This window comes from Saccostrea echinata, unplaced genomic scaffold (genome assembly GCF_033153115.1).
Source record: "Saccostrea echinata isolate AGI-Se365-2 ecotype Australia unplaced genomic scaffold, CSIRO_AGI_Sech_v1 ptg000029l, whole genome shotgun sequence".
Classification (NCBI taxonomy): domain Eukaryota; kingdom Metazoa; phylum Mollusca; class Bivalvia; order Ostreida; family Ostreidae; genus Saccostrea; species Saccostrea echinata.
In genome coordinates, this window is record NW_026889778.1 from 15,328,406 (window position 1) to 15,400,494 (window position 72,089).

Sequence of the window (72,089 nt, forward strand, 5' to 3'; positions counted from 1 at the left end):
GGATTCGAGATATCAGGAGTAAAATATTTAAAGAATACTTCCAAATTATATCGACATATCTATGGTATTCAAGATGCCAAAGTTCAACTGTATGGCTATGCTTAAGTAGTAAATATTATAACTTACTAAAACTTTCTAACATTGAAATATGTTAAATGAAACAAGACAAAAATGAAAAATAAAAATTTACTGATTTCCGGCTGGTCAGTATTTTGATGACTGTAATTTCTAAAATATTCAATGAAACACTTTGAAGCTTTAACTGTAGGTATATGTTAACTAAATATACTATAAGATAATATTTATAAATGAGAAGTTTTGAACAAACATTACAACATTCATGTATGTAAATTGGGGTAAAAACTGGTTATCGGTAATGGCTATCTCCTTAATTTTCAATGACATAAAACAAGATTTAGAATGCAGGTAAACAATACTAGTATGTGTCTGTACATATAATATAGCATATAGAACTTGTACTGAATGTTGATTAGCTAAATCTTGAATGGCTGATATGTTGGTCGTTTTTGATGAAATTTAGATTATTTGTATGTAAACTGAGTGTACATGCAATATGAAATTATTCATAAGGTATTAAACATGATTAAAACATGTGTATGCAATGCAACATATGACGAATTCATATTGACTTGTTTGGATATAGCTTAAGATGTATGTGCAGTGTTTTTTTAGGGTCCTGTTCTGCAAATGCCATGAGATAATCTGTCTGTCCATCTGATATCACTTGTCCTGAGTATATTTTTTCTCCTCTTAGCCCAATCTCGCTCAAATTTAACTCATAGAGTGCCTGTGGATGGAGGGTAAAAAGTGACCTTGGACCAATTATCAAGGTCAAAGGTCAGTATCAAAACACTCTATATATCTTTATTTAAAGTCCTTGTCCAGAGCATAATTTTTCTCCCTTGGTATGATCTTGCTTGTGTGCCATGGGATGAAGGGTTTTTAGTGATCTTTAACAAAATTTCTAGGTCAAATGTCAATAAGAAAAAAAAAAGATTCGTAATATCATTGTCCAGAGCACATTTCTCTCCAATTCACTCAACTAAAAGCAGTGTTCTACATGTACGAGATGGTCATATTCTCAATCCTACCTGCTTTAATATTAATCTGGCTTAAAACCTTACTATGTAATGTTCATTATTCGGATTTCATGTCATTAAATTTAAAGACTGAAACTAATTATAATCACTGATATTGGTACATTAATGGACATTGAGTGATCTTGTAAGATTTCTAAATAATATTCAAGCATACAATTCTTACATCAAATAATAATTTTATATGAAAATATATTGCAGATCGCAGATGATGTGAAGAAAATACAAAGGAAGCTGATGTTGAAAGAAGTATAGAGTATTTAATGAAGTCTTTATGAATGGACTTAGATGTGAAAGACTACTTCATTGTGTACCAAGATATATGCTTTTATTTATTTTGATATCATTTTCAAATAATGTTTTTGCACATCAAATGAATTATTAAACATATGATTTGATAATGCTTTTTCCTTTTTATACATTTTCTTGATAGATTTTGAAAAGAAAACACAGTTTAACAAGGAAATTAATAATATATATTTTGATTTAAATCTGCTGTTCTCTTTTCACATTCTAGACAAGAAAGATTAACCATGGAAAATACAGGGATCCTTGAGCTTCCAGTTGCTTGTCAATCATTTTTCGAAATTGAAATGCTCAACCTACCCTGTAGTTTCCATGGTATGGAAACTATTACACCACAATTACACATTGCTTCCCGTCTCAGAAAAATAAGGGAATCTTGAAGTTTCCCTGTAATGTCCTTTTATGAGACACCAGATAATTCCACCAAGTTTCCATCACACAGAAACCGCTACGCTCCAATTCCATATAGTTTCCTGAGTCATGGAAACTTGAGGAATCACGAGGTATCCTCTAGTTTCCGTTCATGGGAAATCTGATGATTCCATCGAGTTTCCATTCCATGGAAACCACTACGCTCCGATTCCACATAGTATCCTAATTATGGAAACCAGTGGAATCTTCAGGTTTCCCATTACGGGAAACTACATGGAAGCTCAGGAAACTTCAGGTTTCCTGAGGTTTCCGTGTTTCGGGATACCTTATGGAATCGGAGCGTAGTAGTTTCCGTGGTACGGAAACTTGATGGAATAACCTGGCATCCGCTGCGGAAACCACTAGGAAACATGATGTAAACATGAGGTTTCCATGTGGTTTCCATATAGTTTCCCATGACGGGAAACTGCTTTTTTCACCCAGTGTACGTATTTCAAATAAAAAACATTACCTTTGGTTGCCACGAGTGATGTTATCCTTTTTCTTCATTTTATCTCTAAACAGGTGATAATCAAGGCTTTTTTGACATATATTCTATTATACTGAAAAACGCTCAATATTTACTAATATTATACTTTCATGTAAATTAGTTGAATCTGATTCGTCGAGAAACATTTGTTAAAAAACACTATTACCCGCTGAATAATGAAGCCACGCCCACCAGCGTAGCAACAGTTTACTTTGCTTGGCGACGGGTGTTATTCCAAAAAATAGCGACTGCGCAGAATTTATGCGCGCAAGGTTCACTGTTATATGTATTTATATAAAACATTCAGTATAATATAATAAATATTGCATGTAGTTGAGTGTAACATTGAAAATTTTCACCCCTCGAAAACCATTGTCAACCTCGGCTGCGCCTCGGTTGACAATGGTTTTCTTGGGGTGAAAATTTTCAATGTTACACTCAACTACATGCAATATTTATATAATATATAAATGACATGACCAATTAATTTAATTTCCAATATAGGGTTACTATAAAAATAGTTGACGTTACGTTAATATGCTAAAAAATATATCAGGGTTGTCAAGGTAACACCGCATAGGGGCAAAATCTGTGTTTTAGTTTTCATTATAATAATATACCCATCTGGTTGATCGATTGATTGATTGTTTATTGTTTCATATCTCATTCCTCAAAATTTTCACTCTTATAGACATCACCGTATACCGATAAAGGGCTTCAAATTTACCTTTATTCGGTGATTAGGGCCATTGAGCAGTGAGGGATCCTTATTGTGCAAACGTCTACCGTGGCACGGTGCGTCTGTTTTAATGGTCTCATCCAAAAGACCTTCACTTTCACTTCAAAGCGCGCAGTGAAGGAACGGTTGCTAACTATTTTTTTTTTTATCGACTTAAGACTGTCGCAATCGAAACTTGAACTTGTGGCCTTCCGAGCGCTCTACCAATTGAGCTACCTTTGCGGCTGCCATCTATGTGAAAGACAGTGCATGTAGGCAACCCGCAATTTAATGATCATTTTCATACACGTGGTAAATTAACAGGAAAACATTTTATCTTAAAAAATTGGAGGGGCACCCCTTCCCCGCTACTACGTGCCTATGTTATTAATGTGATTGCTTTTATAATTTAAATTGTAAACAAAATTAGAGAGTAGCAAACTTTTTTTTAAAACAAGCGAAATACTATTGACCCACAATATTAGCTCGCTGTCCAAAGTAAGTAGAAAGAAACAAGAAAGGAAATCCTCATTTATTATTTTTTATTCAGTCTCTCACTTTCCCCATACAATAACTTCTGCTGGTGTCAGAACGTTATTGAATCCTGCAATAATTTGAACCTGGACATAGCGTCCTTTTGTACCTTATGGACAAAACACTGCGATCTGCTCCGCGTCCTTCGCAAATCCAGTATACAGTGTAATGACCACAAACAGTCGTGACGTTTAGGTCCTTGCCAACTTTTACAACAAAATCATGAAGTTGTTTGCCTAATACAAAACTAAAGAAGTGTTTAATATGAAACATTATGTCAACTCACTGGGTAGTAAAATTTCCATTATATATGGACAAATTTGAATGTTTCCAGGCATTTTAATGCATTATTTGTTAATAGTGCTTATATACAGACAATAACACTTCAGATATCTTTTCACTAGTAATGCCAAGAAAGGGTCAAATTGTCAGGAGTACAACAAAACCTAAAGTAATGGGACATATTTCCTAGTGGACATAATTCACCTCATTGAAATAGATTCTATTTTTTAATATTTCTTTTCAGTATGTCTGAAGAAAGCTTAATTGAGTAAGATTTGCTAAGTTTATATATTTAGCTATTTTTATTCGAAACTTTTTTCCTACGATAAAAAAGATTGGGAATTAAAATAAATGATTCACACATGCAAAACATGATTAGATAAATCATTTTAAAGGTTCTTGGAACACAATTTTTCATGTACCAAAGAGATTGCCTATCATTTGTTCACTATAAAAGGATAGGAAAAATACTAAATGTTTTTTTCTAAAAGAAAATGCTTCATTGAAATTTGAATGGTGATTCATAATGCATAAACGTTCAGAAAATTCGTTATTCTTTTATTCTTATCTACAGAAGAGGAATAGATCAATAAGATTTTTCTTTTACTTTTACAATGTAATAATATGTACAGTCGAACATCGTTATCTCAAACCCTGATATCCAATACAATATAACGGATATGGAAAGGTGAATTTGAAGTCCCAATTACTTTTTCTTTACGTACTTTAAACTCGATAAAAAAAAATTAAGAATACATTGTGGATATTCAATGTTTCGTGGATGAATATGAAATTTATTTCAAGAGTGGGACAGGATTTTTTTTATATTTTCACGAGTGCGGAAGCACGAGTGAAAATATCAAAAAATTCTGTCTCACGAGTGAAATAAATTCCATATTCATCTACAAAACATCGAATTTTCTGTTTATTACGCTTTCTTAGATTTTCCCTTTGCCTCTGTCCTTTCGTAACACACGTGTCATACAAGTTTAGGCTGTGACGTCATAGTTGAGCGGTTGAAACGTCATAGCTAAGTGATTGCGAGATTGAAAAACGTTGTAAACATGGAGTTTTAACGACATATTTGGAAAAATTTTGGCAGTATAACTATTGGTCTCTGTCAGGATGGCTCATTATCTCTTATTATATAACAGGCTAGGGATTTTGTTAAAAACACTCTTCGTGAAGGGAAGGAAAATCGTAAGTTTTTGCGCATTTCTGATATTCTCACACTGTGAGAATACCATTTTGATACCCTTCCACACTGTGTCAGAATATCACTTTTATTCAATAGATAAATTACAGTATTTCACTGTTGAAAATGTAATAAATACCGCAACAAGATTGTCTAGAAAAAAAACCCCTCTTTTTGAAATATGTTGTAAATCTTCCCAAGATCAATCCATAGAAAGGGATTTTTTTCATCCGCTGTATGGGCATGATCTGAATTTAAAGCAGTCCATTAACGGCATTTGATCCAGGCCATTGAGTGTTGTTAAGATATAAACCAAGAGTGACAGGTTTTTGTTGCGCGACATTTCTGCAAGCAGTTTCTATACTAGCATCTCCACAAAAGAAAATGGTTAACACTAAAAAATAATATACATATCATGAATGAAATTAATCTGCCACAGTATATTTTTTTTCTTTTTATATAGAAATCATTTTTTGTTGTGTAAATCCAAGCAATTTTCGGTAATCAAAGGTAAAGCACGTCACTTCTTTTAATTACCAATACGGTGCGCAGAACTTTTGCTAAAATTTCCATTTTTTTAGGATTGATAAATAAGTACAAATGTCTATGGAAAAACCTGTATTCGAGTGAACTAAATAAACGAGTATAAGATTTCGTCCAAACCACGCATATTTTGAAATGTTAATTCATTTGATAAGATTTCAAATTATATGGTAATTAATACAATGCATTATCGTATGATTTATTGTATGTATATATATTTTTTAATTAAATATACATGTATCAAAGTGTATTGATCTAAAGGAATTGTGAAAAAATAATACATAAACTGATATTAGTAAAAAAAAAAAATTAAGAGAACATAGGTGCATTTATACTAGTATTGTGAAAAAGATGAAATTAATGAAAAGTGGTCAATTTAAAAAAAAAAAAAATAAACGGTACATTTGTAAACAGGGCATAAAATACTGATTCCTTGAAATTTCAAAGTGGGATTATCTCAAAAAGGGAATAATTTCAATGTCTTTTGTTCCACGAATATAAAGTAGAAGATCGGTATGCATCATAATAGACATTTTTTGAATACAAGATAGAAATTTCAAAAAGATATCTTTATAAATAACATTTTTCTCTCATTTTATATCTACAACATCTGTTTCATATCAAAGACATCTGCTTTTTTCAATAAAAATGGAACTCTCATAAATACACTTACCTTGTCATTGGTCATTTGCTAAATCATTTTATTAAAAAAGCATTCTGATTGTACATTACACACAAATACTCTGAAGTTGGTATTAAAAAGATGTTTGAGTTTCTGATTGACAATATCTATGTAGTTTTTGGAGATGAGGTCTTTCAACAATCTGTTGGAATTCCCATGGGAACCAATGCGACATGTTATTAGCAGACCTATTTTTGTATTTATATAATTATATGAAGCAATACAATTTCTGTTGCCTTCAACTGGACATTTAGATATATCGACGACATATTATCAATTAACAGTAGTTATTTCCATTTTTATGTCGACTTAATTTATCCCAGTGAGCTTGAAATAAGATATCACAGAGTCTGACACATCTGTTTCATATTTGTATATTTTATTAGAAAAGGACTATAATGGTACATGATACCTAACAACCAAGCTTTATGATAAACGTGATGACTTTAACTTTTCAATCGTCAACTTCCCTTACTTATGTAGCAATATACCCTTATCACCCGCATATGGGGGTTTGTTTCGAGTTGATTCAATACGCAAGAGCATGCCCTACGTATGAGCAATTTCTAAAAAGGCAAGCTATTGACAAATTGATGAAACAAGGATATCAACAGTCTCGTTTGATGTCATAATTTCGCAAGCTTTATGGTCGATACAAAGACCTTGTCAGCAAAAACAACCTATCATTAAGTCAATTGCTGACGGACGTTTTTCATACTAATTGTTAGGTCATTATTTACACACAGAATTGTCTAAGGATTTTTTTTCCTTTTTCTGATCCTAATAAGGAGCACACGGCGAGTGTGATCGGTCGGCAGAGTATGTTCACTCCTCCATGGCACCTGATCCCACCTCTCATGTTTCTGGAGGTCCGTGTTTGCTCTGCTCCCGTTTTGTATTGCCTAAATGGACTTTGAGCCTGAATACTGTTCGTTATCTCCATATTTTATTTGGATATTTTACTGACTAAAGACGATAAAGGCAAACTAACAGCTAAATTGTAGATTGTTGAAAGCATTCTTAAAAATCAAGAATACATACTACACCAATTTAAGATTGTTTGGAAAAGACCTCTATCTGATGTATGTTGTAGTTTTTCCCAAGGTCAATCCCAAGTTAGGGGTTATCTTATTCAGTTGTATGGGTATGATCTGTAAGAAGTTCATTAACGGCATTAGATCCCAGCCATTATGTGTTGTCAAGATGCGAACTAAGAGTTTCGGATTTTTGTTGCTCAAAATAATTATAACCATTTTCACAACAAAAGAAAAAAGGATAACACGAACAATAATATACTCATCATAATTTAATTTAATCTGCTAAGGTATTAGCTTAATTGTCTCTTTATATTTAAGCATTATTTCATTGAATATATCCAAGAATTTTTCAGTAAATTAAAAATGTACCTCACATCTTTACGTTAATAATACGGTGCGTAGAACTTTTACATATTAAAAATTCCCATTGTTTAGGATTGATGGATATGTATAGTTTGGAAACCCCTGCATTAGCCTAGACTTATAATTTGCAAGTACAAAGATTTCTATAAACAGCATGTATTTTAAAATATTTGTTAATTTGTATCTCAAAATTGGATGGTAAATATGATTTGATGATGAAGAACTTAAATATGAAATATATGGAGATAACGAACAGTATTCAAGCTCAAAAGTCCATTAAACAATACAAAATAGGAGCAGAGCAAACAAGGACCTCCAAACATCAGAGGTGGGATCAGGTGCCATGGAGGAGTGAGCATCCCCTGCCGACCGGTCACACCCGCCGTGTGCTCCTTGTCATGATCAGGAAATAACGGAAAAATCCGTCGACAATTCATTGTGTAAATAATGGCCTATTAATTAGTATGAAAAACGTCAGTCAGCATTTGACTCAATGTTAAATTGTATTTGCTGACAAGGTCATTGTATCGATCATAGAACTTACGAAATGATGACTTTAAACGAGACAGCTGATATTCTTGTTTCATCAACTTATTTGTCACTAGTTTATCTCGTTTTAGAAATTGTACATACGTAAAGCATGCTCTTGCGTATCGAATCAACTGAGAGATATATACCCTGTATGCAGGTGATGAAGGTATATTGCTGCATAAGTAAGGGAAGTTGACGATTGAAAAGTTAAAGTCATCACGTTTATCATAAAGCTTGGTTGTTAGATTACCATTAACGTCTTTTTCAAGTAAAATATCCAAATATGAAACAGATGTGTAAGACTCTGTGATATCTTTTATCTCAAGTTCACCAGGATATATCGTATCGACATAAGAATGGAAATAGCCATTGTTAATTGACAATACGTCGTCGATATATCTAAATGTCGAGTTGAAGGTCACAGCAAGTGTTTTCTTCTTTTCACGTACAAGATTTTGGACAAATTCTGCTTCATATGAATACAAAAAAAGGTCTGATAATAACGGGGCGCAATTGGTACCCATGGGAATTTCAATAGATTGTTGGAATATACTAGACAAAACGTCAGCTACATTAGACTGTGAATGATTTATTGTGTGGTTTTATCAATATCAAACTGTTAAGTCAGCGGAGATTCGGAGAAATAGAAATAATGGATAACCTACGTGTTTTAAAAGTGTCACTTTATAGAATTTTATAGAGCTTTCGAGTATACTGTACTCGTACACATTTTCTCTTACCTTAAAAATCATTATTTTTTTTTAATCATAATATTTAACTGTAGAGACAGAAACATACCGAAGCACTGAAAAGTACAAGCTAGTGCTGACATTGAATTTGTAACAAATTTGTAATGCAGTTGTAAATGTATAAAATATTTTGATGTGTGAATATTCCCAATGTATATGATTTATACAAGAAAGTTGCATTTACATTAAGTACCAATAAATTATCCAAGTAAAGATATAGTTCAATATGCTAGGGAAAAATTAAAGAAAACCTTTATTCTTGTATTTTCATCATCTTTATTACAAAATACAGGCTATATACCAGAAGCAGAAAGACAGAAATAAAGTTAAGCTGTTGAGACAGAAGCCTTGACCTTGAGAAATTTAAGAAGGTTGGATCCTGCTATCAAAAGTAATGAGAATTTTTTATCAAGTATATTTTATAATCTACACAGATTTTTTGTGAGAGTGAAAGCAGTTTTTCGATAGATGATGTTAAATTGTTCTAGCTGCTTATATGTTTGCTACATTGTAAATATTTTTTGGTAATTTATTCCAAGGTTTGAATGCTAATTAAAGGTACATGAATTAATTATTTTTTATATTAATTCAGGCCCGTAGGAAGCAATTTCAGTTTGGGGGAGGGGGGACACAGCCATACATTTTCAGTTGAGGGGGCACTATCAACTACCAAAAATTCCTTGACAAGCAAAATTGAGGGGGCACAAACATATAAAGCTATGTTTTCTATAGTAAACTGTATATCGGCGAAATTATTGGGGGGGGGGGGGGGTCGTGCCCCCCCCCCCCGGTTCCTACGGCCATGTAATTACAGACCTGTTCACCCATTTTGTTGTCTCTCAGTATTTTTTATTAGATTTGTCAGTGAGATTTGGCATTTGCCAGTAAGATTTCACTTTCCATTGATTTTACATATATTACTAGAGAACAACTACATTAATTTTCTGATTAAAATTTTTGTTATTTTTTTAAACTACCACATTTTGGCAACCCGACATTACTTAAATGTTTGAAATCTTCCTCTTTTTTAGCGATTAAAAAGTGTCAAACTGAGACAGACCATAACGAAAACTTACTGCTAAAATCCAAACGTATTGTCATAATAGCAAAACGTGAGACGTATTTTGAACTCAAAATCCGTACAAAATAAGGCAAAAACGTAAGAGTAAACAGGTCTGTAATTAACGGATGTTATATGTATGTATTTGTTTTCACAAGAAACATGTAGCATAGAAAACAATTTATTTTTTAGTTTACATGTATGTATTTATTCCAGGGAAAAATGAAGTTGAATACATCAAATGTCACCATGTTTTCAAATCCATTCAAAGATCTCCCTGACTGGTCAGACTAAACACCACACGATGTTCAACCAACACCCTCAAAAACCTCTGACATGGAAATATTGAACCTGATTCTATTTTCCAAAAAGATAGTTATTTAACAGCTGTTATCTACATTTTTTTATCTCCAGATGTGTATTTGGAATGATATTAAGAGTAAATGATGCATAAAAATGTCATGTACTTGATCCCATGAGAATAGACCCTCCCCGCCCCCCACCACCACCACCATCTTAACCATTATGACCCTAAATGCATTAGGCACTAGTATTTGTTTTAGGTTCCCTCAGACATTCCCTCAGAACTTAATCAAAAAATTCAGACAACAGATTTAACAACACGTGTATATTTATTTTAAAGAACCCTCTCGTTTTAAATGGCTCACAGACCTATGGGTCCAAGACTGGTTTTAGTCTTTACAAAAATCTTAACTATTGCGGATTCAGCTTCAAATGCCAGCAGTCTAACTTTGTGAGCTATTTTAACTATTTAGTATGGGGGTATAAATACAAACGAGGTTGTCAAAAACCGGTTTCCTTATTTTTTGTAGCTTTTTTGTTATTTTCGACCCCAGGGCAGGGGTGTCCCTAAAAAATCCTATTTTAACTATTTTAAGATCATATCCTATCAAAATATCATAATGGGTGAATAAAAAAAAAAAATGACCACCAAACTGAATTTTTTGGCAAAATTCAACTACTTATAACATATTTTTCACTTATATCATCATATTGGAAATGCATTCTAGTTTAAAATCCTGAAGTGGCAATAGAATAGACAATTGGATAAAAAAAAGTTTCAGAATTTTTATTAGTAAAATTTCTTTTGAAAAAAGAAAATATCATTACACCTAAAAAGACTTTCTAAAATACATAATCAAAAGAAATTATAGTTTTTTATGCTTCAAAATGGTAAAAGGGGTATAAATGATTAAATCTAGACCTTGAATGAGTATCTTCTCTTGTACATGTGACAAAAAAATTGGCTTTTTGATTGTTATTTTACATTATTTTTTCAATTCTGGTTTGAAAGTTTTAATATAAAAAAAATATGAAACAATAAAATTCCCCAAAATTAACTTTTTTGTCCGTTCAAGTCAATTCTTTAAATCTAAGCCAAAAAAGAATTGTTATATACAAGTTCTCTTACAAAAAATACTAGATTTTGAAATGACCCTATGTAACATTATTCAGTGTTGCACTCCTGACATCTGATATGTATTTTATTTAACACTGTTTTAAAAATTATAACACACAATAACCCATTCTTACTTTGTAAATCAATTTGTCGTGTTGATATTTTTCATCATTTACAGCAGGTTTTTCATATTTTGAAGACCTTAAAACATGATTATTTGCAAAGTGTGATATAAATAAATTGTATTTAAAATATATGTGAAATGATAAAAACTATTCCCTGAATTGACTGGAAAAATTTCTGTAATTTGTTGATAGACATAGTGTTTTGAACATCAAATAAAATCAAGCATTTTTTCAACATATTTTTTAGTAAAGATAGAAAGATAGTTAAAAAGCATTGGTAATTATGAAGCAGTTTTGTTGCACTACAGACTGCAGTAAAGTTTAAAATTAAAACCACAGAACACACAAATTCATGAAGTGTTGGAGACATCAAGTGGTAATGAAATTGTGCAATACTTATAGTCCAATACTTCATAATTAAAACAGATGAAAGTATTTAAAATTCACGTTTTATCTGGAACTATACCCTATTTCATGCCAAAAAACTAGCTTAAATGTATATTTAGAAAATAAAATATATTTTAAAGCATATTTTCCTTTAGAAGACAAACACAGTAACCTACCAGAAAAATTCTACTCATCATTTTTTCGTTATTTTTATTCTTATTGGATGATTTATAATTCTAACATATTTGTTGCACTCCTGGCCAAAAGCATTGGGGCCTTTAAAATAGAATTGTGAAGTGAAAATTACATAAGAACTTGTTCTGTTGTTTCAGTGAAGTTGAGGAGGAATTACTTGAATATTATGACAATGTTTTAGTGTGTTTATTTTTAACGTTCATTAAAAAAAATCACAAAAGATAAAAACACATCTGAATTGAAAAAAAAAATGAAAAAGGAAGGATTTTAAAACAATTTGAATCTTTAAAAAAAATGTGTTGCACTCCTGACCATAGAAATATGGATCTGAAGCACAGACAGATCCTGTAATTGATAAATCTGTTTGGTAAAAATGTTCTTTGTGTCTTTATTTTCCAAAATAAAAATCAGAAAATCATATAATGATAATAGTTTTTTCATGCTTGGGAGCGAAACATCAAATGTTGCACTCCTGACATTTTTGGGTATGCACATATACTTGACTCTCATTAATGCTGCTTGTGATTTATATAACATTTTTAAGTTTTAAAAATGTATATCAGTTATTATTTTACACTTCCAAAATTCTTTTTTGTCTTAATTTTCTATCAGAATTTTACAATTGATGTTTTTTCGGCAACACTAAATTTTTTCTGTTGCACTCCTGACATGGTATAACATTTTTTTAAACATCAGCCATGACCATAACTTCATTAAACAAAAGTTATGACAGTCCACATTTAAAGCTCAATACTTTGAATATTATCAGGAAAGTCTTTATTTTCAACATGAAGCATTATTTTTTATTTCACAGATCTCCAAAAAATATTGAAATTTCAAAATGTCACAAAAAGGTGTTGCACTCCTGACAATTTTAGCATCATTTTTGGGCATAACTTTCTTGTTAGTTGAGATATCAACGAGATATTTGGCAGGTATTTACCGGTAGACACTATCTAAAGACATATGCTGAGACATAGAAATCTATTTTCATTACCTGTATTTTTAGTGTGGGTTGATAAATATGCTTTTGGTCATTTTTTTTTTTTGAATTCACCCTAATTTCATTTAGGAGCAGGCTTGCACTGAAGAAATTATGGGCCAAAACTCATGCAAAAATTGATGCTTTAACGGGGGAAATTGTTGTTTACGACAATTTTGAAGGTTTATTTGAAAATTGCAAATAGCAAATCTTAGGTTCAAATGCAAATTTGAAATATATATATATATATATATATATATATATATATATATATATATATATATATATATATATATATATATATATATATATATATATATATATATGACATATGGCTTTAGGAGACCAAGGAGGATATATTTTCTGGCTTAGGGAGACCACTGGATTAAGGCGACCATTTTCGGTCTCCCTATTATTTTGACCTCATCAGTATTGCAAATGTCTTTTTATAGATAAATAAACAGTCTGCCATTAAATATTATTTATCTTTAACTCTGTTATTTAACATTCAAAAGTTGTCTAATTTCTATCATCTTCCCTAAAAAAGAAAAGAATTTATAACCTACGTATAATTTCAAAGGATAATTTTTCTGCATTTTGGAGATCATGAAAAACATGCAATTAAACAAAAAATCTAGCATATATATTTTTTCCGCTTTTGATTTGTTCAAATGAGTGTTTCTTTAACTTAGTTTTCCATGTTTTATGTTAAAAACCTAAAAAGGAAAAATATTGTAAATTTATGAACCATGTTTTGAATTCTTAGCAAGTGCTTTCCGTCATTTGTTCCGAATGCCATCGGAATGCCCCTTCAGTTTTCAGAAAATGACCTCTGAACACCATGGATGTTGAGAAATTTGGGTAAGTAACTAAAATGATACAGTAATAAGTTGTAATTAAGAATACACAAGACAAACATTCGTTTGGGTTTTTTGTTGTTTTTTTTTTTTTTTTTTTTTTTTTTTTTTTTTGCCTAGTAATTTAGCTTTCAAGAGAAAAAGTATGATTTTAAATAATCGTTAGACTATAGTTCGGTATATAAAATCCTGAAGGAAATCCGAAATAAAGTTAAATGATAGGCCCCTATATTTTTTTGATTCTTTTATGCAAGTCCACAAACAAATTAAATATTTAAAGATTAGGCCGAACGTTGAAAAAATAGTCTCGCAAGTTGACGCAGCTATTTCGAGCTTAAAAATTTAAATTAAACTTTCTGTAAACATCATGCAGGACATGTTCATCATGATATAGTATAAATGAAACAGACCCTGTAAGAAAAAAAATAGCTGTAATTTAATAATTGTTTATTAATACAATGTGGTCCTCTGCTAATAGAATATATATGCTGTAAAAAAAAAAATCTGAATCAGGGTGAAGCAGATTTGATACAATACATGGCTGAAGGAAGGGGGGGGGGGCAGGCCCCCTGTAATTTTGCTGAAATTTAGGTATACTATAGAAAACATTGCTCCTTTATGCTTGGGCCTCCTCAATAATAACCTCTGGTGATCTATTTTTCTTTTGCTTTTGGGCCCCCTCAATAATAACCTCTGATAATGTATTTTTCTTTTGCTTATTAAAATTTTTTTTGGTTTGTAGCCTCCCCCAACCTGAAACTGAAAAAATGTTGTTTGGTTGTGCTCACCCCCCCCCCCTCCAACTAAATTACGTACGGCCCTATTCTCCATCCCTGAGGTTTTCTTTCACCAAAGAAAGATGAATTGGTAACAGTTCAGATATATATAGCAATATTTACAGAAGGGAATATTCTCGTTTAATTATGAAGATGTGACAGTAACTCAGTCAAAGCCACAGTGAGTGTAACATTTATTTAATATTATTGTTAATGTTTACAAATAGTGAAATACTGATACTGTGAAATTTTAATGGATATATAGAAAATATAAAAGTACAAACATTTATTGTAAATCACATACATGAAAAGCTTCTTTTTTTAAGCAATTGGAAATTCTTCATTTTTTCATGAAATTATTTTATTTCGTATGTATGATAATTTATTTCGTATTTTAATTCTGTCAACAAATCATTGTCGCAGCCTAGTTCCCTTCATTATTTTCAGCAGTTCAGTGACAGAGATAAAATAATCATTTGAGGTTTATATCCCCCCCCCTCCCCACCAAATGAAACTGAAAAATGTTTGGTTTTGGTCCCCTTCAACTGAAATTGATTCCTACTTACCATGCTTACAGGCTTAACTATGAAGATGTGACAGGGAGTGTAATAACAATAATTTTTCAGACGGATACATATTAAGCTGATATACGTATAAAATTTTAATGGATAGATAGAAATTAATAAACAATTACAACCATTTATTATAAACTACATAAAGATAATTTTTCAAGCAATTTGAAATTCTTCATTTTTTATGATAATATTTTATTTCGTATATATGTTTATAGGTTTATTCGTATCAACAAATCTGTGTACGAGTTAATAACGCAGCCTGGTTCCCTGCATTTTCAGTGAACCACAGAGAACCAGAATAAGATTGTAGGGAAACAAGCCTTGTTACAAGGTTTGAGGTTTGTTTATTTTATATTTTTATTTACACTTTTAAAAATTATTATTATTATGCAAAAATCTGTGTGCAGATGAATATTTACATTTTAATGTTATAAGTCGTTTTGTGGTTCATATTTGCGGTGACTGTCCCACGTGTGTTTACCTGTTTACATTCACCTACTGACCTAGAGTCTTCAAAATATACCTTCTGTAATCATGACTGTTGTAATCTTGTTTTTATGTTAGTTTACCATATGTAACTTGACTGTTGTATAGATTTATAGCGATCACTGCAAGCTTTTAATATTTAGGTGAAGAGAAATTTCAGACTATCAATCACAGGCACTTGTTTCATATACGGTGCACCTCTACTTTTTTTTACCACAAGGTATCTAACTCAATTTCAGGCACCCCCGCTTCAAGCTCGTATTTTGTTCATGTATCATTATCAATCATTAACCTACTTTAAAATGACATCGTTCGCTTCAAGAGACTTTTTTCTTGTCAAATAAATCGTTTCAGACATCTCTGGTCGAGTCTCTTTATTGTAAAGCACTTATTTATTCCACGAAAATTACCTCGATACATTTTAAGACTTTAGATTGGATACAACTTCCAGTTGGGGGTAGAATAAAACCAGAGACTTCAGAGTATTCCATTCCGAGGTCTCTGGATTTATCCTTCATTTATAACCCCAACCGCATTTTTGTATCGAAAATTACCTTGATACATTTTAAGACTTTAGATGGGATACAAATTTCATTTTTTTCACAGGTCACGAGGTTTCAACTTAAAAAATAAAAATTCTCACTGTTAAGATATGTTGGAAATTTTAGCTTGATGTATTGATAATTTGCCAATTTATTATGTAATAAAGGGGACTTTATATGATCACCCGGCGCTGTCGCTTTAGTTCAGTCTTCACAACAATTCTTTTTCAGCACATGCCCTTCGGGCATGTAGACCTATCATTTTTACCCAGCTCATTCAAATTTGTACATGTCCTACTCAAAATTCTTACATTTACCAGTATTGTGCAACAAAAAAAACCCATTAGGTATAAAGGTTTTATATTAATTTTTTCAGCGTCGTAAACCAACCATGGCCTGTGATTGCCATTTTCTAAAGCGTTTTTGTTCATAAATAACTTTTGAGTTGCATGCTGGTCATTTGTTGGCCGGTTTAGCTGAACTGAATTTCAGAAATGGGATCATGACTGTAGTGCCACAGTATGTGGCATGGATGAACATCTCGTAATTTAGCAAGCAACTTCGAGAAAACAAATAGGTTAAACTAAACACTTCAATGATTAGATTGACAATCATTTGACAGGTCGTATCGAGAATGTAGACAGGCAATCCATCGACATTACATATAGCAACGTTTAAGCGAATAATGGGGGTAGGACAGAGTAAATGGCAAGTAAAGATCGTACAATGAAAGAAGATTCACATATGCCCTCTTCGGACATGTAATTTGGCAATTTTTACAAGCCCGGCTGCAAATTTAACAGGTCCCTGGCATTGGACTCCCGGGTTATTTGGAAGACTGTTAGTTTAGTTTCATGAGGTCCGACAACATTGATTCTCAATGTCTGCTCCCTCTACCCTATACACTTATCTTGATAAAATTACATAAATTATATTATTAATTATATAAATTGATATGAATTATATAAACCGGTCTTGTTTATATAATTTTACAATGTCATAAACAGCTGCTTAAGTGCATATAATATTGTACTAAATGGATTTATATATAGGATTAGGGAAAGATCCTCACTTGATTATGGCAGCATATTTAGCCTGTAGGAGTTTATTATCTACCACACATGATCAATGTCACTTTTGGATGTGAATGACTTTTGACACCCTAACTTCAGTTCAAATCAACGTTAACTTTATGTGACGTCTCTCTGAATCTTTTTTGGCATGTAACTTGGGTAAAAACAATTAAGTACTCTTGATGCATTTGATTTCTCTTAGCCCGTTTAAACATATCCAAGGTCTATACCAGTTTTTGCAGGGGCGAAACTATGTAGAAGTTGGAGAAACCCATCCCCTTTTTGACGTATTTGGTTTTCGAGGGGTGAAAATTTTCAATATTACACTCAACTACATGCAATATTTATTATATTATACTGAATGTTTTATACAAATACAAATAATAGTGAACTTTGAGCGCATAAATCTGCGCAGTCACTATTTTTTGGAATATCACCCGTCGTCAAGCAATGTTGACTGTTGTGACACTGGGCGTGGCTTCATTATTCAGCGGATAATAGTGCTTTTTAACAAATGTTTCTTGACGAATCAGATTAATTCATCTAATATACCTGAAAGTACAATATTAATTAATTGTCATCATTTTCCTATATTAGCATTTTTACTGGTAATGGTTTTGAAATGATAGGAACATGCACTGTTCAAAAAGTCTTAAAATTTTGTTTTGGCTCAATTTCTTTGTTAAATTACTGTGTTGAACTAAGGCAGGTCAATTAAAGTAACATGATCCTATAGATTCCATGTACATTTAGTACTGTAAAGTAGACAAATTTATTGTTCTCACAAGTAGTTCTCAAACATTGATTTAAGTTGGTCTCCTGAAGGATGTAATAATGCAATTGGTCTGCTTAAGGTATAGTGTATAATATAGACATGCATATTTTATTTTGAATTTGTATTATGTCAATCATTAGAAATATATGGATCTTAATTAAAAAAACATTGTTTTCATTAGAATTTAAGATATGTATAATAGGCATATATTCTTCATGCTTTTCCATAGTTAAGTCCTTTTTTACAGGGTCTCTGCTAGTATCATGTGGACCCCAGTGTAACAAATCTATGGAAAGAGAGAAAATCTCAGCTCAAGGGTCAACATGTCTTTATTCCAAGAAAGGTAAATTGATAATTTTTTCTGCTAAAATACTCTTTTATAAAATTATAATATCAATGCAAAAGAGTGAACAAACAATGTACCTAACAACATTTTGAAAATGAAAGCGCAATAACAGTTAATAATTATGATCAATCGAATGAATGTTAATAATCCAATCAAAGTCCTTGTTGTATATCATTTTTGCTAGGGCTGTGTATTGAGCAAAAAAAAAAAAAAAAAAAAAAAAAAAAAAAAAAAGACATTTTTTAATGCGATATGCAATATATTGAATTCTTTAACAATTCTATCAAAAAAGTCTTATAAATCATTATGCATGAATTTTATAAAAATAATAATTGTTTTTTTTCTCATTTTTAATTTTTTGTCTCACCGTCTTTAAAAAATACACTTCAAATTCAAACTTTTCTTGACTGTAAAATCAACATGTTAAGTAAAGTTGTCTATGTATTTTTATGATTTTGTAATAATCATTTAAGATGTGCTACCTCCTTAATGATTATATCATTTTTGATCAGTTTTAATTCAAAACAATTACCGGTAAATATAATCTTTGGTGATTGAAATTCCCAAGTTTTTCACAGAATTACATAAAAAAAACTGCCTGCCCAAAATGTATTGGAATTAAGTTATTTTTAGCTCACCTGAGCCAAAGGCTCAAGTGAGCTTTTCTGATCAAAATTTGTCCGTTGTCTGTCGTCGTTGTCGTAAACTTTTCACATTTTCATCTTCTTCTCAAGAACCACTGGGCCAATTTCAACCAAACTTGTCAAAAAGCATCCTTGGGTAAAGGGGATTCAAGTTTGTTCAAATGAAGGGCCACACCCTCTTTCAAGGGGAGATAATTAAGAATTAGTGAAAATTTAGTGGTATCTTTTAAAAATCTTCTTCTCAAGAACCACTGGGCTGTAAAAGTTGAAACTTAGGTGAGACCTTCATTACATAGTGTAGATTCAAGTTTGTTCAAATCATGACCCCCTGGGGTAGGTTGGAGCCACAATGGGGGATCAAAGTTTTACATAGGAATATATAGGAATAAATCTTTAAAAATTTTCTTCTCAAGAACAACAAAGCCACGATTAGTCATATTGATATGGAATCATCCTCAGGTAGTGTAGATTCAAGTTTGTTCAAATCATGACCCCTCGGGGTAGGGTGGGGCCACAAGGTTCGATCAAAGTTTTACATAGGAATATACAGAAAAAAAATTGAAAAATCTTCTTCTCAAGAACAGCAAAGCCTTGTTAAGTCATATTGATATGGAAGCATTCTCAGATAGTGTAGATTTAACTTTGTTCAAATCATGACCCCCAGGGTTAGGGTGGTGCCACAATTGAGGATCAAAAACTTCAAAAATCTTCTTCTCAAGAACAGCAAAGTCATGTTTTGTCATACTGATATGGAAGCTTCCTCAGGTAGTGTAGATTCAAGTTTTTTTCAAATCATGACCCCTGGGGGGTAGGGTGGGGCCACAATGGGGGATCATAGTTTTACATAAGAATATATAGGGAAAAAAAACTTGAAAAATCTTCTTCTCAGGAACAGCAAAGCCATGTTTTGTCATATTGATATGGAAGCTTCCTCAGGTAGTGTAGATTCAAGTTTGTTCAAATCATGACCCCTGGGGGTAGGGTGGGACCACAATGGGGGATCATAGTTTTCCATAGGAATACATAGGAAAAAACTTCAAAAATCTTCTTCTCAAGAACAGCAAAGTCATGTTTTGTCATACTGATATGGAAGCATCTTCAGGTAGTGTAGATTCAAGTTTGTTCAAATCATAAACCCCAGGGGTAGGGTGGGGCCACAATGTGGGATCAAATTTTTACCTAGGAATATATAGGAAAAAATCTTTTCATCAACGGAAAAGCCATGTTTAGTCATATTGATATGGAAGCATCCTCAGGTAGTGTAGATTCAAGTTTGTTCAAATGATGGAGGGGGGGGGGGGTTTAGGGAGGGTCCACAATGGGGGATCAAATTTTTAACAAGGGAATATATAGGAAAAAAATCTTTAAAAATCTTCTGCTCAAGAACAGTAAAGCCATTTGTAATATTGATATGGAAGCATCCTCAGGTAGTTCAAAATCCAAGCCCCCTCCCCTTTAAACTTTTCAATACTGAAGTGATTTGTGCTTTTTCCTAGCCAATGTGCTCAGGTGAGCGTTGTGGCCCATGGGCCTCTTGTTTTTGATACGATATATTCATTAATCTAGATACATATCGATATACAGGTAAACTTCGGTATCTCGAACACCGGTATGTCGAATACCACGGATATCTCGAAGTGAATCAACGGTCCCAGCCGTTTTTATTATATTTATGATTTTAAAAAACCCCGGTATCTCGAACATGGAAATCTCAAATACCTCGCTTATCTTGAAGTAGATTTACGGTCCCAAGTGCTATAAACACATGCGTTATCTCGAAGTCCAACAAATTCTCGCTCCACTGAATTCACACCTTAGTACACAATAATCCCATTATGCTAATTTTACGGTCTGTTGAACGTTTCCGTTAGGTCTAGCACAGGCTTCATGGGACCATTGCTGATAATCACACCTTATTAGTCCCAAGCTGTTGTTTTTGGTAGTTGAATTTAATTACGCAGGCCAGGTGATTTGGAGGTGTTAATAAAATGCACTCTCAGAGATACTATGACACGATAATGAAACAGCAGCTTGGGGACGATTACTGTACTAGAAATTTAAATTATCGAAAATACACGCTTATACACATCATTACATATCAAAGTAAACACTGAACACATCAAAGTGATATTGACCTCAAGAAATTAAACAATTAAAGACATTACTTTGAGTATAAAAGTCAGTACCAAAAATCAAATCTTCAGTAAATATCATGTCCGATAAGGCAGTCTAACGAAGGACCCGGTAGCCAACCAGGGGGGATAGTTAGATTATCTGACCGTAGTGGAAAAAGAAAACTTAAAGTTCATACAATCGAAACAAAGTTTGCTTCTGTTTATTCATATTGGCAATTTCAATAAATTATTGTAGAACGATAATTCCTGTTGTTACATTTAGGCATGTGGGTTTATGTACATATCCTGTTAAAGTCTTTGTGTATCACATTATATCATGATATACTTCAGACAAATTAGTACACCCGTAGTTTTGACACAATTCATACATTGATTTCTTTTGCCACAATGGTCTCTTTAATATTGCAATAATGCATTTGGTCTTCCTAATGCATGTATAATGCAGGTACTGTATATATTCTATGTCCAGCTTATAGGTGAGTCATAAAAAGATTAGTATTTTGAAACCAGGTTAAAACATCAGAGCATTGATTTGAAATTGTCAATTGATTCTGGCAAAAAGTTGTACCAATTTATAAGCGGGTCAATAGCAAATCCCTCCAAAATAACCTCAAAAAATACAACTGACTTATAGGTGGACCACCTTATAGGCAAGTATATATACGGTATAGTTTTTGTTGAATTTTGCTAACAGCAAAACACTATGAATAATGAATTTTGGAAAAAAAAGATTATTTAGTTTAATGATGCATGTATGTAGTATAGAAATATTGTTCATATGCCTGTACATGGTACAAATATGCATTTTACAGAGTGTACATATGCCAGAATCATATGGACCGCAGACTGGCCCTGGTGATTCCGTTAAAAAAAAGGAGGAAAAATCAGTGCTTGTGCTCATTGGTCATTGGACAAAGGTAACTAGATTTATTTCATGAAACTAAACATGTAAATTACTAGGATATTAAAATATCACAATTAAAATACATGTACTGATTTATATATATATATGGATATCAGTTGGTCTCCTTGATGGAGTTAAATGCATTTGTTATCCCTTTTAAGTGGATCATTTAAATATTATGCAGTTTATTTAGAAGCTCTTTATTATCTGCACTCTTCACTTTTACAGGGTGAATGCCAGAATTTTTTCAAGAACAGTCTGAATCTGACATGGAAAAATGAAGAAAAACAGCCTTCCTGTTTATAAATCTACATTCTGACAAAGGGTAATTTTGTTTAGTTCAATTAGAAGTGCACATTTAATTTCAGTTGCTTTCCTTAATGATATATTATAGCATTTTTATTCCCTTATGAACAATATGTATACTTGTAAAGCATGTATCACAAAATCTTCTGCAAACAAAGTTTTGGGTGTAGAGTGTTTGTTGTTTAACGTCCCTCTTGAGAATTTTTCACTCATATGGAGACGCCACCACTTGTCAGGGGAGAGCTGCAAATTTTTGTCCTATACTCAGCACTTACGGCCATTGAGCATTGAGGGATCTTTATCGAGCCAGCACCTACTGTGACATGGGACCTCGGTTAATACCTCTGTCTCATCTGAAGAACGGGTCTCCACGTCCCACAGTGGGATTCAAACTCGCGATGTAAGGATCAGCTTCTTTCTCCGCAACTCTAGAGTAGACGCTCTAACCACTGCATCTGCTCTACTTTGGCAACTTTGGGAGTATATAAGCATAGGAATCATCATGTCCATCTGTCTGTTCATGTGTTTGGCCACTTTTATGATTAGTTTTTTGTTCCAATTCTGGCTGAGATAAATTGATTTAGGTCATCTAAATACAAACAAATTAAGGAAAATTACTATGGTATTGGAATGAACTTTTTGGAATACTGTCTAATTGTTCCATTGTAGTTGGTTTCTTTAATGTTGAAGTAATGCATCTGGTCTTCCTAATGCATGGCATACACTGTATGCATGTGTAATGTTAAAGTTGGCTGAATGTAAAACAGTTCTTGCGTTATGACAAAGGTAAATAGATTTAGTTCATGTAACTAAACATGTAAATTATTAGGGTATTAAAATCTCAAGTTTTGAATACTGATTTACATGTGGAGAGTAGTTGGTCTCCTTAATGCAGTAATAATACATTTGGTCTCCCTTATGCATACTGTATATTATATAAAGGGGGAGTTTCGATAAGGTCGCTCAGCGGCCCACTTTTTTTCATAAAAATAAATTTCAATTTATTTTTTCAAAACTAGTTAAGAATTCAAGAAAAATATATTAACTTTTGTTATTTACATTTCAGAGGTTAATATGAGATGAATTCACAACGTAGCTGATACATACTTAGATGTACCCTCAGATCCGTTAACATTAGGCTTATGGGAAAATATAAGAGGGTGGCATTTAAAAATCGATGTTTAGAATATGAAGTGCATGAGGGACACTCACCTAATTTTTTTCAGTAATTAGATATACTCTGCACACTAATTTCTTGAAATATGATGAGTGTCGCGTGTGCACTTCATATCCAAAAAAATGAGATTGCATAAAATTTGCATATCTAAAATTAGAAGCTCCTGGTTTCTTGATCTGACTCTGTGTTAAAATACTAGGCCAAAAGTAGCATTTTTTTTTAAATCAAAGAAGATTCTCGATTATATTAACAGTAGAAAACATTATCGTATCCTATCTTCATTTCGACAGTTTTTTTTTTTTTGTCGCCAACGTATAACGTTAACATCACATTTTTAGCTCACCTCCTTGAAGTTGGGGGAGCTTTCGTAATACCTTCGGCATCGGTGTTTCAGGTAAAAGTATTTGAAGCAGATTTTTTTTTTCAAGTATATCTATGCCCTATATTAATCAGAGTCACATGATCCAGCGTGTTTCCTTGTCACCAGTCAGGTTTCAGATGCTGGATTTTTAGTCAAAGAATGTCCAAGTAAATGTTTTAAAAGCAGGTTTAAGTTTTTGGAGCAGAGCAGCTGAAAGCACTTGTTGACCAGACTTGCTTTATGATGCACACTACTATATTGCTTCAGATGCTGGATATGACCTACATTTCATTAATAAGTGAGCAGGTTAAAGATTTTGAAGCTGGTCTCATTTTTATATAACTATAAGCCCCATTGTGACCAAACTTGCATTGATGATGCATCTAGGATTGCACATTACCAGACATGGTTCAGATGCTGCATCTTTCTTACATTTTCCTACTGACTGAACAAAAAATAAGTTTTCGAGCAAGTCCATTCCTTAATGTTATTCATCATGCATAGTTATATTTTTGACTTTCTTGTAAATAGAAATCCACGCTCCGACATGCTAGAGAGGCGCCCATGTATTTATGTGTGGTTGATATAGGAAACGTGGCTTGTTTTAAGTCTGGATGTCTAGGGGCATATGTCTGCTTGATTACGGATTAAACACATATCTTTGGCGTTTTCACATGCATTTCGAACTGCGCTCTGTTCTAGCAAATCATATATAATGAATTCTAGAACTCTCTAAATGAGAAGTGACTAGAAATGGTGTAAAAACTTAAGTATCTCTGGAGATTTGAGAAGCGAGAGGAAATAAGTCCTGGCTGGGATTCTCTCAGTTACGCTGAAAACATAATGCAGATCTATGTGGGCAAATACTTATAAGTTTCATAATGAGAAGGAAAATTTAATGCATTATTGATTTTTCCATCATATTACGTATCATGATAAAATACTTTTGACTGTAATCAATATCATTCATATTATCAAATACATTGCAATATACAGAAGCCAGTAGGTGCAAGGTAAAAAAATATGTTATCTGTCAGCCGCCAGATAAGTTTCTGCCATTGAAATATCTGGCGGCCGCCAGATAAAATTGTAGTGTTTTTGCCAATCAAATTGTAGCACCCAATGATATACCTCAATGCACTTGATTGACAGAGGTACACAGACCAGGTATTTTCGAAGGCGGTGCTTAAAATCTCTGCCTTTAAGGAGGCTGGGGGGTCAACAAATTAACCATCCGATATAACTTAATTTTTTAGATATGATATCTTAAGCTGTCAACTATTATTTGGCAAAGAAAAATTTAATACATTTTTGTTTCAAAATTTGATCATTTTTGTATATCTTTATATGGAGCTCTTCTTCTGAAGGAGATCAATATAGTCTGAAAATGGCCACAACCCCCCAGCCATCTTAACGACATCTACAACTTCTCTTTGAAGTCAAATCTTGGAGTTTCATGCCTTATTAGCAAAGATAAAATCTACACTTCATACAAAAATTCACTTCATAAGGTTTTCACCTCATAACTTTAGATTTATGTTTTATTAGATTACATGTCTATACCGCAAGGAACTTATTTGTCGGATTCTAGTTATTTATGTTGCGGCCAACAGATAAGTTTCTGGTCGCCGCCAGTCATTTATGTGGTGGCCGCAGGAAAACTATTTGGCCGCCGCCAATTTTTCTAGCGGCCGCCAAATAATTATGTGGCGAACGCCAGATAAAATATTTTTCTTACCTTGCACCTACAATGTACTGGCTTACCTAGCAATATGATGCTTTTAAGTAAACTTTTTATTCATGTATGTATTTAAAATATTTTTTAATCTTTTTATTTCAAAACATGTTATTTAATTTCAATTTTATGATACTAAGGTATATTTTTATAAAACATGTAGTTGTATAACCTTATTGATGAAAATGTAGTGCATATACCTGTATATGACGTTTTTGCATTCACCTATCTCATGTCTACATATCTTTTCATTTGCATTTTTCGTATGGGAAAATGTTAAATATTGATTATATAGTTCATGTATAAATTGTCGATTAATTATGATGTTAAATCTTTCTATATATTTTACGTTTCATAAGTTAAATCCATCCTCTTTTAAAGAAAAGTAACATTTGACACACCAGAAAAATATCGCACCTTAAAAAAACATTCGCATAAGATAAACACCATTTTCCGTAAAAAAATTGTTGAGATTGGTTAATTTATGTCTTTATTCATATTTATCCTATTTCATTTACGATTTTGACGGTTAAAAAATCCACTTTCCCCCTATGAAAATGTCTACTCCCAAAATATACGAAATGGGGGTATACTTAAATTTTCAATTATCACGTGACCGGAAAATGCGTAACATAAATTATTTTCATATTTTTAGGAAGTTTAGACGTTTTTCTACAAAATATCAAAATTTCATAAAATTTCGTGAGGGGCCGAAAAACGGCCTTATCGAAACTCCCCCTTTAATGACTGACATGTACGAGGGTTGATCCAAAAGTTCATGGAATTTCTTCATATTTTATTTATTTATTAGTGAAAGTGGTTGAATACTGATTTACATGTGGATAGTAGTTGGTCTCCTTAATGCAGTAATAATACATTTGGTCTCCCTTATGCATACTGTATATTATATAAATTTAATGACTGACATGTACGAGGGTTGATCCAAAAGTTCGTGGAATTTCTTCTAGTGTTGTACCGATAATCAGAAAACATTGATTGTCGACAAAAAAAATGCTACTGATTCCGATGATCGATTATAGTTTTTCATAATCGATCATCGGAAACATACTTCTAATACAATACATTCCGGAATTATCCATTTCTGGTTTAAAATTTATTTCTTCTTAATGAAAGAAAATGGCATCTGCATCTGATACTAGCCAACTAGCACGAAGCAGAGGTGATTAAGAACCGAAGATGCATATATAGGGCCTAAAAAAATTATTTTTGTTTCCTGTAATAACTCGACCGACCCATTCAATTTACCCCCGGGTGAATTTTTTTTCTGCCAAATCTGTGTTTGCTCTTTGGTTTGATCAATCAGCTGATTCTTTTTATTCAAAAAATATTAATTGTATCTTTTATTTGAGATATAAAATATGCAACTTAGTCAACATTTACCTTAAATATAGAGTGATCAATTCCCCCCACAGCTTTTTGAAGTTCGTTTTCTGCCGCTAGGCAGCCATGTTGGGTGTCCACTGTAAATATTTTTAGGTCTAGAAAGTGTAAAAGAAGCAAAACAACAAAGAAAATAATATATTATGTATTTTATATATTCAAGTTAAAGAAATAAATGAAATTATTGTAATAGTCTGCTTTTTGTATACAAAATTATGAAGAAATCCGATTATAATCGGTGAAATCGCATCAGAAGCAGTAACCAATTCCAACCGATGATCAATTATGAAAATTAACCGATGTCTCATCACTAATTTCTTCATATTTTTTTTTATTTATTAGTGAAAGCGGTTGAATACTGATTTACATGTGGAGAGTAGTTGGTCACCTTAATGCAGTAATAATACATTTGGTCTCCCTTATGCGTACTGTATATTATATAAATTTAATGACTGACATGTACGAGGGTTGATCCAAATGCTGATGGAATTTCTTCATATTTTATTTTTTTATTAAGTGAAAGTGGTTGAATACTGATTTACATACTGTGGATAGTGGTTGGTCTCCTTAATGCAGTAATAATACATTTGGTCTCCCTTATGCATACTGTATATTATATAAATTTAATGACTGACATGTACGAGGATTGATCCGAAAGTTCATGGAATTTCTTCTTATTTTATTTATTTATTAGTGAAAGTGGTTGAAAATTACAAATAAAAATATAGACACTTCTTGAATTTTTTTTAATAAAAAAATATTTTAAATATTAATGATAGTAACTCTATGGCAGTTGCCATAGCAAAGGATGTTTTAAAATGCAGGGGAGACATTTACTCGTTCATTATCATTTTAATTCTTAATACGTGATATAAGAAAAAACCTGCGCTAAGTGGCAAATAAAATGAGAATTTTGTCATTATTACGATTGCTTGACCACTAATATATCTGTCTGTGAGAGTTTTACTGATTTAACTTGATATTTAGATTATTAGTTGATGATTTCTTGTTCATCTTTTAATTGTTAGAGAACGTCACATTTCAGTCAAGTTATAAGTTTTGTTAAAATCTTAGGAACACTCTGACTTAATGGGGTATACTACTGATACAGGCTGGAGAAAAATGCATTTAGCAACTGATTTTCCAGTGGCGTGAGAAATTTAAGAACAATAGAACTTCCATGGAGGTTGATTAAAGGTGTGGCTGCTTTTGGAGGGTCTGTTTTTCTCGTAGACAAATTAAGCGTTGATGGATGTTGACCACTGACGTACTGTGCTTGACTTTGCTACTGAAATTGGAACATCATATGGAAAGATGGGGAGTATTTTTGAAATATGAGTGTAATATAAAGATAAGTTGATTGGTGGATACCCAGGCTTTTCTTGAGAGAAAAAAAAGAGAAAAAGGCAGAATATTCTGTAGAATTACTTAGTTGAATTGAACATGAGGGTGAGATGCTCCTATAACATGACATGACTTACTTAACTTGACGTTACGTCGAAGTCTCCCCCGGATTTTACAACTATCAGTGTTCAGAAAGCTCATGTGACCTTATTGGTAATTGGAACGTGGTGAAATTTTCCAGTATTGTTGCATAATGACTCTATATTATAAATATGCCTATTGTTTGCTTTCATCAAATCACAATAAAATTTTAGAAATAATTAAATCCCATGAACTTTTGGATCAACCCTCGTATTAGAAAAAAGATGGATCTAAGATTGAACAGGTTATAATTCACCTGAGTCATTTAAATTACTTATTGCTATCTGTTCTTGTTCAGTCATCATGTGTCAAGTATTGTCTGTAAACTATTGAACATTTTCAGCTTCTTTTCTGGAACCAGTTTCAACTAATTTCTCGGTTGAAGTACTGTATAGGGGATTAATTTCAGGGGTTGTAATTTTCATGTTTTTCTCTCCTCTGACACGATCGCGGTTTGTTGAATTCGCAGAATCGGTATATAACTAAGGTTATATGTACCTCCCTTCAATGTCTATATCTGTGTAATCCATAGCATAGCTAGAAGGCATTAATCAGCGTTATGTATTCACTTCACGAACAACAGGGTAGATTTATATATACATCAGCAAGTTCAATAGTTATTTGAATGATTTTTTAAAACCAAAATGTCGATAAAAACATGATAATGCAGGTAACAAATACACATCGTAACATAGTTACGTACGGGTATTCAAAACCCATGACCCTAGTGTTTTGATTGATGAAACATGTAGCGTTGGCTATTAAAACAGTTTTTTTTTTAAACAAATACAGGTTATTATCTGCTGGGTGATCTAAATTAATGTCAAGCATTTTAATTAAAATAATTGAATGACAAGTACGATTCGTAATTACTGAAATGACCATGCACTGCACATATATTTACCTATGATATCGTAGTCTATTCTCAAATTTCCAAATATAACATGTAGGTTATTGAAAACTTATTCACTGTTTCTTGAATTCACGGATTTATTCACACCGTGAATATAGCGAATATTAACACCGCGAGTTATTTTACCCCTATACAGTATACAGACTTAATATAGAAATGATTTTATCGACTTTCTCAATCTATCATGAATTTAAAAATGTAAATATAAGCATTTAATTGTAAATATTAAACATTTAGCATCTCATAACCAGAGTTGGAAATTACTGACTGCCCGAGGCAGTCTGTTTTTCAGGTAGGCAGGGACAAACTTTAGATTAACCTCGGTGGTCGGGGTCATTTAAACAGGTAGTTCCTGTTTTCCTCCTTTTTTTTCAGGGTATAGTCTATAGAAATTAAGTAAAATACAGTATATCAAAGGAACACTTCTAGTTAAAAATATGAGATGACCTATAGGACCAATATTGGTTTCTGTCTTTAGAAAAAGCTTACCGATATATGTTCCGGTCACTGACTTTAGGCCACATGTGTGTAGTTTCTTGTTTCTCATGTATTGCTTTAGTTCTACATTAATGGTAATCTAACAACCAAGCTTTAAGATAAACGTAATGACTTTAACTTTTCAATCGTCAACTTCCCTTACTTATTCAGCAATATACCTTCATCACCTGCATATGGGGTTTATATCTCTCAGTTGATTCGATACACAAGAGCATCCACTTTTGCCGAATGATACTTCTTGTGCTATTTTACCCGAGAAAAAAATCGAATGAAGTTGTATAGATACCTGTATCCATAGTGATCAAACTAAGAAATTTGCATGCTTGCGTTTGAAATAATACAATAACTATTAACATTAGTTCCTTTAAATTTTAAAATGAAAAAAAGTGTATTTAGGTGGCTTTCAATACCAGTACCATTGTCTTGCATGAATGTTAAAAATGTTTGACACTTTTATTTATGATGACATTTTAATGACACTAAACTCTCCTAACCATCCTGTGTTCCTAAAACTAAATACATACAAACTTCTCTATGTGGCTTGACTTCGATATAATGATACAAAACGTGGTTATGTTTTACAGTGAACATCTTTGAGGAATGTTTACCTGGGTAGAACTCACGTGACTACCAGTATTTTAAATAATTTATTCCACGGGTGGGTTCAACATAGGTCATACAGGTAAATAGCTCTTGCTTGTTATAGGAAAAACATTGAACTTTTCATACATTTTTAATATTTTAAGTACAAGCCTAATCATGTACAAATTTCCTACTTTCACACAAGTTTTATAAATGTATAATGCATTTTTTGTCAATCGCACAAGTTTGTAAAATGTTAGGCTGACAATAAACAAAAGCTTTGAAATGAATGACCGTCCTCGATTTACTATAAAAAATCACGAATGTCGGCTGACCCCTACCACATTGTATGGCTTTGCTCTTTGTATATTCATGAATTTCAGTGATAAAATTTGTTGAATCTTATGGTTTAGATATCAATTAATGATCTGAGATGGAAAATTATGCTTAATTTAATTCTTCATTTTGTCACATTTTACCGGGGCCCATAAGTGCACTCGTTCTTTAGTGTTTATACAGGTAAAAAGTTTGAAAAAATAAAAATGTGCCAACAAATGGTTTCGAACCAGGACACTAAAAATGTTCATGGTGAGAGTCTGCGGTCTATCGTTCTGGGCTATGCTGACTATGAGGACATTTGTAATAAATATAAACCAGTATGATTGAAATAGGTTTTCACGTTTTTTGTAGTTTTTTTTTTCTATGAATTTCGACCCTAGGCACCTCTAAAAGAACCTTGTTTTAAATAATTGCTTACTAGATCAAAATCTATCAAAATTTCATAATTTAATTTAGGGGCAGGCAAAGGGTGATTATATTGCATCCATCGGGTATAATTTTCTTATCAGAAAATTGTAGAGATATGCAAGGTTAATTAATGACAACATTTATTTTTCCTTTTTGCCTAATACTTTTATGATTTTCACTAATAAATTGATTATTGAAAAAAAGCCTTTAATATGACTGCTGATTTTATCTCCATCTGTTAATTTTCAACACCTTTTCTCATGATTATAGTAGATAGAGAACAGATTATGATTTCTAACATTTACTAGCTTTTACAGATCATTTCCTTGAGATAGGTGGAACCAACAGTCAAATACAGACACTTTTTAGAAAAGTAAAAATCTGGCTCAGGTTAAAAAAAAAAATCATTTACAGTTTTAACAATTAGTAATTTTACCTTAATTAACTGGAAAAATCTTATTTGACGAAATACAGGTCAAGAATGAAGAGTTTAAAGCCTAGTAGGGATTTTGGTCACGCAGGTAGGTTAGGCTTCCCGTAGAATATCACAGTGCACTCTGTGCCTTCACATCTCTGAACTACCAAAATATGACGTCATAATGGAAAATGACGTCAAGTCACTGAAATCTTGAGGTGTGATGACGGGGAGAGTGTCATGAACTTTACACTTTATTTGAAACTGCATGTAAAATGCTAGGTAGCTATTGCAAAATTCACGGGTCGTTAAAGGTTTTTTTAAGTCGTATATGTCAGAATATTTTAAAAATACACCGCTTACCTACCCTTGATTGAAATTCAGCATGTTCAAAATGCTTATGAAAAATATACTTTTGAAATGTACTCTGTTTTATACCCGTGGTTGGAGGTAGAATTTATTTAGTGTGTATAAAAGAGTCTGGCGCAGGTGAAGAATGAGGATTAATCTGAGAATTTTTGTTGAAATCTGTAAGAAGAGGTTGTTCTCTAGCTGAATCTTGCTTGGGAAAAATGTGTGTTGGCTTTGTTTTAATACAGATTACGATATTGTGTGGAAAATACCCTCAAATTTGTAGGTAAGTTGAATTTCTCTGGAAATATTTTGTATCTAAGTAATACTATGACTTTTCCCAAGCACATTTCGGATACACAAGGATACAATGAGCTTATTTTTATAACAAAATGTTAATAATTATTGTGTAAATCAACTGCGCCGAAGCGATTTATATGAAACACTTCAAAAAATTATAAATGACCGTCACGTGATCAGCAAAGTCATGTGATATCATAACAAATATGTTAATACATAGCCGAGGAAATCCTCTATATAAATTGGAAGTACTTAAGTTCAATACTTTTAAATTAAAACTAAAACCAACCTCGCAATGACATATTATGTTTTGAGCCCATTTAAAAGCTTCGGGAAGCCTAAACATAGCTGCGCAATCATTACAGGTAATCTGCAGGCCCTCTCGAGAATTTTACACTCATATGGAGACGCCACCACTTGCCAGTGGAAAGCTGCAAATTCTGTCCTATACTCTGCACTCATGGCCATTGAGCAGTGAGGGGTCTTTTCATGCCAGCACCTACTGTGACACTGGACCTTGGTTTATAAGGTCTCATCCAAAGGACTGGTCTCCATGTCCCACAGTGGGATTCAAACCTGCGACATAAGGATCAACTCCTTACTTCGCGACTCTAGAGCAGACGCTCTAACCATGGCGCCACGCTTGTGACTAGCTCAGTTTTAAAGAAATCATTCAAGATATTTTTTATCAAACTTAATATGCTGATACATATATAATTAGTAAGACCTATTCAACTATTTCAAAAACTTTTGACCTTTCCTGTGACCTTGACCTCACTTTCCTTCAATTTGCATTTTGCATGGTTTTAAAACCATTTAAAATATTGATATCTAAGGCTATGCATCTATACATAATTTGGTGAGAATTTATCATCTATATCCATTTTTTTTAGATTTCAATTTCAATTTTAAAGAAACTTTTCAAGATATTCTCATCAAACTTCATACACTAACACAAAATTTCATGTTGCATTACTATACACTCGGCAGGCATACATGTCCTATGAACATATTTCTAGTGTATTGCTATTTCTGTTGTTTGTTTACTTCCGGTCAGTAAGTGCCCTCTAGGGGCAAGCCCCAGTCCTGTTTTCTTTTCCAGGGTTGCAACAGCGCCCCCTAGAAAAACAAGTTGCACCATCCAATCAAATCGTGTTTTGTGCTGCTTTATGCCAATGAAATTAAGGCTGGACAGCATATGTTTTATATTCTGACCAATGGGGTTGCCGTATTTTCAAATAATTAGGATAGACTTACCACTTCAGCATTCCTTTCATCACTGAAGTGATATACATGGTCAAAAATTGACTAACTTTCATTTTTGTGTCAACTGCAGAGCAGAACGACACTTAGAGATCACTTTACCTGGTGTCTGTCTGTCCGTCTGTCACACCTTATATCTCCAAAATTTTGAGAGGCAGGGTTTTGATAATTAGCATTTATATATGTTTTTGAGCTCATGATACTATACTTTGAAACTGTATGAAATTCAGTTACCACACAAACTTATATTTAAATACTATGAAAATACATTGGGATCAGTATTCCACAATGAATCGTGTTGACTGACAAAGTGACAATTAAAGTAAAGACAGTCTGAAATTCCTTTCCTCCGAGGATTGTTGGAAGCACCTACATGTGTATTAATAAAATGATAAATAGTTATTCCTCATAATTTCAATTAAATTATTCATTTGAGGACTGGGGAACCATATTTTCTTTGATTGCCAGATTCTATCCCAGTCTTTTACTTTTGGATCCTTTTTTTCCTTGCAGGCAAATGCATGAACCTCCATGCTAATATTAAATTAATAGCTGACCACTCTTAGATTTATTTACCTCTTTAATGACGATACCTAGCAGGTGACATATACATTCCTTGAAACACTCTAGTTCCTATTTGATTTTCACTAATATAAAGATTATTGAAAATTAAGACTAAGGTGCTCTATAGTGATCAGTCTATTCATTCATCTGTCTGTCAAATACATATATCCCATGTTCAGAGTACAGGTGACTCTAAATACTTCAAACTTTATATTTTTTAATTAGATACATGTAGCTGCTTTGGAACATCTGAAAGGTCTATTACATTATCACTAGTTTTACTAGTTTTCTTCATGTAAGTTGAATATATTTTAAACTTTTAAATTTTTATTTTTTCCAGGTAAGAAAGAAATTCAGGAGTTCTTAAATTGCCCTTGGAGTTCTTGGATTGCATCAAACTGCTAAAAGACCTCAACAAAAACAGCGTCTTGAAAATAAAAATGAAAATATTCAGTGAAAAAAAAATGATGAAAGAGCCACTAAAAATCTTCAAGCCTTTGAGCTGAAATCTGGAAGTCAATCTGTGGACTTTACTAGTATGTCATAATTACTAAGTCATCATTTGTGTATAATAAATACACTAAACTGTAAACACTTGTTAAAATGTGTATAATTTTTAGATATAATTTGTAGCTCACAGACTTCAATAGTTTCATGTAATGTAAGTAATAATGAAAATTTCCTGTTGTCTAGCTAGATTAGAAAATATTATTGTCCAATTTTGGATATTGTGAAATAATTCATCTAGTATGCATACATGTGTGTACACTTACGTGTAAATTAATTGTTATAGCAAATTCAATCGATCATTAAGTTGAATGTTGACTAATGTTTTTCATCAAAATTGTTTACACTGAATTGTTTGTGGATTTTTCCATTTGCCCAGTCATGTCAAGGAGCACATGGCAGGAAATGCTTTCTCCTCCATTGCACCTGGTGTTTTTAGAGGTCTGTGTTTGCTCTGCTCTAATTATGTATTGTTTCAATGGACTTTAAAGCTTGATCACTGTTGGTAATCTTCATATTTCATATACTATTAGAGTACTTGAAGAAAACTGTAAAGATTTAACATACAGTATAATGCATGTATATTGCACTTTAAGTACAGTGTATGTGGTTAAGAAATGTTAAATCGTCTCATAGTGCATTGAATTTGTTGAAAATTAGAAAATGTGTTGAATTTTTTTTTTTTTTAAATAATGTTAGATTGCAGATTTTTTTAAATCATGCAAGTAAGAAATTGCTAAATATTTTTTAGCTTTTCTGGACAGTCTAGATGAGTTCTTATTATATACCTAGCATTGTCATCCCAGTTAAAATTTAAGGAGCAAGGTTCATTCCTAAGCTCTACCTGGACAAACTTGCATGGATTAAAGCACATTAACAGATTTACTTCAGATGCTTGACCTGATCTACATTTTCCTCATGTGGTTTTTTTTTTGTTTTTGTTTGTTTGTTGTTTAACATCCCTCTCAAGAATTTTTCATCCATATGGAGATGCCACTACTTGCTGGTGGAGAGCTGCAAAATTTGACCTATACTTTGCACTCAGGGCCTTGAGCAGTAAGGGATCTTTTTTGTGCCCACATCAACTGCTAGGCGGGACCTCAGTTTATATGGTCTAATCTGAAGGACTGGTCCCCACAACCCCAGTGGATTTGAACCTGAGACTTAAGGATTAAATCCTTACTCGCGACTCTAGATTACAAACTCTCTCCTTTGCGCCACATGGGGGACTCCACAAGATTAAGTGTTTTGAGCAGTCCAATTCTCATGTAATTATAAACTCTATGTTGAACAAACCTGCAAAGATGATGTATGTACATGTAAATGTTTCAGGGTACCAATCCTTGATTTGACTTAGATTTTCTGGATTAATGACCAGTTTTTTAGAGAAGGTTCATTCAAAGTAACAATATACTCTTTGGTGATCAGTAAACATAGATGATGTATCCTGCTTCTGATGCTGGATGTAACATACATTTTCAGGGTTATTGAGCAGTTAAATCTAACCCAGACCAACATGCATAGATTTTGGATCCAGGTGATATACATTACCAGAGTGTTTGTTGAGTGGGACTTTGCCTTACTAGTAGATAACATTTATAGAAGTGAGCTTTGTATTCTTTGATTAGGTATGTTTTTTCTTTGCTCAGGATATATATACCATCAGTGCCAACTACCATACATTTTATATAATAGATGTAGCTGTTGTTCAACTGAATATGATAAAACTGTGGATGAAAATAATTTGATTTTTGTACCTTTGAATGTATTGAATTCATTTGTAAAAGCTGTTATGATACAATGTTTGATATTTTATAAAAGTTTTTAGCATATGCAATCAATAAATGTATCAACATTTTTATTTTATTATACTTTTTACCCTGCAAACTTCTTAAAAACAGAATAGTAATGATCCATTTAGCTGATACTAGGTTAGTGTCACATTGTACTGGTATATCATGTATACTGAACTGTAAATAAGAAACATCTAAATAGGTAAAATCACAGCATGAATCATTGGATTATGTAAGAAGTGCACTATCTTGTGCTTTGGTATGGTATTAATAATAAATGTTAAACTATCATTTTTTTTTCAAATTAACAAAGGATATGCTTGAGTGACTGTATTTTGACTAGCAGTAAAAATAAAATGATTTTTAAGCATTTGAATTATTTTGATTCATGGTCTCTGCAAGTTTAATGATAGCAAATATGTATATTGAACATGGCATCCACATATTGCTATACTGGATGGGGCATAACTTTTACTGAATCTTAATCACAACCTTGAAATTTTATGTTTTAAGTGAAATAGTGAAATTACTATGAAAGAAAAATGGTCTACTTAAACCACAAGTTATATTTATAAAAAATATACACTGGTCTCCTTAAGTCATATGAGAGAAACATAAAATATTAAGGAGACCATTTTTTTCATATATTTTTAGGAGGCATTTATTATGAAAAAATAAAGCAAGAGTCGACTAAATGGTGTTCTATAGATCTTTGATCTGGTATTTCTCTTTAGAAAAAAGCAAATTTAAAAAAATTGTATATTGTCTCCTTAAGCCATATATAATGGTCTGGTCTCCCTAGTCCTTAAATCAGAGTTATATATATATATATATATATATATATATATATATATATATATATATATATATATATATATATATATATATATATATATATATATATGAGGGTTGTCCATAACGTTCTTGGACAATGACGTTTTGTCTAACTAAATGCTCCTAAATATACTTATTGTATATCAAAAATATTTGTTATGAATTAAAATCCAAGTAAGAATAGTTTTTTTTTTTTTTTTTTTTTTTTTTTTTTTTTTTTTATTCGCCGTCTTTAAGGAAAGCAAATAGTCGCACAGCCCAAGGATAAATCGCTATAAACTTTGAAATGAACTTTTCTGATCAAAATGATTATTTTCGTTATAAAACAAGCCGAAACTTCATAAAAATTGAATGTGTGTCAAATAAATTCTATCTTCATTTTCTGATGCTTATTGGACATATCGTGAAAATATTGAGAAAAACTGCAAGAAAAATAATTCAAAAATTGACAGGAAAAGCGACATTGGCCATCCGCAATGATATACTTTTAACTGTTTCATTATACCGATACAAATTTAAAATTTAGAGGATTCAGATAGCGTGATTTCAAAGCAGGGATTAGCTCACTGAACTAAAACTCAAGGATAATTTAAGTCCATTCACATATCATACCAATGTAAAAGTAAAATCAAGAGGATTTCGGATAACCGGGAATTAGCTTTCGAAGCAGGGATTAGCTCACTTGACTAACGCACGGGGATTAGTCCATTCATAACGATTTCTAAGGAATTACCCAGATAGCATGACTACGTTGGCCCAACGTTGGCTAATGGTTGGACCGTTGGCCGATGGTTGGCGTTGGGTGTACAACGTTGGCCCGACGTTGGGCCAATGTCAACATAACACTATTTTACTCAGAAGCCGAGGTTGGTTGGGGACACAACGTTGGCCCAGCGTTGGGCCACTGTTGTTAGCTTGTCACCACTAAGTTGACGGAGTTTGTTGGGAGTACAACGTTGGCCCAACGTTGGGCCAATGTCAACATAACACTATTTTCTTCAGAAGCCGAGGTTGGTTGGGGACACAACGTTGGCCCAACGTTGGGCCACTGTTGTTAGCTTGTCACCATTAAGTTGACGGAGTTTGTTGGGAGTATAACGTTGACCCAACGTTGGGCTAACATTGTGAATTACGTCCCTATTTTAATACATTTTGTTGGGTAGACAACGTTGAGCCAACGTTGGGGTGAAGTCAGAATTCAGGGAACAGGGTGACGTGTTCTTTATATAATCGGACAAAGACAGAGAGAGAGAGAGAGAGAGAGAGAGAGAGTAAAAGATAAAAAATAGTTAATTATATGTATTTAATGTTACACATATCGTGTGTCCTAAATAAACATGCATGGTGATATATCAAGCTATTTAACGTAAAATATACTTAAATTTTTAAACGTAGCAATAAATTAAATGTTTTTGAGAATAACATAAAAATTTATTTAATTATGCATAAATCTAAATTTACTTAATTGCAGGTCAAAAAAATAAAATGAAAATATAAGACGAACACACTATATAAAGACTCCCATTACATAATTTTTCTAAAGTGTTGGATTTAGGGAGCATATTCCAAGATAAGAGCACATTTTCTGACCAAGCAATTAGGACAGGGGTTTTCACAGCGTGAGACTGGCCAGTTTCTATGGTAATCGTGATATCTGATAGGACGGGATGGTCAAATCTGCATCTTTTTAGCCGTCCAACATTTTAATCACGGAGGTTTCCTACAGAAGAACGTTGAAGGTGTTATGTAAAAAAGAAAGCTTAAAATTGAAATATGTGTTCTTTGTGTGGATTTTTAAAGCTGTGTCAAGACATTTCATATACAGAAATGTAAGTACCATTTACCTCAAATTATTTCAGATTTTAATGCACAAAATGCAAAGTTTGTTTATCTAAACATGCTAAATGCAATCTTTATCTTTTTTCTAAACTTGCTTAAGTTTTATGTAACTAGTTCAGTTGCTAATCACTGTGCCTTTTCTGCATGATGTATAAATCATAAAATAAAACGTATCATTGTTACCATTAAAATCTTATTTGTACACGGTTAACAGCTCTTGAGCTTAATTTTTGAAAAATGGTAAATTAAGTGCATCAACGGGACTGTAACAAAGGAAAATAGATCATCACGTCCACATTCCAACTGCATTTGGATTCATAAATTTTATTTTTTTTTTGAATATATATCTTTGAAAGTTTGGCTGGGTCAGTTTTATAATCATTTAGACATCTATAAAATTCTGTCATATATTTTCTACCAAATGTTAAAAAAAGAAATCAAGAAGTTATTACTTGGTGCTTTAATGGAAAGCAAATCTCTTCTTTATAGATTAAAATTCTCATTCTATTTAATTGGTGGAAATAACTTGGCGAATAAAGAGGAGAGTATTTGCTGCCAATGTTCTCTAACAAAATTGCAAGGGATTCCATTGGATGGGCAAATGAGGAAAAACAGCTTTTTCAAAGATGATGGGGATTTAAAAAAGTAAGTACATGTAATAAAAATACGTGCTCAGTTTCCCCCCAGAAAAATGCTATAGTCATACATTGCTACTATATGTAGAAAAATATAATAATATTACTAATTTAAAAAAGAATACAAAATAATGAAAATATCCATTGTATAAATAGTTTCTAATGCAAGGAATGAATTACTATGAACTTGTATAAAGTACGACTTTACTTTTAGTTTTCAGCATTTCTCTATATTTTGAGATTTGCTAAATGGATATAACATTTATTTATTTAAAAGGAGCTGTTCGAACTAACTGCTTGTGTGCCAAATAAATTCCTATGGAAATTAGCAATTCCACTGCATTTGATCATGAAGGAAGAATGAGAACAGACAGGGAAAAAAAGGAAGGAAATGCATTCAAAAATGAAACAGAGGACAGTGATTGGTTATTAACCTGTTAACGAGTGAATTTGCGAAAAAAAGTGTATATAGTAACAATAAGTGGAAAAGTTTGAAAATTAATTCTAGATACATATTTTAATCTTAAAAAAGGGCAAAATTATTTATTGTTTTAATTATTAAGGTCTTCCGCTCCAGGCGGAAGACCTTCTACTGATTCTGATGGTTAAGATTATTCTTATTATTCTTTTTTTTTCCTAGGCGCCAACTTTGAGACCTCATATCGCGCTCATTTCTCAACGGATTTTGCTCAAATTTGCAGGGTTTATAGACGTTACAAAACTCTATCAGAATACTGTCAAACATTTCAAAAATCCACTTCCGCTTTTGGGTTATCTCCATTTAAATGAAAATTTAGGGGGCTTCATTTCCAGACAAAGGCTCAGAGACTACAAAAGCTGGAGTAGAAATTTTACCGAATTTAAATAATAGAAGCACTGAAGTTGTGCACATCGGTTTTTGTTTTTCAATTTTTGTATTCAAAATGGCGCTAGAGAGGGGTCAAAATTAGAACGCCTAAAAGACCGAAAATTTACACATATTTTCCTTTTTATCTTCTAAACTAAAAATATTTTGATAAGACATGTAGAATAAAAGTTGTGCACAATATTAAGGCCTTTCATTTGACACCACTAAAAAGGGTCTGGCCCCTAAAATTAGGGATCTGGGGCCCTTTAAAGTTTTTGCTTTATAACTCAAAAACGGTAAATATTTCGAAATAGCTGCCGCAAATAAAGTTGTTCTTTAACATCTTATTGATCTCATGAAAACGTTATTTTGTTTGAGTCTTGTGTTCTAAATGAGCTAGAAGCATAACACATATACAGGTTACTGTTTTCATTCAGCAAGTAAACAAGAGCTCTTCATGCATGTAATTAAGATGAACTTACTGTAAATAATAAACCTAGCTACATTAGATGCTAATATTCTTTAGAATCAAGTTCTTGAAGTATTCTGTGCTTTATTTCCAAATTATTTACTGACAACTTTCCCTTTTTATTCGTTTGTTTTCAAATTTGGATAAACCAGTCTACTAAACAGGGGAAAAAAGATAACCTTTTCTTCTTATCATATAAATACAAACAATAACGTTAGAAAATAAAACAAAACTTTAAACATAGACTATTCACAGCCATTAAGTACACGCCTTTTCCATTCACCTTGTGTGTTTACAATTACGTAACCCCTCCCTCGATAGCGCGTGGCAAAAGAGGTCACCGGGGATCAATCGGCGTGTGAATCAGCGACCTAAGGTCATACACGAAACAAACCATAGAATGGCCATTCCAAATACATTTTGTAAACTATGTTTACAAAATAAATATGTTTAATCTTTCAGATTATTTCATAATATCTTTGATTAAGTCGCTAGTACATTTCGATTTATATTTTATTCGCTGAATTACATGAAAGTTGCATATTCATTTTTATAAACATTGTATTTCTTGATATCGAGATAATTGCGCTTTGTGGAAAATTACTTTAAAATCATTTCGAATCTTTCATATGATTTCGTCTTACTGTTTTTCACTCGCTTGTTTTAATCAGCTAGTCTTAACTGCATGCCTTTCACGTATTCACTTCAAATTCAATGCATTTTGAATGCCGAAAAGACCACTTTGTTTGCGTACATATTAAAGAAACAATTTATTTATCTCTCTAATGTTATTATTTAACGAGTTGCTATTTCTTTTATGAACAATAAACACCATGTATATAATTATCACGATAATTGTACATGAAGGTCATATTTTTAATTGTCAGGAAAATCGAAAATAAAATTAAGTACTTTTGAGTTTGTATTATTTTCTTCCTAACTTACAATATTATTGCATACAAAATACTAGGTAGGACACAAGTAACCTAAATATTTCACTTGTATAATTTCAAAATTCTATTGAGCGTCGAATGAATTTTACCCGTTTAAAAGTGTACAAAAAAAACTTCCTATGCCTTTGGAAATCAATCAGCTTGTTGATTGTGGGCAATACCTGGCAGAAGCAATTGGCTTAGATAGTCTACTCCGACATGTGTTGACAAAACTCGCGCAATGAGAAGCCATACATTTCAAACTTGTGACCTCTTGGTCAGTGCATGTAAAGATTACGCATGGCAATTAGTGTCTGGAAAACAAAGTATGTTTTATAAATAATATGACAGGTTAAGATTTGTTCTCATTCCATATTAAATACAAACACAAACCCGTTAATTCTTTGTTATTTTATACCGTTAGTTATATTAGATAGATTGTTTTAAAAACGTGTTGTTCAGGAAGATTAATCTGATGCATTTGTTTTATTTCATCTAATAAACTGAATATACATGATACGAATTACTGGTACATGCATGTAAGTAGGTGTAAATGCGGTTTTATTTGTTTAAGTGGAAGAGCGCCCAAAATAAATACACTTCGAACTCTGGAATTTCCTTTTTTACTGTTTAAATCATAGGTCCGCTCAGCTGACGAGTTGCTTTAATAACGGTAATAAATTATATTCAAGTCCTGGCCAGCGATCGTTACGCTTGGTGACATTGCAATTAAACAGGTAAATACTAAGGTATTAAGATACTAACGAGTATATAGATTTTCATCTAATATGTTTTCATTGAGTGTTTTCATAAGAAGTAAATTGCTGGAGGATATCATGTTCTCCCTGATCACATCGATAGCGCGTAGAAACAGCGGTACATAAACACACACTTTTGTGTACAAAGCAAACATGTAAATCAAAAGGATGAAAAAAAAACGATGAAATAAAAACATTTCTCTATTAACTGAAATTATTGTCTTTACACAGCTAAAAATAAATGAATATCCGCCTGAGAACATGCGAAAATTATACCCAATACAATGTAACGAAGGATTTTGGGTTTAATCCGAGTACACAATAGCAATGATGTGATTACATGTACATGCAGAATACTGTTTTTTTTTATCCTTCGTGCATGTGTTCCTCCTATACGGAAAAAAATTACCAGTAAATTATATTATACCGAACGAGGTTGAAAAATGCCGAACTTTATTTCTTAGAATTAACACAATTATCAGACTTCTCTCATATCACTGTAAAAATGCCCTAAAAAATAAAACCGTCTGGTTTGACTTTGTCAACGCGTTTTAGATCAGCTTCGAGATTTTTATTAAATGTCTGGAGTATTTCGCTTTGTCTGCAAGTCTTTATAATAAAAAAAAAAATGGCAAATTTAGAGGAGGCCCAGGGGGCCCGCCCCCTTTTGTATCCAAAATATACACAAGATTTAATAAATCATTTTTGTGTGGCTTTGGGCCCTTAACCCGTCCTAAAACTGGTCGGGCCCCCTTTTCAAGATTCCTGTATCCGCCATTGAAAAAGAATGTGTTGTTCTCTTGGATGTCGATATCTGAATTACATTTTAATTAAATAGCCTATCTAATATATCATGAACGCCCATAATAGGACGATTATTTGTTTTTTAAAATAAAGTGGTTCTTACAGATATTTAAAAAACCCTTATAAACGGCTAAATAATTTTTTAATTCATCTAACAATGTTAGTTTAGTACTTTGCTTACATAATCTAACTTTTATAAATTAACACGAAAGTCGTACGATCGTATACAAATACTCAGAAACAATCTTTTATATTTAATGAACGTATAGGTGAATAAATTTCCTCTCATCACTATACGTATACACCCATCCCCGAAATAAATAGGCCTAAAATGTTTTCCTTCGCAGTCGGTTGGTTTTACCAGGTACAGGTAAGTACAAGTGAGGATAGAGCTTTACAGAAGCAGGTGATGAATTCCAAGAGAAAGGCACTGCCTATTTTATATACATGTACATTCCTAAGGACCTGGTTTTCTGAACCGATGTCACTGTTATTCAAAGACCTAGCTAGAAATTCTCTCTCTCTCTCTCTCTCTCTCTCTATTTGAAATGCAGGCCCGTCGATCGTAAAAAAATATGACAAAATAATTTCAATTTTTAATAAGTATCTCATCTCCCAAGTCAAAGACCCAAGTAAGCTTTTCTGTTCATAATTCTTCATCTTTGTTTGTTTTCTTGGTGTATATAAGCGTTATCGTCGTTGTCGTTCTAAAGCTATGTACATGTACTTGTAAATTTTTCTCATTTTTATCTTATCAAGAACCACTGGGCCATAACAACGAAAGTTACAGAATATTTTTGGTAAAGTTTTGTTCAAATGACGGGTCACATCCTCTTTTACCAGATACATTGTAGTTTGTTTGTTTGTATGTTGTTTAACGTCCCTCTCGAGAATTTTTCACTTATATGGAGACGCCACCACTTGCCGGTGGAGAGCTGCAAATTTTGTCCTATACTCGGCACTTACGGCCATTGAGCAGTGAGGGATCTTTTTCGAGCCAGCACCTACTGCGACCTCGGTTTATACGGTCTCATCCGAAGGACCGGTCTCCACGTCCCACAGTGGGATTCGAACCCGCGACGTAAGGATCAATTCCTTACTTCGCGACTCTAGAGCAGACGCTCTAACCACTGCACCACGCGGGCGACGATACATTGTAGTAAAAATTAGATGGGGTAAGGTGCGGATCAAGGAATTTTTTCCACGGGAGGGGGGGGGGGAGAGGGGATCCCAATAAAAAAATATTTCAACCCAGAAATTTCTTGCCAAAAAAAAGAAACTTTTCCCAAACGTGAAAAACCTATCTGTGTGTGTGGGGGGAGGGGGGGGGGGTCGTTGACATTTAAAGCTTCATACCTAAGACTTTTCATACCATTTTAACACAGATCCGCGTTATCGAGGAAGGGTCCGCATTTTCTAAGGGGGGGGGGGGTCATGGTCACTTTTACTTGGTTAAGTATATACATTTAACTCCCCCCCCCCAACCCCCTCTAGATCCGCGCATGGGGTGATTTAAAATAGTATTCTCAAGAACCCCTGGACTACAATGAGAAAATTTTCAACATAGTATACATTCATTTTTTTTTCAAATCTTGATTCCAGGGAGAAGGTTTGGGCCGGATTTATATATCCCCCCAAACGAAGTGTGTGGGTTTGGGGTGGGGGTGTTTTGAGTTTTTTGGAATCACACTGTCCCTCTGCCTAGCTGTCTGTCTGTATGTGATGATTTGCCCAGGATATAACTTTATGAAGAAACTGGAAGGTCACAGTTGGTACAAAGATTACTAATGATCCAAGGGTGTGTCATGGATTTGATCCAACATCATTCCGGCAAGTTCAAGGTCACTGGTAAAATAGCAGTTTTGTCCGACCCATTTATTTGTAATAGAGAGTCACTGCAAGCTCATACTTGATATAGGAATAGTTTATGACAAAAGGGTTTGCCACGACCTTCATCCAAGGTTATTCCTGTAAGTTCAAGGTCACTGACAGAAAAGTGTAAGATTATTGTATGTGCTATAATTTTGAAAGCTCATACTTGGAACAAAGATTACTTATGATCCACCGGTTTGAGATAACATTGTACTAGACTGGCAGAAAAAGTTGCAAAATTTGTGCCTGGATTATAAATTTATAAAGGGTGGGAGGAACACAGGAAACTTTTTCTCAGATTGCTTAAGATGGGTTTGTCCCACTGGCAGATAAATATTAATTTTTTTCCATGCTATAACTTTGTAATATAAAATCACTGGAAGCTTTTACTTCATACAGAGATTGCTTATGATCCAAGGATATGTTTTGACCTTGATCCTAGGTCTTTCTGGCAAGTTCAAGGTCACTGACAGAAAAGTGCAATATTCTTTTCCAGGTATACCTTTTGTCAATGAGTATCACTGGAAGCCCATAATTTGTTCAAAGGTTGTTTTTGACCTTATCATAGGTCATTTAGTCAAGTTCAAGGTCACTGATATAAAAAGTGTAAAATTCAAAAAGGTCTAGTAGCCCATGTGGCGCAGAGGTAAGAGTGTCTGCTCTAGAGTGGTGGAGTAAGGAGTTGATCCTTACGTCGCAGGTTCGAATCCCACTGTGGGACGCAGAGTCGGGTCTTTCGGATGAGACCGTATAAACCGAGGTCCCGTCTGGCAGTAGGTGCTGGCACGAAAAAGATCCCTCACTGCTCAATGGCCATGAGTGCTGAGTATAGTTCAAAATTTGCAGATCTCCATCGGCAAATGGTGGCATCTCCATATGATTGAAAATATCTCGAGAGGGACGTTAAACAACATACAAAAAAAATCTATAATCTTGGACAAGTTCAAGTTCACTGACAGGGGAATTCTACATTCCTTTACTGTCTCTCTACTGTTGAAACATTGCAAGTTGATACCCTTACAGGATTGTTTATAACCTTAAAATGTTGCATGCCCTTGACTCAAGGTCGCTATGTCCTGTCCGGAGCTCCGACGGAAGACCTATTCGTTGCATTGCAACGAGCTCGGCTCTAGTATTCAAAATACATTTGTTATTTTATACTTTCATTTGCTTAATTCCCTTGTGTAGAAACAATTAATTCCATCACTAATAATTTATTTTGTTCTGATTAAATATAAGAAGTTAAACAAGCTTGATATTATTTTTTATGTATTTTAGCTAACTTGTATTTTCAAGCATAGGATTGGAGGTAGATTTGTTTTTCTGATTGTAGAGATGATCGGATTAGTTCATTTGCAGAATGTGTGTATGACTTGCACATTAGGCCAATGTTGGTCCAATATATCGAGCCAACATTGGACCGATGAGCAAACTGACATTGGGCCAATGTCATTTGCCAACGTTGGCCCAATGTAAGTAATGACGTTGGCCCAACATTGACCCAATGTCGCATTCATTGGGCCAATGTTGGCTCAAAGTTGGACCAATATCTGTAGAATCACACTTTACATTGGGCCAACGTTGGCCCAACATATCGGGCCAATATTGGGCCGATGAGCAAACTTACATTGGGCCAATTCCATTTGCCAACATTGGCCCAATGTAACCGATGACGTTGGCCCAACGTTGGCCCAATGTTAGCTTGCTATCTGGGTAGTCACATCTAATGATCTAATGTTATATAGGAAAAAAAATCAGTAGAGATATAATAAATTATGTTATTATACCTCTACTGATTTTTTCCCTATATAACATTAGTTCATTTGATGTGACTAATTCCCTAGAAATTGTTATGAATGGACTAATCCCCGTGCGTTAGTCAAGTGAGCTAATCCCTGCATCAAAAGCTGATTCCCGGTTATCTGTAATCCTCTAGATTTTGCTTTTATATTGGTATGATATGTGAATGGACTAATCCCCGTGTGTTATATAGTTCAGTGAGCTAATCCCCAGATAGCATGCATACGTTGGGACAACGTTGGTCCAACGTAACACACTTTGTTGGTCCAACGTTGGCAAACAACGTTGGCGCAATGTCTAAGTGCACTGTGGCCCTTTGTTGGCCCAACATGTTGGCGCAGTGTTGGCCCAACATAGTAATGTAATCATGTAATTGTAGGGCCAACATTGGGCCAACGATGAATGTCGCATTTTAACCGAAAGGCCAACAATGGGTCAACGTTTTTTAAGGTACATATATAGGCCTATATAGTAATCGTATCGCCAACATCGGACCAACGTTGGACACGCATTCAACTTACATGGCAAATGATTGGCTTTCAATCATAGAAGTACAACACAATTCCTGTATTTGTTTTAATTTCCATCATTTCAATACAATGAAATTAATCAATTTCAGAAAATCAACTTGTTCCTCTTATTAATGTTTTAGAGTATTCATGTCACTTTCATTAAGGAATCTTAATTATTGAATGCAGTCAGCGGGGGAAGGGATAGTTCAAATGTTTTTCTTAAGTATATTCCACATCACTATTAATAATATATAATCACTTCTAAATTTCTCTAGTATAGGAATCCACTATTTCAAACTTGTAGAATGTAGGAATGTAAATTAATTGTGCATTTTCTCCTGTCCATATCACATCTGAATTGTCCACTCCTTTTTCCTGTCCATGCGATTGTTGTTTCTTTATGCTAGAATCCATGTCTTTCAGGAAAATACTTTAATTTGCATCAAAGGCCATATGACACAGAGGATTTTTCTCCACCAGTTGCTATGAATGTTAAAAATACCATATCATTAAATAAATTTTATTTCTTTCAAACAGATAACTAGTAAATATACATGAACATTTTGAAACAAGTGGGTTTTTTTAATAACTTCTTTAAAAAAAATTTACATTATGCGTAAGTTAAGTTTTAACAAAGCATAAAGTTCTATCTATCACACATAACAATTTTACTTACAATTCAAGGGCTAAAATAATCCATTTTCTCTTTTTTGAGTAAGAAAGTATGCTTTGTTCCAGTGCGGGCGTTATATAAGAAAGTGACCGCTCTGAGTTTGCAAGATCTGATTAAGATGCACGTCTCCTAGGAAACCGGCCAGTCACCTGCTGAGCAAGTGAATTTCACCACTGACCTAATTATATGGAGTTCTTAAACACAACACTTTAGTTCCAAGACGCTAAATATAGGATCTCAACTTTATTATTTTGTGTGGAATTAAACTTCTACTTGCAGTTTTCGTATATTACTATAATCTTAAATAATTATTTGATAGCTTTTTTTCATAACTTGGGTTCTGGTAGATTTTTTTTTTCATTTCAATTTAAATCAAAATTCAGTGAGTTAATAAAATAATCTCTCCTCTTTTAACAGCCAGTTTTTGATAATAAATTTTTATGAAACCGAAATGCACCTTGGGTTGGCCAGCATTACATTCCCAGCACACAGTGACCATGTTCATGCTAACATTGGGCCAACGCTGGACCAACTACTGTTACCAGCTTAAATAAACATGCATCTTTTTAATGGCATAGCAAACATTGGGCCGACAATGACCCAATGTAATACTCCCAATTCATATGCACATCGTTCTATAGTTCGCAGAACGACGATGGGACAACGTTGGACCAATGTAGAGGAAACGCATGCTACCACTGGCCAAACATACTGTTACCAGATTAAATAATCAAGTGTGTTAAGGTTGCATTACAAACGTTGGTCCAACGCTAGGCCAACTTTAGAATCCCAACGACCGTAGACAATGTAGCAAAAGGAGTTGCTTAATGTTGGACCAACGTTGGGCAAACGTGAGAATCCCAACCTGGTTGGCTACTAAAGGAAAAGACTGACATGGTAACATTGGTCCAACGTTGGTCCAACGTTGTCTAGCCAACGCCAACCATCGGCAAACTGTACAACCATTTACCAACGTTGGCCCTACATAGTCATGCTATCTGGGTCCCTGCTATAAAATCACGCTATCTGAATCCTCTAAATTTTACATTTGTATCGGTATAATAAAACATTGAGAGATTCAAGTTCCCAAGGCCAGGACTATCGAGGCGAAATTGATATTGAACACAAGTTGACATTGAACACATTTGGCAGTTTGGTCATTTTTAAGAAAATTATAGGGTAATTTTAAGAACTTTATATACAACCCTCGTATTCTTATGTAAAATACTTAAGAGACGTGCTGGACAAAACAAAATTAGCGTACATATATAAGAGTATATGGTAGAAATTAACTAATATTGATATTAACAACTAATTAATGAACATTGATTTTGAAATGTGACTTTTACCGAGAAATTATTCTCTCTTATAGGTCATTTCTTTTGAAATATCCGAGTACATCCTTTACAAGGAGACTTATATGAAAATGCTCGAAAATGAGCAATATCTGAATATAAACGTTTCTTATTGAAGCAAAAAAAAAAAAAAAAACAAATTATACGAAAAATGTGTCGCCAAAACATTCCATTTTTTTCTCTTTCTGTGTCTCTCTCTTTCCATTTAACTGAAAATCCCGTGTAATATTCAGTCAAGGTAACGGACAGGTGTACTAGTAAACAGACAGTGCCGAACTATATGTTTACATGTGGAAAACTCAAAAAAGATTAACTACTAGAGCTTTATCAAAAAACTTTAATCACACTAAAGTTAAAAACTTAAATCGCACTGCGCGTGCTGTGGTTTTTTTTTTTTTTTTTTTTTTTTTTTTTTTTACTTAGTTTTTCCTAGTTAACTACTAGAGCTTTATTAAAAAACTTTAATCACACTATCACACTAAAGTTAAAAGCTTAAATCACACTTCGCGTGCTGTTTATCCTCCTCATTAAAAGCTTTTTCTTAATATATTTCCCATTAAGTCAGTTTAGATGTTTTTGCTATACATTATTGAATTCGATCGGCATCGAATATCTGAAATGTGATTTAAGCTTTTAACTTTAGTGTGATAGTGTGATTAGAGTTTTTTAATAAAGCTCTAGTAGTTAACTAGGAAAAACTAAGTAAAAAAATGAAAAAAAAATAGAATGTCTATAAATGTGTCTGCATGTTAAAGGGGAGGTGCGAAATGTCGTGGTGTCGAAACGTTGTGCAACCTCAATGTAACAATCATGGCTGAAAGTGAAAGTAACGTGTATGATTCCGATGAATCTGATTCTGATTTATCTTCCATTGGAAGTGAATCGTCTTCAGCGTATAAAAAGAACAAAAGATTTCCAACTCAGGCAACTGATTGGACATTGGACCACCTTACCGCATTAGGAGTTAAATATGGCGAAAATGCAACAGATCTGAAAACGTTCATGTCAAAGCTGAAAACTGTAAACATTGATCGTACACTAGGCAAAATGCCTAAAATCTGCAACACTCTAAAACAACTAACTACAGAAAAATGGTCATTTTCCTGCAATTTAGAAAAGGATAAAGGGGGTGGGATAAAGGATGCAATGGAAACAACGGAAAAGACCATTGAAGACTTTGTGAATGAACAAGGAATGGATGAAAGGGTTAAGCAGGAAGATGAGAAAAAGTAAACGTCATTGAAAAACTAAATATTACAGTACAAAGTACAATGGATGCTTTAATATGAACTCTACATACAGCTTTAATGCCCTGTTCACACGGAGAGTTTAATTCGAATTAAACGTAAGTTACTGGGAATCAAATTTGATCTGTGTTCACACGCAGAATTTAATGCGAATTAGTTTAATTCGAGTTAGTTTATTGCGCATTAAATTACTTCGCATTAGCTCCGTGTGAATTGTCAAATGTTGATAAATGTCAAATATAGGTACTTGTGATATTTTTGGGTGAAAAACAAAGGAAAATTATGTTAATCACTAAAATATGTACAGACACTATGACATTATGTCAAATGTATAATCTGCTCTGCACAATATGACGTGATTTGTAAATGACGTCATAATAGCCTCACTGAGTAGCCTTGTTGTAGAAATAAAATTATAATTCGCATTAGTTTACTTCGCATAAGCTGTCGTGTGAACGCAATTTAATTCGCATTAGTTTAATTCGCATCATTTTACTTCGCATTAATTTACTGCGAATTAAACTCTCCGTGTGAAAAGGGCATAATACTCTTCATTGTTTAAAACTATGTATTTAATATTAATTCTCTACCTCTACACAGCTAGATTCAACTTACAAAATTTTCAAATAGATCTACTTTAAAAAATTACACAGAGTAGGGCACATTCAGTAATCATGGGCATAATTACATGTATCCTGATTTTTTTATAACAACAACTTTTTTCGCTTATTTTTTACTCACCTTAAGAGAAGATGGGGGAGCTTACGTAATACCCTCCAGGTCGAAATCCAAGGAGGAAAGTTTTTGGAGCAGATTTCTTTTTAAGTCCTTCTATGCACTATATTGATCCGAGATGCATAGATGATGCCTCGACATGCAGTATGTGTGACTGTCATGGTACACCTCAAGTTTCAAATGCTGCATTTTCAGCCAAAGAATGACCAATTTAATGTTTTTGTAGCAGGTCTCATTTCCATGTAACTATAAGCCCTAGCTATAATGACAAAACTTGCATGGATGATACATCTAAGGATGCACACTACTGGACTTGCTTCAGATGCTAGATCTGCATGACCTAAGCTCACCTGAGCTTATCTGATCACCAGTTCTCGACATGCATCCTGCCGCATCCGTCCGTTCTAGTTGACCGTCTGTGAACTACATGTAGCTTTGTTACATTTTGACTTCTTGAGAACCAGTGGATCAACATGATCAATTTTAACCAAAGTTGTCAAAAAGCAAGATTTTTTTTTTTACTTTCAGTAGTCTTTCAGGTCAATTATTACTGATGTTCTTTATTAGAGTTTGTTTCTAGATTTTCAGTTATATAATTTCAATTAAGCTGATTGAAGCAATGAATTAATTTTTTGACATTAAGAGACAACAATCAAGTAATAGATGGCCCAGTTATAATGGAAGGGAAGGAGGCAAAATCAAACTTATAATGTTTTTTTTTTCCTGTAAGCACAGCTAAATTACTTTAATTTTTGACAATTCTTGATGTATGTGATAGCCAATGAAATTGTTGCAATGTTAGTTAATGTACTGATAAACTCCTGCCAGTCAATGCTGAATTCAATAAACTTATAATTATAATTTAAACCTGCATATTTTTGTTTTATTAACTGCATATTTTAACATTTTTTTTACAGAATGAGATTATTCTTCATATGGAGATTTAACATTCTGAATTTCTGGAGGTACCTTTTAACCCTTCTTGCTAGATGGGACAAACCACAGAGAGAAGGAAGATACACAAACCTCTTCATGGCCTTTTCCAAAATTTTTTTCCTTCACCCAGAGTAAGTATTTGATATAAAATCAAGACATTCCTTTGTAAACTCTGATTAATTAATTATCATACAAATGACCTTCATTATCTTTAACACCAATATCTCGAAATAGCAGGGATAAGTCGAAGTGATCTGGCAGTCCCAACCAAATTTTTTCTCGGTGTTTTTAACGTCTAACAAGATTTGACTGTATCTAATAACTCTGAGTCAGGGCATTTTGAGGATCAACCAGAGCAATGACTCAAGGTCACATTGACAAGCTCAAGGTCAGGGGAAACTATGAAATCATTCTTTGAGCCTTTTCTAAATAGTTCAGGAACATTAAAAGTTAACAAGAAATTTACCCATGACCAATAAATATGACCATGATCTGATTCAAGGTAACTTGAAGAACATGCATAGTTAACTTAAATATCTTGAACACTGATTTGTTGAATACCATATATGAATTAAAAAGTAAATCTTTGGTTTTGACTCTATCATGAATTTACCTCTAAATAGTGGTGTTCCAATCATCGATTATAATTGAAAATCAGTCGATTGCTGACATAATCCAAGTGCTTGATTACAAAATTTTTATTCCGATTAATCGGTTTATTTCTTTATTCTACAAACGTCATAGTTTTTAAGCCAAATATTCCAGCAGTGACTTGTCTATTAACTGATTTGTGTACAGTAATGGCGCAGATGAACAGACAGTTATATCCATAAACGGTAACAAAGCACGTTCCCAGGTATGGACGTACTTAAGTTCTACAAAATGAATGAAGGACCAGCTTGACCACCACAGAATGAAGTCATTTACCCATTCTTACCATTTAATTAACTAGATTGATAAACTTTGTAAATGTCCGATTATAATTGATAATTAGTTAGTTACAGTAACCTGATCATCGATTATGATATTCTTACCGATTCCCATCACTACCTCTAAACCTCAATGTCATATTTTCTTTCTCAGTTTTTAAGCGATTCTACCAAGTTCATTGTACTAAGGTTTGACTGTAGCAGTAAATGTAATTGTGATTAAATGCACATTCAGAACATAAATATTTTTTTTTCTTTGATTATTTGTCAAGGACTGGCAGTAGCGTTTGTGATGCCATAGGTATTAAGGATTCAAGTGTTCATGGAATACCAGACATTCGTTATACAACAATGGCAAATGAGACATCACAGATTCTCACTGTGACAGAGGTAATAAAGAAAGAAATAATCTCTTAGAAGTTTGTGTTAAACCAGCTTTTATTATAACTTTGTATGCAAAAAAAAGCAACAAGATTTGCCAGCAACTCCAGCTCTTGGATATTTATGGTTACAAAACAGTGAAAGGCTTTAAAAGGTTTCTGATACAGGAAATCTTGACTGCTTGTATTATGCATTGCCAGGTTTCCAATTTGCAAATTGGTGATTCATAAAAAATATTGTTGTTAAAGTTCGTTTACAGCAAATAACAGACCAAATATACATCATTTCTTTGTTTGGAGGCTGATAGAATTGTTAAAAGGAAGTCAGATTTGTGATTCATTTCATATTTAGATGTGGAAAGAGATTGAACAGGTGAAATACATATACCTTACTACTATTGACCTTGAACTTCTTAGAGTTTTGTAATTTATAATTTATAAGACTACATTCATGTCGGTCAAAACACTTACTTTTAGTACTACCACCATGTTAACTTTTATTTGAAGTGAGGGCTCTGTCTTATCCTTATCATTGAGATCATCGTAAAAGTTTTTTTTTTTTTTTTTTTTTTTTTTTTTTTCAGGTAAAGCCATATAATGCTTTTACAGGAGAATATAATGAAGAGACTTTTACATTTAAACATATTGGAAAAAATGTTCTTGGTCGACATGGAATTAAACTGATCATGGAAGCAATTGAATCATTCTTCTTTCCCTATGTAGTGGGACTTTTATGTATTGGAACAAAAGTAAGTCTTCCATAATTATATTTTAAGCTCACCTGGGTAAGGACAGAAAGATCTTCTGTTTAGATTTTGTCTGTTACCCCTGTTTTCAGGCTTTGGTTATTGGCAGCACTTTATAAAAATTTCAAACTTCTTCCTTCTCCAGAAGCACAAGTCAAAAGATTGCTTGTTACTTGTAGGTCTAGTTGTCTATACCCTACACAAGCCATTTCCTTGGACTAATTTAAGATATTTATCATACACAATGTTTTAATTTCATTATTTTACCAACATCCAAGCACTGGGCAAAAATGCAAGAGTAACAAATTACCTGTGACATAAATACACAGTGAACTCTCTACATTTAATTTCTTCAATAGATGGTTTCAATTCTCACTACCTTTGTAAACAAGTTGCACATGCAGTTACCCACTTGTATTTTCATTTATGGTAACATGAGATTTCAGTTGTTATTTTTCTCAAACTATAATTTGATGTAATGTGTTGGTAAACTTTTATTAGATTTTTTTTTCAAAGTCTTCTATAAAACCACTATATACATCTTTTTTTCATCCACATTTGATTGAAAGCCACCTTGAATACAGAGAATTCAAGTTTGATAATCAATGAGCAGACTTTCCCTGAATGAGATGATTTATTGTTTACAGGGAAATTTTTGCACCTTTTAAAAAATGTGTTTAAAAAAAAAGTTTTTTGATTAAAGTTAAAAAAAAAAAAAACAAACTATTCCCATGGATTATTTCACATTTAATTGTTTTCTTAGTCAATAACAATCATAAAGGATGGAAAAGCAGTAGGGCAGGCATTCAAGTATAATAAAGTAAAAGTATTGTACTATTTCCTGTGCTTGTCACTGTGATATACTTGAGAGAATGTAAATGGTACAGAGTCAGACCATATTTTTAGCAAGAGTTATCTTTCTTTTTCTTGTCAACAAGACCAGTGATTTTTTGATACTCAATAAACTTTAAGATTGGTTTACTTATTCAAAAGTTAATTGTCAAATAAATCCAGTATTTATGTATCATCAACAGTAAGCCAGCTCAGGTGAACTGATTTGTAATCTTTTTGTTTTCAGATTATTTTTACATACCTTTATATTGAACGGGAGGATTACTACAGCCTGAGGGAGAGTGGATACATTCAGAAGCCCAATAAAGCCTCTATATCTTACACAAGGCCCTTCGATTTCATGGATTCTGGTGATAGACAGTCTATCTTAGACTCCTTCTTCTGGTTTGGTTTTGTGCAATCACATGGTTACAAATATTGACATACACATGTATGTACATGTACCATGTATGTTGTATATACTTCTAATGTTTTTCAGTGTATTAAATTTTCTTTTTTTTGTACTAAGTAACTTTGGATTTATTGGGTACTTATAATATTGTGGTTTATGTTAAATACATGTATGTTCCGTTGTAATTACATAGAAAAAACAGAGTCTACTAATAATCTTGTTTTTCTTTCCTGATTGAATACAGAGGTACTTGGATTACAATTTTGCTTTCCTGAATCAGACCTCTCTCAGTGATGAGACAGCACCCCAAATTATTCATACCCACCATTGCTGATGTTTACTTGGGAAGGGAGGGAAAAGGGGGGGGGGGGGTCACTCCTGATATCCAAGAAATCATTGTCAAAAAGAATATAAATTAATAAGAATCTTGTGCAAGAAATAGCCAAAGGCTCAAGTGATCTTTTCTGCTAAAAATTTGTCTGTTGTTATCATCTGTGTTGTCATGGTTGTCTTAAACTTATCACATTTTTATCTTCTTTTCCAGAACCACTGGACAGATTTGAACAAAACTTGGCACAGATTATCCTTAAATGAATGGCCAAACGCTCAAGATTTTTCTTTCAAAAGAAGAGCCACATCATATTCCAAGGGATGTTAATTATGAAGAAGTGAATGGGGTCATTTAAATAAATATATATAAATATCTTCAAAAATCTTCTTCTCAAGCTTTAAGAACAGCAAAGCCATGATTAGTTAATTTGGTCTGGAAGCATCCTCAGGTGGTGCAGATTCAAATTTGTTCATTTGTTCAAATCATGACCCTAAGGGATAGGGTGGGGCCACAATTGGCAATCAAAGTTCCAAAAAGGAACATATAGGAAAAAAACTTTTAAAATAATCTTCTCAAGAATAGCAAATCTAAGATTAGTCATATTTATATCAAATTATATGGATGCATCCACAGGTATTAGAGATTTAATTTCATTCAAATCATGACCCCTGGGGTAGGTTGGGGCCACAATGGGAGATCAAGGTTTTACATGTGAATATATAGGGAAAAAATCCTTAAAAATCTTCTCAAGAACAGCAAAGCCATAATAAGTCATATTGATATGAAAGTATCCTCAGGTAGTGCAGATTTAAGTTTGTTCAAATCTTAACCCCTGTGGGTATTGGGTGGGACCACAATGTGCTATCAGATTTTAAAATACGCATATATGCTAGAAAAAAATCTTTTAAATTTTTTTTTCAAGAACAGCAAAGCCATGTTTAGTCATATTGATATGTAAGTATCTTAAGGTAATATAGATTCAAGTTTGTTCAATTCATGACCTTCAGGGGTAGGGTGGGGCTACATTAATAAACATTTATGCCTTGGGCTAGGATGGGATCACAATAGGGATCAAAGTTTTACATAAGTACATGTATGTAAAAAATCTGCTGATGGAGAAAAGCAGGACCATATTGACTCATGTGAATGTTGTGGTCCATTGACCTCTTGTTAACTAACCTCATACCAAAATATTAAATGTTTAGTAAGATATCCTACATGTAGTTACAAGTAGTCCAACACAGTTTGCCTTAATTGCAACAACTAAAAATACAAATCTCTTGCAGCATTCAGCATTTTTGTTTGTTATTTCTTTATCGACCTTTCAAGAATTTTTCCCTCATATGGAGATGCAACACTTGCCAGTGGAGGGTTGCAAATTTAGACCTATACACAGCACTCAGGGCCATTGAGCAGTGAGGGATCTTTTTTCTGCTACATTGTAGTACTAGCTGCGACAAGGGACATCAGTTTATATGGTCTCAACTGAAGGACCAGTCTCCACATCCTGCATCGGGATTCAAACCTGTCATGTAAGGATCAGCACCTTACTATGGAATGCCATAGCTGCCTTTTGTGGTTATATCATGAGAAGGTGGTGTTTTTTTATGTTATGCTGTGGTTATTTCAAGTGAAGATGGTGCTTTATTATGTTATGCTGTGGTTATTTCATGTGAAGATGGTGCTTTATTATGTTATGCTGTGGTTATTTCATGTGAAGGTGGTGCTTTTTAATGTTATGCTGTGGTTATTTTATGTGAAGGTGGTTTTTCATGTGAAGGTGGTTTTTCATGTGAAGGTGGTTGTTTATGTGAAGGTGGTGTTTAAAGTGATGGTGGTTTTTCATGTGATGGTGGTTTTTTATGTGAAGGTGGTTTTTCATGTGATGGTGGTTTTCATGTGTTTTTTTATATTTAATGTGAAGGTGGTCACTCAGAACTCCTAATATTTTTGAAGATTGAGTTTAACACTGAGTTTAATTGCTTTTATCTTTAAATTTTGAAAGTGAAACAAATAATCAATATAATTAAAATCATATTTCCTCTTTTTTCCATAGGCGCTTGGTTTCAGGATGGTGTATTCTGTGTATTATGTTCTAAGCAAGTTTTAAAAATGTCATATTACTTTATTTAAAAAAAAGTGAAGGTACGACAGTTGCAACCTTCGATTTTACGTGGTGCCCGGCTTGGTTCACACTTGATTTTAATCAATATTTTCACCTTTCCTACCAGTTTCGGGCAGGGTTTCGGGTGAAATCTACATTTGAAAATGATTGAATAACGCCTTTCAATTGTCTGCCAATTTGAACTTGCCGCATAAATTATCCTGATACCTAGCACTGAAAGTTTTTATTTTTCTTCAGGTAAAGCCAAAATTTTTAACTCAGTAAAATGTAGAGGCGTCCCGGAATAACGAGAACAAGTTTGTTGCAGTTTCTGACCTCTCTAGATTTTCCGAAGATGGCAACTGTCTTACCTACACTCTTATTATATAGAGTAATATTACATTATTTAAACGTGCTAATTTCAGTGATTTTTTTTTTATTTTTATGTTTTTGAGTGTATTCAGACACACCTACAAAAAACAAAATACACCATTATGAAACCAAGTGCGTATGGAAAAAAGAGGAACTAGCAATAATGCATTAAAATGATTTTATTGACATCGACTATTTGTTTTACTTTCAAAATTTTGAGATAATAGCTGTTAAACTCAGTGTTAAACTCGGTCTTCAAAAAATATGAGGAGTTCCGAATGACAACTTCACATTAAATATAAAAAAAACACCCTCATGTAAAAAAAAAAAAAAAAAAAAAAAAAAAAAACTTCACATGAAAAACCATCATCTCATAAAATACCACCATCACATGAAAAACCACCTTCACATAAAAAAACCACCATCACATGAAAAACCACCTTCACATGAAAAACCATCTTCACATAAAAAAAACCACTTTCACATGAAAAACCACCTCATGAAATAACCACAGCATAACATAAAAAGCACCACCTTCACATGAAAAACCACAGCGTAACATAAAAAAGCACCACCTTCACATGAAATAACCACAGCATACCATAAAAAAGCACCATCTTCTCATGGAATAACCACAGCATAATATTAAAAAAGCACCATCTTCTCATGAAATAACCACAGAATAACATAATAAAGCACCATCTTCACACAAAAAATAACCACAGCATAACATAAAAAAGCACCATCTTCTCATGAAATAACCACATAAGGCAGCTATGGCTTTCCATAGCTAACGCTCTAACCACTGCGCTATGCACGTGACAGGGCACTTTTGAATATATTGTGAAAATGCAGTATTTACCGCTTAACTGTGCTCTCACAAGATCAGCAACTGTGAAGCGCCTATGTTTTTGCATGACGTTCCAACTATTTAAAGTTTTTGTTTAGATTTTTACACAGATCATCCTCGTCCGATACAGAGTTTCTATCACTCAAATGCCACCTGTGCCATTTGCACACACATGTACGACTCGCTTTTGACATATTTCCTGCTTCCAGCATTAACTCTCATAGTTTATTCAGGAGTTTTCCCTAGTATAACACGAAATTGTATCGTTAACTGCTGGTATATGACGTTTTAAAGTGTCATCTTTTTTGTCGTTGTCAATGAGGACTATCTATTTTTTGATATTGGTTTCTTTTGAACAAAGCAAAGTATTGAGCCATATAGTCTGGAATATGAACAGTTTTTAATCAAGACGTCTAGGATTTTTTAGTTTTTGCTCCATTTTACAAAGAATATGTTTAGTGCATTGTTTGTAATTTACTAAATTTTGACGTACTCCGCGATCCGATTTTACAGTTTTTAATTCTGGATAAGTTTGAAATAAATCACAATATTTTAAAAATTTAAACACGCATTATTTGAATTTATCATTCAACATTTCTACCAAAGAACTGGGTACGTTACGTATAACAGAGCGGCTCTGTCTCCAAATTTGATTTCAGTTTTTTTACAAACATGCCTACGATGTGTCTTTTCAAAATCATTTTATTTTTTTTTTAAATTATCACAAACCGTTTTTCCGTCAGACGTCTCGAAAAATTGGGAGTTTTCTTTAGAAATTACAAATTTTGACGTGATATCGTCATCACAGCGTTACTGATTTTAACGTTACGTTAAAAGAAATCTGTAAATTCTCTGAACCGGAAACTATTTACTTTAACCTGCCTTATGTTCCAGAAAACAATTTTGAACTTTTATTTCAATTCACCGTAATGTATCTTTGATAGCTGGAAGAAGTATAATAATTTTAAGGAAAATATAATTTTATTACAAACGATTTCATTAGACAAGTAATGAAGCTTGATTCATCCATACAGACGAGACAAGGTACTACTTCTTTTAAAATTGTGCTCGTATCAAATTTATCATTTCTTTATGTAAAAATGATTTCTTCAATCATTTTCCGCATTGTCTATGAAGTTACATTAAAATTTTTAAAGATACATGAATCAATATTAAAAAGAAAATTGGAACGTTCCATATAAAGTACTCAGAACTGGATTTTTGGCAATGAAAAAGCCATCAACACCTCTACCCCTTTTTAACAACAAATGGCAGCCCTATTATAACTTCTCTTCTTTTTTTTGGGGGGGGGGGGGGGATAAATGTATAAATCACTCACTATTACGGGGTTACGAGGTGTCTTAAAGTGCGTTATTTTTTTTTCTTTGATATTAGGATTTCTTTTATAGATCGTTATTTATTCATTCCAGTGGATCCACTTTACTGCATGGTTCATGTAAAATACACTTTCCAGGAATAATTCCCAATATACCTACACACAATCACTTTCTATGTTAAAACCACAAGATGAGACCGGTTATAGGAGTCCTGATTGATGAGGCCATTCCAAATTTTTTCTTTGTTTAGCGTCCATCCGAAATTCGAAAACCTATCTTCCTATCCGAGAAAACACACAAACCAAAAGGGGAAAACGCAGCATTTTCAGAACAGTCCTAGAATTTCTTATTATTATTTGAGACCTCTCCTCGCCATAAAACTTAATTAAACTACTAGTTTATTGAAATAAAAAAATTAATACACCACTTAAAAAAGAGAGATGTCAATCCCAAAAGAGTAAAATGCATTTCAGAGATTCGTATGTGTTGATTTTAATTTGAGTTAACTTTGTGTTTCAAAGCTTTGTATTTATCAATTTTGATTTGTGTTTGTTTTTAATTTCATAACCTCAAAACCAATTCGTCTGCGTACACTGCACATAGAAAAAAAAAAACAAAAACAAAAAAAAAAAAAACAAAACTTGGAATGGCCTTATCATAACTTGCGTTACAGACCTTGAAAAATTTTGCTTCAAATAAAAACCGTGAATCTCCGAAGGCTTGAGAAAAAGGGTGTGCGATTTGTTTAGATCCACTTTTCGATGAACAAAATATTTTATATAGCCAATGCTAATAATTTAATTTTAGAGACAAACACAGTACTTTGCATGTACATACTCATTATTTGATTAACAAAATCGAAAATTATATGCCTAAATCTGTGTAGTGAATTCGACAAGAAATGCACACGAATTATCGGGAAGGGATTCAGAAGCTTGTAGTACACCCTAACGGACATAATTCCCTAAAACTAAAAGATATAAAAATAAGGATATAATATTATGTGTATGATTTACATTTACAGTTTATCCACGTCAGCTATGAAAATATGCGCATGTCGTCTTCAAAGCAATGCAGCATGAAAAGGCAGACACTTCCATTGATATCGATCAGTAAAAGATCGATCAACGGTCACCGTCGAGTGGGGAGCCAAAGGAAATTTGAAAGGGATATATTTAGTTTTAAATCAAATTCTTGATATGATTTTTTTATTACTCGTTACAGTACATGTATAACTTGATTATCAGTAACCCCCCTCCCCCCCATCCACTTTTATTTACATAGAGACAAAATACAAATAATCGAAATGCATAATAACAGAACACTCACATAGAAGAATCAAAATTCACTTTTACGTCCCTTTTTATAAGATACATAGAGATTTTATTTCTAGTTCAGTTATCAAATTATACGAAATCTGATGTTATTTTGTTACTTGTGGGAACAATACGCAAAACACGTCACATTGCTTCTTTATAGAGTTATCCTTGCCATTCCCGGATTATAACACTAGCTTGATTATGTTTCTTTTACATGTTAGTATCTGATTAAAAAAAAATCTTAAAAAATATACCTAACAAACTGCTGACATGAATTGCGAGACGATACATCTAGTCATCTACTAAGACAAAAACTGCATTAAAATAGATACAGATTTTCTAGGTCCTTGTTTGCTCTCCTCCTATTTTGTATTGTTTAATGGACTTTTGAGCTTGAATACTGCTCGTTATCTCCATATATTTCATCTTTAGAACTCCTCCCTATGTTTACATGTTACACAACCGTAGGTAAGATATTTGATATATTTCGGTGACTATGATAATTTTATCAATTCCTTTGGATACATTAACTCTCTGGGGCATTTCCTTCGCAGTTCTGTGCATTTGTCCTTGTAGTAACGATAAAATACTTTTAATCTGTTTTTTTTTTTCTGGAACGGATTATCATCATAGACGGACGTTGAATCTTTAAAATTTAGCGATAATGTGCACCGCCGTTTTCACAGAGGTGATATTGGACAGGACGCTCCTCCAGCCCCGATGAACATCTATTGGAATACTAAACATCTTTCCTATATGAAATATATTACTATTATTTCATGGATAATCTGGATAAAATCCTTTTAAAAATACTCGCTTACTTCAAGATTAACAATAGTGTACATGTAGTTAATATGTGCATTCGTTTTTTATACAGATAAATATCTATAGAGTAATATCTTTTTTTTTTTTTTCTTTTTTCATTTCAAGACTTGGAATGCGTTAAAAATGTATTAGGAAAACAATTTCTGGGGAAAAAAATTAACGAGTTAAATCATCGATTATGGAGCGGAAAGGGGGGCGTCTTGTCCGCAAGTAATGCAAGATCATGTTTGTGTTCCTTACAGAACTGGGAACAGCTTATCTTTATTTATAGACAATAAAAAAAAGTTGATTGTATCATGTTTCACTTAAATTTTCGTAGAAAATGCCGAAAGAGCGCACCACTGTATACCTTTTTAAGCCTTATAAACTTGGCCAACATAATTATCTAAAATTCCTTGTAAATTATAAATTAAACCCTATTTTACTTGAAAACAATGATGTCAATATTCCGATCAGCATGATAAATGTATATATAAGTAATAAGTGTAAATACATGTAAGTGGCAGATTTAGAAGTATTTAGTCATATATAAAACACTTCCTGATTATGCGATAAAACACTAGAATCCTTTCTGACATAATTAATTTTGTCAAATAAAAATCTGCAACAATACAGTGACAATGATAACAAGTTTTGAAAAGAAATGTTCAAATGGTGACTGCTATACGCCAAGCTTCCCATCTACCTTCCCCTTTCCCCGCCCCAATCATTAGCTATTGTCTTTTGACATTCATGAATCCCAGACATATATAAATTGAAAACGAATAAAACATACTTAAGAAAGCTGATGATTTTCAATAAAAATGTTAAAAATAATCTTTTCTTGAAGTCAATTAAAGTCAATGTCCACTATGAAGGAGACGCGCGTTTTAATTGGAGGTACATGTAGTGTTAAATGTAAATTGGTTGTCTGAACCATCCCAACTTATGTCGTTAAATTACTTTTTCACGCTGTAAATATTGATTGAATATTTATCATAGTTGCGAAGACTGAATAATTTGTTTCAAGTACATATTTTCAACATGATTGCTCTTTGTGACGCCATTTTTTTCAATGCATTGCGTCACTAATTTACATGTAATGTCCCATAGTAAATTTCACTGAGAAAGGTTCATATGGTTTTCATTTGCATAAATAATGGTATTAAATTATTTTTTTTCAAATGCAGAATTGAATTTAAAAGACATTAACTTTAACAGTTAATTGATACAATTGATAAATTGTAATCGTGCGTTTAATTTTTGCCGATTTTACAGGGCCGTAAATCGGTCTTAACGTACCCAGCTCTTTAGATAGAAAATGACGTTAAGTAAAAAAAGTTAGGTCAGCAGTCTGCTAACTTTCCTAACAACCCTCGTACAATACTACATTTAATTCTAACAAGGCCAGAGAAAACATAGAAAATGACATATATACATTACTACATTAATCCCCATAGCCCTTGACCAATATTACATTTATTTCCCGTAGCCCTTGACCAATCATGGAAAATGTCATGTGTACAATCAATACTACATTAAATTCCCTTGACCTCAGATAATCAGAGAAAATGTAAGTTGTGTAATAACAATAATAGTATAAATTCCCAGAACCCTACATAAATCACAGGTAATGTCACTTGTACTACAATAAATTCCAATAATATGAGCTAAAACATTAGATAAAAAATGTCATAATTCATAAAAAAAAAAAAAATGTCAAGTATACAATACTCCATAATTCCTTTAAAATGCTAAGCAATCAATATTTCAGAAATTGTAATATCCTCTCTGATATATATAAAAATGTCATGTGTTACTGTACAATACTCTATAAAATTCCAATAGCCCACGATAAATCTTAAAAACTATAAAGTATACAATACTACATTAAGTTATCGTAACTTTCAACAACCCCAGATAAATCATTGCAACTATAAAGAATACAATAATACTTTTTTCCACAAACCCAATAACTCCAGAAATATCAAAGACACTTTTAAGTATACAAAACTGCAGTAATTTCCCATAACCTCAATAACCCCAGATGAGTCACACAAACCATATAGTATACAATACAACATTAAATTCCCGTAAATGGTGTAATACTGTATAAATATCCATAACCCAGAAATATCATAAGAAATATAAAGTATACATGATACATTAAATCCCATAACCCCAGGTAAATCACAGAAAATATCAAGGAAACAACACAAAATAAAATTTCGGTAACCCAAGATAATTCATAAAAATGTAAGATATACAAAACTACAACAAATTCCGATAACCCCAGATATATCACAGACACTATAAAGTATGCAATACTGCATTAAATTTCCTAAACCCCAATAACCCAAATAACCCCAAGATATTTATAGAAACTATAAAATATACAATACTGCAATAAAAACTATGCATCGCCCAATATTCATTTTTTCAAGGACCCCCATATATTTCTGTATTACCACTCTAAGTGTCTGCATAGCTAATACTATCCTGTCTTTGATAAAAGTCTTGAAATTTCATTTTTCGAGAAGAATACTGTATTAAATCATAGGCCTATTATGCTGCTTACCAACTTTATATTGTTAATATATGCTCGTACATTTCCGTAGTATAAATCTTGAAAAAACTTGTAAAGTTGATCATATTATCAATACAGTAGTCGTAAGTCGTAATTATGACAGCTTTTGTCCTGCTGTTACAAGTCCATGTAATTTTATTGGGGTTTCTATGACACTATTGAACTAGATAAAATATGTATTAAAGTATGTGCATCACTATCCATATGGCTTGGAATTCTTCAAAAAACACAAAAAACGTTTGGTTTGACAACCCCAGCTTCTCAACTTATTTTACTAAGTTGCTTTTGGGGGTTCAGCTGTGAAATTATTATTTTGAAAGTAAATATAACAAAATACAGTTGTGTAAACTACCTATGATGATTTAAATATCAAGTAACAAATAAAGGAATAGATATAAAACTAGAAATCAGACAGAGAGGCCTAGCTTAGGGAGGAATTAAATGGAAGTATACAAGCTTGAAAGACACAAAGTGGAAACTTAGTACATGTATATGTATGTCCTAAATCATAAGTTCATTTACAGTATACATAGGTGTCATCCTTCTATCATTAACTGCTTTTGTATAAAATATTGAAGGGTTACAATTTGTAAGACAGAATGTATTAAAATTATATTCATTCATGTGTATTCAACACATCACCAAAAGGTGATGAATAATCTACAAACAGATTAACAAACTTATTTGGTATGATTTTATCAATTACATGTCTTGATTTCCTCTGTACTCAAACATGTACAAGAAGCGCAATGGGGCTTAACAGTCACCTGAGTATAGCATATCAATGTCATGGATCCATAGAAGGATAACAAAAACAAAATAAACTGATAGATGAAGCTATGTTGCCCGAAAGCAAGAGAAACCTGATGATCTGGGATCAACAAAATAATTAGTCTAGTACTCAGTAACAAATCTTAAAGTAGTTCAACTTTCCTCACTTGTCACTATCACAAAACAATAGTGCTTAAGCACTTTTACAAACTGCGTCTCAACCCTCCTCACATCGGCCCTTCTTGTTCTTTGAAGAATATTTAATAAGACAAGTTATTTTTTATCTCATTTTTATTTATCTTTATTTATCAGTTTATCTGACTATTAAAACTATGAAAGTACTTTTTGTATATTCTTGTATAATTCTCATTCAATTGACCTTTCAATTACTACATATAATACATTATTAACCTTAATTATCTTAGTGAATAGCAAAGGTAATAAATGTTCTACTTCAGAAGAATATATATAAATAGAGCCTTGCCCAGCTCCAGAACACTTCACCAAGAGGTCAAGAATTTCAAAAATCTGGTTTAAAAAACCTTGCTTATTACAACTTTTTACTCTGTTTGACTTCTAGATGCCCAGGAGCAAAGAAGATTTCCAAAGACATAATGCAATTTAACTATAGAATCAACAGACTCCCCAACACCAGAACCACTACTCTGGGCCACAAATTTCACAATTGTGGTAGAAGCACCCTTGCTCATCATAACTATGCACTTAGTTTATATGCTAAATACTCAGGAGAAAATAAGAAGATTTGATGCATTATTACTATATAATCAATACAGTCCCCCTCCCCAACACCAAGGAATTCACAATTTTCGAAGGGGCACCCTTGCTCATCATAACTATGCACTTGATTTATATGCTTAATACCCATGTGCAGAGAAAAAGATTTTCAAAGAATTTATTTTCACTTTATAATCCATATAGAGCCCCCTCCCCTAACACCAGAACCTCTTACTTTGGGGCAATGAATTTCACAGTTTTGGAATAAAGTATATGAAGATAACAAACAGTATTCAAGCTCAAAAGTCCATTAAACAATACAAAATAGGAGCAGAGCAAACACGGACTTCCAAAACATCAGAGGTGGGATCAGGTGCCATGGAGGAGTGAGCATCCCCTGCCGACCGGTCACACCCGCCGCGTGCTCCTTGTCATGATCGGGAAATAACGGAAAATCCGTCGACAATTCAGTGTGTAAATAATGGTCTAACGATTAGTATGAAAAACGTCAGTCAGGTTTTGACTAAATGATAAATTGTATTTGCTGACAAGGTCATTGTATCGAACACAGAACTTGCAAAATGATGACTTTAAACGAGGCTGCTGATATTCTTGTTTCATTAACTTGTTTGTCAATAATTTACCTCATTTTAGAAATTGTTAGAATACCATTAACGTCTTTTTCAAGTAAAATATCCAAATATGAAACAGATGTGTCAAACTCTGTGGTATCTATAGAAGAAACATTATTGCTCATCATAATTATGTACTAAGTTTACCTGCTAAGTACACAGGAGCAAAGAAGACGATTTTCAAAGAAATAATGCAATTCCACCATATGAATTTTAAAAAAGGACCCCGCTCTAACACGTCCTCCCCTTTCCTTTTCAAAAGCATGCAAATCTATTAGAAAGGCCTGTAAGCACATTTTTCATACTATTTAAAAGAAACAGACTATGGCAAATTCCCAGCTTTTTACTGTCATTTGATAATTTTCCCTATATAATATGATTAACCAAAATGATGAACTTTGAAGAAATACCATGGGTAAATTCACGTCAATATGTGAAATCAGAGACATAAATGTGAGCATTTTCAATTACTTCAAAGCTGATTTTCAGAACCTGAGGATCGGACTACCTTAAAATCATATTTCTATTGTGAAATAGTTTCCCTGTTATCCATAATTTGCAATGCAGATATTTATAAAGTAAGAATTAGTTGGAACGTTCAGGATTAAAATTACAATGTATTATTTCAACCAGTTTTTATTCTGTTATATTCTTGTATGCTGACGTATACCTTTGACATCTTAAAAAGGGAAGTGACATATACATTTTATTTATTATTCATTATATAAAACGATATTTTGTGGAATTTTTTTTTTTTTGGTGTTTCTACTCTACGCAGGTAGGTTAAGGCTTCCCGTAGAATATGACAGTGCACTCTGTGCCTTCACATCTCCGAACTACCAAAATATGACGTCATAATGGAAAATGACGTCAGGTCACTGCAAACTTGAGGTGTTATGACGGGGAGAGTGTCATGAACGTAACACTTTATTTCAAACTGCATGTAAAATGCTAAATAGCTATTACAAAATTCACGGGTCCTTAAAGGTTTTTTAAGTCTTATATGTCCGAATATTTTAAAAATACACCGCTTACAGAGTGTACCTACCCTTGATTGAAATTCTTCATGTTCAAAATGCTTAGGAAAAATATACTTTTGAAATGTACACTGTTTTATACCCGTGGTTGGAGGTAGAATTTATTTTGTGTGTGTAAAAGAGTCTGGCGCAGGTGATTAATGAGGATTAATCTGAGAATTTTTGTGGAAATCTGTAAGAAGAGGTTGTTTTCTAACTGAATCTTGCTTGGGAAAAGTGTGTGTTGGCTTTGTTTTAATACAGATTACGATATTGTGTGGAAAATACCCTCAAATTTGTAGGTAAGTTGAATTTCTCAGGAAATATTTTGTACCCAAGTAATACTACGACTTTTCCCAAGCACATTTCGGATACACAAGGATACGATGAGTTTATTTATATAACAAAATGTTTATAATTATTGTGTTAATCAGCTGCGCCGAAGCGATTTATATGAAACACTTCAAAAAATTATAAATGACCGTCACGTGATCAACAAAGTCATGTGATATCATAACAAATACGCTAATATATAGCCGAGGAAACCCTTTATATAAATTGGAAGTACTAAAGTTCAATACTTATAAATTAAAACCAAAACCGACCTCGCAATGACATATTATGTTTTGAGCGCATTTTAAAGCTTCGGGAAGCCTTAACATAGCTGCGTACACTACTAAAAGTATGAGGTTGGAGACACCTTAACATTTCTCAACGTATACAACAGGAACCAAGCGAAAATCTTTTTTCTTTCTATACTGTATTGACTTAAGATGCATTAATTTTAATTTCAAGTTTAAAGACTATTTAAAATCTTTGCATTGAGAGAACTCTGATATTTAAAACGAAAGAAAACTTATTCCTATTTGGTTTTTTCCAAGTGACGTTTAAAATACCTGTGTCATTAAAAGGACAAATTTTAAAACACAGTTCCGTGAAATAATGGATGCTCTGAATTTGATCATTAATCGGATCCTGGATCAATATCGTGCAAGACGAGATCGTATGAATATATGGATGTGTTTTTTGTTCATGGAAATATTCCTGTTGTTGATTCTTCATGTGTTTTGGTATATGTATTTCGGAACAACTCCATTATATTCATTTTACAAGTGGAAATATGACAAAGGTGCTAGAAAAACTACAGCTAAAAACAAAAAGTCGAATTACTGTGTTGAAAGTACCGGAACAGTAGTTACTTTCGATTAACTCTTTTGTAAGGAATCTTTATTGGCCTCATCGGTTTAAAATACCTTTTTAAATTATAGGAAGATCCACCGATCGATGCATTAGACACTTTTTAGAGGTTGCATCCAGCAATTGCTGTTGAATGACATTTAAGCATTTAATATCTCATGATTGATGACACTTTCTTCCAGTAAGAAAATTTGTCAAAAAGAAAATACTGAGCAGAATTGATTAAAATTTACAAATTAAATAGACTATCATCATCACCAAGTGCTGCGTGAATAACTGTGAATCAACTCTTAATAGGCTGTGGCAATTAAATCTTGTGTATGATATAACATTTGAATGTGTAACTGAACTTCAAAGATTTCTCAAAAAGAAACAAATCTTCTATAATAAAGGTCTATTTCTAAGGTAACGTGGATCTTTGCTCCATTTCTTTTTTAAATAACAGAATTATGTACATTGTACGAATACTTTGAAGATATACTTTGAAAAAATTGAACAAAGACCCACTTATATGGCAGAATTGTTTTAGTATGAAGAAGTTATCATCTCTGCCCTCTTTTGTGTTTTTATCCTCTTTCCTAGACAAATAATTTCAAAACCTGTGAAAATGTAATAATTTGTAGAGATTTTCCGGTATGCATAAGTGCTAAATAAAATGAATAAACATTTTTGTTTTGATTGAAATTTAATTTAATTTTTCATTTTCTTATTTTTCGAACCAAGAAAATTTTTCTCAACACATTTGCTCACTAAAACGTTGAAAAAATATTGCATATAAAAATGTTTTCTGATCTTTCATCAATGGCAAACAAAGTTTTCTTGCTTTTTGTGCGATATACCTTTTCCTGCTTGTTGTGCAAGCCGCTGCCACTTCTATAGAAACATTAAAGCCTATAAGCATTTTGCTCACCTGTGTGACGTTCTTCCTATAATTTTTTAATCCCTAATCTAGCAAAGGGTTATGACAAAAGATGACAATAACAAATCTGCTGAATCTCATAAATCCCTTAAACAGAATCTGAACTTCAACAAATTTGAATCGATCTATTGAATGAATATTATTTAACCCCAACTCGGCAGTATATCATCTCTCCTGGCCACGTGGTTCTTGTGTTGAAATATTTTTGAAGACAGTCAATATCTTTTAGTCTTTTTCTGATTATCTCTACGTAAAAGAGTTTTTTCCCAACATTTCAAAGAAATTAAATTTATCTTGTGGTTCTGAAGAAGTAAAAAAGAATGAACAATTGACGGACAGGCAGCAAACTCTCATTCGCGCTTCTCAAGTGTGTTAAAAGCAAATAATTTAATTTTGGTTGTAACACTTCATTTGATTGGATAAAAAATTAGTTGATATCGTATAGTTTATATCGTATAATCTGTTTTGCCTATGTCACAATGACTTACGTCAAAAACACATCAATCCGTTTGACGTTACGTTCAAAATATTATTTTCTACATTTAATGATGGAAAATTGAATTATAAGGAATGAATTTAATAGCTACCCAAGTTATACTTGTATATCCCGGGTTGGAATAGTTTACGCCTTTTTATAAACCGCTTCGCTGTTTATAAAGCGTATACTGCCCCAACCCCTGAGGTTGTACAATATAACTTCGGTAGCTACTAAATTCACTTCTTAAATATTTTTATGGAAGGATTATATTTTCTGATGAAAGTCTTCATTTTTAACCTGGATTATATTTTCTGATGAAAGTTTTCATTTGTAATCATTTTCAAGTAAAACACATGAGTCCTATTGGCCATAACGCTCACCCGAGTATCACCGACCCTGCTGAATTTCTTCATACTATGCTTTGAAAGATTTAAAACTCATATTTACAAATG

General features: G+C 32.9%; 1 protein-coding gene and 1 long non-coding RNA gene across 2 annotated transcripts; both read left to right on the forward strand.

The window, feature by feature from the left end:
- The first annotated feature begins 15,488 nt into the window (after positions 1-15,488).
- LOC133194548 (uncharacterized) lies at positions 15,489-35,038 on the forward strand. The gene is made up of 5 exons (XR_009722111.1): positions 15,489-15,674; positions 18,460-18,555; positions 22,150-22,254; positions 22,470-22,566; positions 34,680-35,038. It is a non-coding gene; the product is annotated as an uncharacterized LOC133194548 (long non-coding RNA).
- A 15,741-nt stretch (positions 35,039-50,779) lies between these two features.
- LOC133195017 (uncharacterized) lies at positions 50,780-56,386 on the forward strand. Its single transcript, XM_061330905.1, has 5 exons — positions 50,780-51,198; positions 52,869-53,018; positions 54,089-54,206; positions 54,781-54,945; positions 56,021-56,386. Exons 1-5 carry the CDS (start codon positions 50,780-50,782, stop codon positions 56,213-56,215), a joined length of 1,047 nt encoding a protein of 348 aa, XP_061186889.1. The 3' UTR covers positions 56,216-56,386.
- The last annotated feature ends 15,703 nt before the right edge of the window (positions 56,387-72,089 follow it).

What these genes read in the sequence shown, in the direction of transcription:
- LOC133195017 (XM_061330905.1), top strand. Translation starts at nt 50,780, where the DNA reads ATGGCTGAAAGTGAAAGTAACGTGTATGATTCCGATGAATCTGATTCT. An exon ending in AGATTCTCACTGTGACAGAG is followed by an intron (nt 54,207 to 54,780) that starts GTAATAAAGAAA and finishes TTTTTTTTTCAG; the next exon opens with GTAAAGCCATATAATGCTTT. An exon ending in TTTTATGTATTGGAACAAAA is followed by an intron (nt 54,946 to 56,020) that starts GTAAGTCTTCCA and finishes TTTTGTTTTCAG; the next exon opens with ATTATTTTTACATACCTTTA.